The following is a 65,655-nucleotide window of genomic DNA, read 5'->3' on the forward strand; positions in this document are numbered from 1 at the left end:
AGCCCAGAGCATCTCAGCCCCACTGCGGACTTGTGTGCCATCCAACATCCTGAACCAACACTATACAATGTACTACTTTGCCCCTCCTAACCCTAGCTCTACATTGACTCCTACCAACCTTTCCTAGGAAACTGAACCAAATGAGGAGAAAAGAGATGTCAGGATAAAGGGATAAGGACAGGTATCCAAATAGAAAGCCTGAGATACTTAACACGTAACAACATCACATTTTGTTTCGTTTCTTGTCATCTTAGTCTTATAGGCTATGGTGCTGTGAAAGTCATAGTCATTGCTTATTTCGTATAGATAGGTGTTTGTTTACCTCTTCATTTTCATTTTTCTTTGTTTGCTTGTGACACGGTATCGACATAGCACAAGCTGGCCTGGAATTAGTTATGTACATAGACAAAGCTGAATTCAAATTCACAGAGATCCACCTGCCTCGGCTTCCTAAGCAGTGAGACCAAGGCCAAGTGTCCCCACACCTTTCTTCACAAAGTTCTGCTCTGATTAAGTGGTGCTCTATCTACAAAGGCCCTGGGCTTGACACACAGGAAGGAGGCCCACAGGTTAGTGACCTACTGCCCTTGCCCAGCCTTTCCAGAGCTAATGTCTGTGGGTGAGCATGGAGGCTACAGAAATCATGCAGGAAGCAGACACTCCAGGCTGGGGTACCGTGTAACCCACTGTGTCCTTCCGGAAGATGAATCTTCAAAACACGGCACACACACATATATGTACATAAACAAACAAACATACATACACACATACATACATGCATAACACACACACATACACATACTCACACACACATACATACATGCATAACACACACATATACATACTCACACACACATACATACATACACACACATACATACACACACTCACATACATACATAGACACACACACATATTCACACTCACACCCACATACATATATACACATATACATATTTACACACAACACACACACACACACACACCTCTGCAGAGTCGGGTAGGCTGGCATCTCATGCTGGCCCCTGTGGATTGATACTATCCCTTTGTTGACCATACCCACTGTTCCCAGGTAACAGGAAACATCTCCATTTAGAGTAAATCAGTCACCCCTACTGCTTTTTCCCATGTCAGCATGAGTCACTCTGCTGTAACTGCTAACCACCACATTTTCTCAGGAACTATGTCATCTCGGCTTGTGTGCCTGTGTCTATGGCTGCCCATCTATGAGGATGCATATGTACACTTCTGTATGAACGTGGTGTGTCTGAATATTTGTAGAGGTCAGAGGACCACATCAGATGTCATTCTCGGTTGCTATCCATCCATTTAGACTAGGTCTCAGTGACCTGAAACCTATCAATAGGCTAACCTGCCTGATCATCAGGCCCCAAGGATCCCTTTGTCCCCCTTTCCTTTAGGGATTAAAGCACCTGTCACCACACCAGCATGTTTCTAACAGCTTCTAGGGGTGGAACTCGGATCTTTGTGCTGGCAATTCAAGAACTTAATAAAGTGAACTCTTTCTCAGCCCCCTGCCCCTGATTCAGCCTGCTTCAGAGAGATGATGTAAAAATGCCCCAACAAGGAGACAGAGACCTCTATGTCAGCGGCAGAAGGACAAACTCAGTCTCGGTGACCAGAGGAGAAGGCCCTGTCGAGATCTGCCTCTTGCCATAAGGCAGCTCTAACTTCATACCCGCGGAACTGGCTGCTCTCATTTTCTAGACCTTCAGCTGGGTCGGCAACTTGTATCAGTTTCTTCCTTCTGGAAAAAGATGAGCTACTAAGCAGCAGAAGATGAAGTTTTCAGGAGAGGTTTAAATGAATTTCATAGCCAGTTTATGTCATCCCTTGCAAATGACACCAAGGTCTCCAGATTGCTTATTAAGATTAATATTGTTTGAGCGAACCAAAAGTGGTGGGGATGTTTCTGCAAGTCTGCATTCTACAGTACTGTCCAGCATAGGACCTGGGTCTCAGAACATGATGCGCTGAAATGCAATTGTAAAGGAAAGATCATCCTGTAGGGAACAGATTGATGGTCTAAATGACATCCTGGATAACCACCTTTGGGGTGGGTGGGCTGGGTAAACATACCGCCTCACAGCTGGAGCGACTAGACATCCAAAGACACAGTGCCAGCAAAGCAGCACCTTCCGGGGACTGAAGGAAAGTTGATGCTGCAGGCTTACATGCATGTCCTGTGCCGTCTCAGCCTCTGCAGTGAGGGATGGTCTCTCTATGACGACGATGCATCTCTCAGTGCAGCATGTTTGGGATGAGAGGGGAGCAGTCACTAAGAAAGGACCAGCTCTAACATTAATCTCATTAGGGATTGCCTGTCCTAAATCCTCCAATCAGAAGCAAGTACACAAGCTCCTGTATTAGGGATCGGTAGGTGGTCCTAACATTGAGCTGATTTACTGAGATCATTGCTGAGGTGGGAACGCTGGACTTCAGCTAAGAACCCTGAAGGTCTGCATAGCATCCTAATTATCTCAAGCTTGTCCTGTCTTATAACTGAGCCTTAAAACTCATGTCATTTGTATATGCTACTCCATATATGAATGTACTTGTGTATTCAAATAAAATTTAAAATAATTTACAAAAGAGCATAATCAGTTCTCTGGGAGGGGATACCACACTTGTATTGTAAGGCTTATGCTGTATTCTTTCCTTTTAGACAGCCTATTTGCAACAGACTAGATTAGAGACTGGCTGAGAATATTGACCTCAATGCTGCCTCTTTCCAGTGGCTTTATAAGTATATGTTATTTAGTCAGTAGGAAATCCCAAAAAAAAAAGCAAAGAGAGGCATAAGAGGAACCTGTCTTTGTAGCATCTTACCATGTGCACTACGGACCTGAAAAAGGAACAACAGAGCTGTGAGGAGGACCGGGTCAAATTTGAACTCATGAGAGTAAGAAATATAGTCTGTCTCCATAGGCAAGAATGTTTTGGCCACTTCCCAGTGTGGGAAGCAAGGCCAACTTTCCTTATGGAATTCTAGATGGGACACTCACACACCCACACCACAACCCTTGATTCTATTTTCATAGACAGGATGCATGGAGTTTGCCCTCTGAGAAGTAAATAAATGTTCTTCTGGGGGATGAAATCAGGGGTTTCGGCTGAATGAGGAGGAAGCAGAGAGAATGGGGAGGCAGAGGAAGAGACAAACAGGATGGGAGGAGAGAATACAGCGAGAACCCCTCTCTGGGATGCTTGTTGTGTGTGTGTGTGTGTGTGTGTGTGTGTGTGTGTGTGTGTGTGTGTTGTTTGTTTTTCTTTTTTGAGACAGGGTTTCTCTGGTAGCCCTGGCTGTCCTACACCTAGCTCTGTAGACCAGGCTGACCCCAAATTCAGAGGTCTACCTGCCTCTGCTTCCCTAAGGTGTGTGCCATCTCTCTTGTTCACACACAGGCAATTTCACCAAGATGGTATCTGTAGCCAGGTACACACCTGCCTGTCGGCAGGAGGAGCACTTCCCCCTGACCAGGTCTCTAGGGTGTAGGGAATCCTCCTATGGCTCCATTTTTCTCTACCTGTTCACTTGCCTTGTGATTCTGGGTACAGACACAGTCCCTGGGTTGAGTGGAGAAACCAATCCCCAGCTTTCTAGCCAGGGAGTAGAAATAGAAGACCCTGAAAAGCGCAGAGCATTAAGAAAAAAGAACTTACCCACCCTCCCTCCCCATCCCCAATACAGGGATGAGCCCTGGGCCGTCTAACCTAAAATGTCATTATCAACTCAGTTCCCTGACTGTGACTGGTTTAAACAGGAATATGGAATACTATTCTGCCCAAAGAGACATGAAGGATTGTGGCAGCAACAGAAGACAGACTTTGGCAAGGGGTCCTTAGATTTTAGAAGGAAAGAGAAAGGTACAGTCCTGGTAGGGATGAATGGTGCTCATGGGCTGGACTCCCAGCAATGATGCTGAGATCACAATCAAAGCTAGCAAAGGACCAAGTTGTCACTCTGAGGGTGGCAGAAAAACTGGAAAGACATAAAGTCACAGAAGTAACCATCCGGATCTGCCTGAGCCCATGAGCTGCCTGTTAGAACAGCCGACTACGCCTCTGCTGAAGTTCTGTCTTCCTTCCTTTTGACTGATGTTTTCGTTTTATCCTGTTTTATTTTGGAGTCAATTGAATCAGAGTTTTGGGGAAACTTAAAAGTTACCTAGGGTTAGAGAGATGGATCAGTGGTTAAGAGCACTGACTGCTCTTCCTGAGGTCCTGAGTTCAATTCCCAGCAAACCCACAGTAAGTATACTTATACATAATAAATAATTTTTTAAGTTACCTAAAATGTGCTGGGTACAGTAGTACACAGTTATGATTCCAAAACTAGAGAAACTGAGGCAGGAGAACTCTATTTCATGCATTGTAAGATTTGACGATTGCTAGGTCAAAAACCCAGGGTCAGAGCCTCAGGTGACCGGACTAATTGTCCCCTTACTCTGTGTTAACTTTAGCCTCTGGGTTCTGGAATGGATTCACCTGAAGGTGAAAAGACAGTAGCTGAAGAAAAGGGAACCCCAAATTGTTGTAGCATCCTTTCAATGGCTTTGTAAGCAGGCAGGGAGCTGTACCACTCTGGAAGCTCAGCTAAGAAACAGCATGGTCAGCTCTCTGAGGGAAGATAGCACAACCCGTGCGCCAGAAACAATTCTTAAATCACTGCATGGTTTTCCCAGGAACTGGGTCTTAACCAGCATTTCTTCTTCACCAAATAAACGTTCCATCAATGTTTAAATAAAAGTATACAGATGAATTCTATGAATATAAAAGTTCCAACTGTCTGCATTTTTTCCCAGACTCATCAAAGCTCAGATCACATGTCTGTGAAGTTGTGAAGGTCACAGCTCGACTCTGCATTTTGCTTTGTGCTCACTAAGCATTGTGATATGTGTATGTTTCCACACGTGTGAACAGAGCTCGCATACCTTCCAATCTTAGTGGTCACAGAGAATTCTGATGCTTTGAAATTCACTGGACCGTTTCAGCTGCTGAGAATTTGGATATTTTCCACCTTCCCTTGTTATGGACATTCTGCCATAATTATTATTATGTGGTAAACATTATGAACATGGTGTACAGGTGACTCTATCATTTGGATTCTTACCTTATGAGAGACCCTAAAAAGTAGAATTACCACCACGTCAGAGGTCATGAATGGTTGCATAGTTTTTGTTCCAGATTTCTCACTTGTACTTTAAGGACTAGGACAAGAACATGGCCAACAAAGCATTTGGTTTTTCTTTGCAGAACAAAGAGATATATATATATATATATTGTTTATTTTGATTAATGTAATATTGACAATCCATAGCTGTTCAAGCCTCTATTCCCTCCATCTTATTCATATTGGACACTTTTTTAGATCCATTTATTTTGTTTTCTTTTGTGTGTGTGTGTTTCTGTGAGTGTGTGCACATGTGTGGGGAGAGAGCATATGCGTGTGTGTGCACAAGCATGTAGAAGACCCTAAGTCAATGCTAAGTGTCTTCTTTAATCATTTCCCATCTTATTTTCTTAGACAGCCTTCAGTGAGTAGCTCTGGCTGAACTAGAACTCCTTATGTAGACCAGGCTAGCCTAGAACTCACAGTGATCCACCTGCCTCTATCTCTGCCTCCTGTGTGCTGGAGAGCAAAGGCTCACATCACCACACTTAGCTTAGAAGGAATGGCTAGGTAATTAAGAGCACTTGCTGCTCCTACAAAGAACCCAGGTTCAGTTCCCAGTACTCAGTAGCTAATGACTGTCTGTAACTCCATTTCAGGGTATCAATGCCCTCTTCTGGCTTTCATGGGCACCAAGCATGCTTCTGTTACACACACATACATGCAGGCAAAACATTCATACACGCAAAACTAACATACTTATTTGTAACAAATGTGTGTGTGCATGCACACATGCACATGCATGTGTGCCATCTGTAAGTGAGGTATGCAAGTGAACCAGAAGAGAACATCAGTTACCATGTAGGTGGTATTTAAGCCAGTTGTAAGACACACAACACGCATGCTGGGACCAGGCGAAAGAGCAGCTAAAGTGCTCTTGACCACTGAGCCACCTGTCCAACCCTTCTGCCTTGAGTTTTGAAACAAGGGTACTCACAGAAGTTGGCCAGCAAACCCCAGAATCCTTCCATGTCCATAGCCCTAGCATTGGAATTGCAGGTACCCAGCTTTTACCAAGTCCTAGGAATCAAACTCAGAGCATCATGCTTGCAGGGAAAACACCCAACATCTTGCCAGCCTCTAGTTTACTGTTAGCAAAAAAAGAGAGAGAGAGAGAGAGAGACTTTCACAGAGCAAATCTGTCCACGATGCTGATATATTAACAAGAGCATTGTAAGTTGTAACTTATAAAATGTATAAATAAAAGATGCTATAAATAAAAGATTCCTCTTTATGATTGAACAATATCTTCACATTCTTCCAGTGTTGTCAGATAAAATTCAAATAAAAACTGAATAATTATTTATTCATATGGAGCTATAAAAGCCCTATTTATCATAGTCAAAATAATTTTTCTAGTTTTTTAACTTCCATTATTTTTTACTTGCCAAAATCATAATCCTTTTATGACTGATTTGATCCACATCATTTCTAATGATGTCATCTCTTACTTTAAATATCATAACTCTAATGTATTTAGTTCTGACATAGATAGATATAAATATGCTCTTACATTTTTTACATTTTATTATTTATTTTATGCATATGGGTGGGCTTTTGTGTGTACCGTGTGTGTACTCAGTGAACTGTGTTGTGAGCTGCCATCTTTCCAGCTCTGTTTTATCCCTTCTTATATTTTTACAGTTTGTCTTACTGACACTTGTTTGATATCAATTTACTTAGTGGCTGGACTTCTGAACTATGCGGTCAGCTGCTTTATAATGTTAAGGGAAAATGAGACTGTACAGGTGGATATTGGTGCAAACCCCTGAGAATTCGAGTTGCCACAGTACATATGCCTGACTTCTTGGTAACTCTAAAGACTTAACACAGAGCCTTTCATAAACATCCAAGGGTAAAGAAAATCCGGAGAAAGGGTGTTACAGAGGTGGGGTGCTTACCACTGTGTGAAACTACAATGACCTCAAAATAAAAAGTTCAAATGAGAAATCCACTTTTAATATGCATGACATTCTCATAAAATGTTTGCTTTGAACTCTTTAGACTTCTAACTTCACACCCTGAACTCCCGACAAAGGTCTAGAAGCTTGGGCTAGAGCTAGACTCCCCCTACTCTAGGCAAGGGACAAGAGGCTGTTACTCTCAGCTTCTCCTCTGTGTAAGGAATCGGTTTTCAACCGGGGCACTATTAAAGCCAAAGGCGGCTTTAGAATTGCTACTTTGTAAACAAATTAACAAATATTCATTAAGGACCGCAAGCCATCTTGCTTGAAAGCCGGAACCAGCAGTTTGGTAAACAACAATTTCTAGCAGAAAAAAAGTAGTAAGTTTCTCCTAATAGTCCCTTCCCCTTGCTACAGGCCAGGTTTAATTTTTGAAGTGGGAGTTGTCACTTGGGTAACCAAGTGAGTTTTGCAGCCCAGAATTGAAGCTGGAATTTGTCCTTGGGCTAGGTTTCCCTTTCTGCCCACAGGCCCGCCGCCCTGGTAACCTTTTTAGCTATTCAGACACAGATGAAGCTGTTTCATCTTCTAGGAACAGCCCAGCCTAGAACCGGAGAGCACTTCAGCTGGTTGAATGGGTTCTGTTCACTAATGAAAATTTGGTTTATGTTTCAGCAGGACTGCGTTGCGTGGTGGCAAATAAACTACTTTAAAATAGAGATTTGAAGTGTTCTGTTCCTGAAAATTATTTCTGGTTCATGAGACATACATTTTTTCTTTTTGTTTTTGTTTGGTATTTTGGTTTTTGTTTCTTTAAATTTCCTCCAGTGTATGCCCAGGAAGTTGCCCGACTAACTCATGCCAGTAAAACACAAGTCCTGGCTACCTTCTGCCTCTGTGAAAACAATCTAGGCTCAGCAGGTGCTCCCTTGTCCTGGCCAGCTGGGACCCTACACTTCAGGCTCCATCTCCACTGCTGTCTCTGCCCCATCCCTGAGCTCTCTGCATCCTGGTATAATCCAGCTGTCCGGGTCTGCCTCTCTGTTGCTGTGATAGAACGTTGACCAAAACCAACTTGGGGAGGAAAGAACTTATTTCCGCTTACATCTCCCAGATGGTCCGTCATAAGGATGTCAGGGCAGGAACTGAAGCAGACCGCTGCTCACTGGCTTAGTCCTGTGACTGTTTGCCTTATTATACAACCCAGGACCACCTACCCTCCGGTAACACCGCCCACAGTCATCTGAGCCCTCCCACATCCGCCATTAATCAAGAAAAGAGCACCACAGTCTAGTGCGCAGGTCAGTCTGATGGAGGCAGCTTCTCTTGAGCCCCACCCCCCCTCACAGGTGATTCTAGCCCTTATCAAGTTGACAAAAACTAACCAGCTCGTCAGCCATTTAGAGCACAAGTGAACCCCTCTGCCACCAAGGCCCTTGGACTTGGAGCAACTCGCCGTGGCTCATTTGTTTCCCCATCCGTAAAATGGGTTAAAGAGCGCGTACTAAAGGACTGCTAAGAAAATACCTAGTGTCTTCCTGTATCCACATCCTGGTGTGGAGGACATTGCCGTCCTGTGTATAACAACAACTGGCTCTCAATCTGCTGAACGCTGGTGAGAAGCAGAGAAAATTCTACCCAGTGCTTCTGTGCTCCCTTGACAATCCCTCTGCCTGCGCACAGCTATGCCACCAGCACAGCCAGTCTCTGTAATGGCCAGTTAGAAGCTGACGGGTGTGCTGATGGCGGGTCCTGCTGGCTGGGTACAAGAGAAAAGCATGGGGGAAGGGTGGGCATACGCCTGGTACCTCACCTTGTCTACATCTTCCAGGTTATAGGCAATACTTCCGGTGGGCTGCCCAGCAATGCGTGTGTGCACATGCGCGCACGTCTCCTCCGCCCCGCCCACACACACACACCCTTCTCTCTCACAGAGAGAGAATCACTGATGCCATACCCTGGCCAGGGAAACACAAAGACCCCTGAGGGGAAATAGCCTCCGTCGGTCAACTTCCTGTCCATGCCTTCCTCGGTTAGCCCGGTGCCAGGAAGAAATGCATGCACTCTGTTCATCCCCCACGTCCATGCAGCAACCCCGGCTCCTTACTCTGAGCACATGTGCGCGCATACTATGCCTCACCCAGACATCGTTTAGCAAGTCTAGATGCCAGTCTCCGATTTGTCTTATGGGGTCCTTGACTTCTGAGGGTTTCCCCCGTGCAGTATTCTGAGGATAACGGGGCTGCAGAATCACTTACCCTGCTACAGCAATACACAGAAGCATCTAGGAGCTTGTGACCCCCCAGGCTGTCCAAAGTCATGCGCAGCTGGCACTGTGTTCTCTAGGAAGACCCTTCAGGTGGTCATGTCCATACTCCATCTTATATCAAGATCTGCTTCTGGGCAGCCTGACTTAGGTCACTAAGACAACACTAGCTGGTCACTCTGAGGAGGCAGAGGGCTACTCAGCCATGTATTGCTTCCCACTATGTGTGTGCACATACCCATTGTACTGGCTGGTTTTGTGTCAACTTGACACAGCCTGGAGTTATCACAGAGAAAGGATCCTCATTTGGGAAAATGCCTCCATGAAATCTAGCTGTAAGATATTTTCTCAACTAGTGATCAAGGGGGGAGGGCCTCAGCCCATTGTGGGCGGTGCCATCCTGGGCTGGTAGACCTGGGTTCTATAAGAAAGAAAACTGAGCAAGCCAGGGGAAGCAAGCCAGTAAGCGATTTCCCTCCATGGCCTTTGCATCAGCTCCTGCTTCCTGACCTGCTTGAGTTCCAGTCCTGACTTCCTCTGGTGATGAACAGCAATGTGAAAGTGTAAGCTGAATAAACCCTTTCCTTCCCAACTTGCAACTTGGTCATGATGCTTGTGCAGAAATAGAAACCCTGACTAAGACACGTGGGAAAGGGTGTGAGAACAGGCATGTTCATGTGTAAGTAGATGAGTGGGTAGGTGTGTTACTCAAAGTTAAGCATATTCTTGGGGGAAGTATTGTTTGCCTATATATGCACATGTGCCTGGGTATGTCTATGTTTCTGTCTATAAGTGCGAGTGTGGGTGAAGGGGTATGTTAGGTGTGTCTGTAAGGAAGTAGTAGATGTGTTCACACACACACACACACACACACACACTCTCTCTCTCTCTCTCTCTCTCTCACACACACACACACACACACACACACACACACACACTCACATGCCTTTGTCTTGCTACCTACTGGGGGTTAAAGGTGAGAACAAAGTAAAGCATATAAACATCTTAGCTGCCGCTCTCGGACAGCCCAAGGTCATAGGAATGCCATTTCACTGACAACATGGCCCCCCATTCCCAACTAAGCAAACTCCAGATTCTAAAAGTTCCACACACACATAAATAAAAAACCTCTAGGGAGATTGGAGTCCCTAGGTAAATGAAATGCACCTTAGCCAGGAGGCTCCTTTCCCTTCGAAAGAGCCTGCCAGACAAGAGCTCTTGCAGGCCCAAGAATGGCAAACGTGACCCTGGCAGGCCTCATCCTTCTCCTCCCCTCTGCCTTGGTAAACCATTAGATTACAGCCCTAAAGCTAGTCACCCGCTCCAGCCTCTTATTGGACCACTTTCTCCTCCTGAGGCTGACTGCCAAAGTCCAGCTATTGAATTATTAAAGTCCTATAATCAAAAGCTCCCTTTTAGCTATCCCAATCAACATGGTCAATCGAAATTAACCAACTCAACCTAACACGGGTTTTTCCTTTCTCTTTATAAATTGTCATTTGCCTTTGGGCCTTGTCTGTCACCTCTCTATCCAGAGGCAAGAGCTCCCTCCCCCTCTCTCTTGTTCCTTTCTCCTTCCTTGTCCTCTGTCTCCTGTCTTTTCTCTTATTCCCTGCTCTTTGCCCCTTGGGAATACATAAACCTTCTTTGTGCTGAAGACTTGGTCTTGGGTGCCTTGTGCTGGTTCTGGTCCTTTCGGCTAGGACAGGAGATACCTGCTATTTGACTTTTCCAAATGCTTTGGGTATTAAGAAGCAAGGACTGCCACCATTCCTCACTGAGAGCCAGGGGAACAGAATTCTACTTAGTTTTGTAAACTTCGGCCAGTCATTTCTATGCCTCAGCACTCTCACCAGACAAGGAGAGTGATAACAGCATGATTCGACTATACTATGTAGACATACTATCTTGACTTGCTTTAGCTGACACAACAAATACCATAAACCGGGTGACTTAAACTTATTGTATTATTGAAGAGAGGCTAGAAGTCAGAGATCAAGGTGTTGGCAGGGCTGGATCCCTGTGGGGGATGTGGGGAAAGGATCTGCTCCAGGCCTTCCTCGGTCTGTGGTAGGTCCCCTCCATCATTAACCCTGGAGTAATAACCACATCCTAATGACCTCAAGGTGGCTTCATTCTCTAAGGACCCTACTTCCAAAGGAGACCATATTCTGGGGTACAGAGGGGCTTGGAGTACAGTTCATCTCCTAACAACTTATCTGTGGATGCAAGGGAGTTAGCTTAGGTAAAGTGCTTAGTTCAGTACCTGGCATGCAGCTCCCACTTCTCCATGACGGTAATGACAATTAATTACATGCAATTCCTAACTCTTGGGCCCTGTGCTAATGAAATGTAATGCAGAAAGTGGTTGTGAAACAAACTGTAAGAAGCTTTGTAGTACACAAAAGGTGCATAGAAAGATAAAATTCAGTCAAAAGTGTTTACTTGCCATTGGTTGGGAAGCCAGTCCCCACCAGTTTATGGAGTATTTGAGCCTACTTTGTACATAGAAGAAAAAGGATTGTAACACAAAATGACCCGACTTTTTTTTTTTTTTTTTTTTTTACAGTTTCATAACAAGTGAGGATCTTACCACTTCTGCAAGGGACATTTCCCACAACTACCTCACTGGGGCCCACAACAAAACCAAAACCAACCCCAGTGGAAAAACCCCCAGGAAAGAAGATGGGTCTTTCCTCAAGTAACCCCCTTTTTTTTCTTTACTTCCTTGTTCTTAGATCACAGGACCAGGAGAAAGGAGAAGAGATCTTTGACTGCACTGGAAGTTAGAGCTCAGGGGAGTTCCCAGGGTGTATACCACAAGTGTTTGCTTATATCCCATGGGTGCAGAACAAGGATTTTAAGCTTTCTCCACTTGCTCTGTCTGTATTTTTTTTTTTTTTTGCTATATTTTATGTATTCAGCGTGCATGGTGCACAGGTATATGTGTGCTTGAATGCATGTTTGTGCATGCATGTATGTATGTGTATGTATTCATGTATACATACATGTACACATGCTGGTGATCAGAGAACAACTCATAGGGAAAAGTTCTCACCTTCCACCATGTGTATCCTGGAGACGGAACTCAAACCATCAGTCTTGGCAGCCAGCTCCTTTACCTGCTGAGCCATCTCATTAGGTCACCAAAAGAAAAATTATACAGCCTCAGAAATATAGTTACATATGATAAATATGCAAACTCAACATCTCCTGGCAATAAATCATAAATAAGTTTGTTACAGTTCTTTGATATGCATGTAAATTTACCATGTATTAAAGACAGAAGCAAATCTGCATGCTAATGACATGGATGTGCTTGTTTGTCTAGTACAATCCAGGGATGTATTAGTTTGATGCTTACATGCTAAGGAATAATGTTAGAGAAATATCAAAAACTCTTTGTTTTCTATGATCGAGCCACACTGTTTCTACAAGAACGGGGAGTATTACATCCAGGAAAGACTGCACACAGACCTCTCAGGCCTGAGCTGGGGTGTTTCTGAAGGAATTCACAGGCATTGTTAACAGGATGGCTTGTCCAGTGCCAAGTGCATATTTGTGTGTTCAGAACCAAAGCAGGGTTGAACTTCCACAATACCACAAGGGTGAACCTGCCAAAAGCACCTCAGAGTAACTTTTGATTAAGTTAAAGGTTTTTGTATTAACATTTGATCTTTGCACATTTGGAAATCTTTGGTGGTTGCCAATGTTTTCAAAGCTGCCAAAGTTTAAGACTCTCTCCCAGTGAACAAAGATGTTTCTCTGTTCCCAGCTCTGAGCCTGAGCGTGGCCCTCGTGCTGGCCAGTCTTCTGTCAACTTGACACACAAACTGGAGCTACCCTAGAGGAGGAAACTTCAACTGAGAGGCAAACCTGTGGGGCATTCTCTTAATTAGTTGCTGGGTGAAAGTCCAGTCCATTGTGGGCAGTGCCACCCGGCCTTGTGCATCCTATACAGGTCAAGCCCCAAGAAAGGGGACATCCTGAACCTATGGTTTTACTTACACAAAAGTTGTCCAGAGTTGCCTCTATCTGTAGACTAGCCTGTCTCTGTCTAGAGTTACCAAAAGTTGCTGAGAATGTAAAGAAATAGTAACGGTCTAAAGTACAACCAGGCTGAACCCTGAAAAGCTGAGCCCTGGACTTTTAATATCCCAAGGACCCAGGAGAAAGGACTTTTAAGGGGGCTTCCTGTCCAGAGCAAGTGTAGGCATCAAAGCCAGGGTGTGAAAGCCCATCCTCTCCAGAAGCAGGATGAGGTACCTTCAGTGACCCTGTTGCAATAACTTCAGAGAAGAACCAGACTTTCTGATCAGTGGCCTGTTATACTGTGATCTAGGTGCTTATACCACAATCCCCAAATTCAGAGGTTAACACCCTAACTCCCAAGAGGACAGTATGAGGAGATGGGACCTTTGGGGAGGTAAGCAGGTCATGAGAAAGACCCCATGAATGGGATTAGTGGCTGTATCATAGAGGCCCAAGGGTGTCTCCTGTACCTCCTCTGCTATGTGGGATACAGTGAGGAAACGTTCTCTCTGGCCAAGAACTTGCTCTTATTATGTATCAACAAGGCCTGTGCTCCAAACTTGGCTCTCCTGTCCTCAAGAACTGTGAGAAAGGCTGGAGGGATGGCTCAGCGGTTAAGAGCACTGACTGCTCTTCCAGAGGTCCTGAGTTCAAGTCCCAGCAACCACATGGTGGCTCACAACCATCTGTAATGAGATCTGATGCCCTCTTCTGGCATGTCTGAAGAGAGCAACAGTATTCTTCCATACATTAAATAAATAAATAAATAAATAACCCTCTAACTTAAAAAAAAGAAGAAGAATTGTGAGAAATACGTTGTTTTGGTTTGGCTTTTTTTTTACCCACCTGTCAAGGTTTGAATATGCTTGGCCTAGGGAGTGGCACTATTTGGAGCTGTGGCCTAGTTGGAGTAGGTATGTCACTGTGGGCATGCGCTTTAACCCTCATCCTAGCTGCCTGGAAGTCAGGATTCTGCTAGCAGATGAAAATGTAGAACTCTCAGCTCTCCTGCACTATCCCTGCCTGGATCCTGCCATGTTGCTGCCTTGATGATAATGGACTGAACCTCTGAACCTGTAAGCCAGCCCCAGTTAAATGTTGTCCTTATAAGAGTTGCCTTGGTCATAGTGTCTGCTCACAGCAGTAAAACCCTAACTAAGACATCACCTATGGTTCTTTACCATGTCTGTTCAAATACATTAAGGTGACATAGCAACCTCTCTTTTTTTTTTTTTCTTTTTCCCCTCTCTGGAATTTGAGAAGGTGACCTAGATACATCAAATCTCTATTTTGGGGCCTGTGAGATGGCTCAGCAGGTAAAGTGCTTGTCACCAAGCTTAATGACCTGAGTTCTACCACCAGGACCCACAAGGTGGAGAAATCGGCAACACTCACAAGTTGTCCCCCTGAATTCCATGTGTGCAGCCTGGCACATGCATGCCCCCCCCCACACACACACATATGTATGTATATACATACATGTAATAAGAATATGAAAGTAAATAAGCAGAAAGTCAGTGTTGAGCTCTGATGGGCACAAATGATGTCTTTCTTCTTAGATAGAAAGGGACTCCAGACCTCTTTGACATAAGTAGGGCCACTTATGTCAAAGTCTTCAAAAGGGAGCTTGCTACGCATCATGCATTTGCCGCCAAAACTCAGCCAGTTTCACTCACTGGTCTATATGTTATCCACACATATAGGGGCCTCGCCTCGACCAGCCAGTCAGAAGAATGCTTCTGTACATGCCCCGAGCTCTCTTGACGGTGGAAGACACAAACCCTTCCAGAGTTTGCACAGTAAGAAACAACTACTGATCCAGGCAAACAGCAGGAATAGGGCCAAGTCTCAGATGCTGCTGACCCTCTCAAATGCTTCTGCACCACTGTTTGAGGTAGAGACTTGCTGTATAGACCTGGCGGGCTTCGAACTTGTAGCAATCCTCCTGCTTCTGTCTCCCAGGTGCTGGGATTACAGGTAAACACCAGCACACCCAGTATGCATTCACCTATATGATCCTATCCTCGGGGAAGACAAAGTGAGAAAACCTAATGCTATGAGGCCCCTTTAGATCAGCTCGGAAGATAAAGGGAGGGTTGAGGGTCCTCAGTGAGAAAACTAAACTTATGTAAAAGAAAACAAGGCAAAAACATTTCTATGAGAGACTCATGTTCCTTTTTTATTTTTCAAATTATTTAACCTGAGCTAAACTCGATATAATGAATTTGTGTAACAGAATGTCCTGTGGTACCCAATTACCATGCACAATTTTTTATGGATCAATTTAAAGCAAATTTCAAATGTATTATAATGTATAATAGAAAAGTCTTTCTAAGAGTCATGCAACTTGTTAAAACTTTCTATCCCATAAGACATGACCTGGAAAGTGTACAGAGGCCACAAATGTGTGAACAGAAGCTTGAAACTTCATCCCAACAAATGAAACAAACTTGGGTTTCATGCTTGAGAGAGAACCGAGCAGAGCTGGACAGGAGATGGTTTCTCTGGTGTGGAAAGGTCTCTCCTGGAGACTTCGGGGTCAGCCACACAGAAATGCTTCTCTCTTGTATCCAGCAAAGACACAACCAGCTCTGCTGATTATAAAATCTCCCTTGCATGAAGAAGCGGGGCTGTGGGCTCTGTGGGAAAGCTCTGTGTGGGAGGACAGCCCCGAGTTTCCCAAGCTGTCTGCGTGCAACGGAGAACAATGTCTGGGCAGATCTCACAGCCAAGAATGAGTTAATTTTATCTGCTGCTATGTGGGAAGGGAAACCATAGGCAAGCAAGAAGAAACTACCTAATTCTGCCTATTTTAAAATAATTCCTTTTTTTAAGATTATTTATTTATGTATGTGGGTTCACTGTAGCAGTCTCCAGACACACCAGAAGAGGGCATCAGATCTCATTACAGATGGTTGTGAGCAACCATGTGGTTGCTGGGAACTGAACTCAGAACCTCAGGAAGAGCGGTCTCTCCAGCCCTTAAAATAATTTTTTTAATTGGGCAGCAGTGGTGTACACCTTTAACCCCAACATTCAAGAGGCAGAAGCAGGCAGATCTCTGAATTTGAAGCCATCCTGGTTAATGCAGAGAGTTTTGGGACACTCAGAGCTACACAGAGAAAAGAGAGAAGAGAGAGGGAGGGAGGGAGGGAGGGAGAGAGGAGGAAGGAAGGAAGAAAAAAAGGAAGGAAAATAATTCTTGGAAAGTTAGCCCAAACATAGTAATCTATCCAAAAACACAGATATTGTATCAACCAGAGTTATCTTGCTGTGGTTTTGGCTTTTGGAGCTATGAAAGAGCAAACTAGCTTCTCTTTTAGCTTCTATGTCCCCTGGAAATCTAGCTGATAACTTCTGTGACCCATAGTATCCAGGAGCATCCTCCTTAGAAGGGGCCCCAGCACTGGTTAGTTCACCTAAACAGAAACAGCCAACAGCACAGCACATGCCTACACAATGAAGGAAAAGAACTGATTGACCAATGCACTGACTTAGACAAAGCAAAGACGTCCACACCCATTTCCCTGTTGCTACCCCACAGCTGCCGGACTAACATTGATGGACAGGAGAACTATCTTTTACCAATTAATTCCAGAGTATAATTTGTAGCCTGGGCCCATCCTGGACGATCCTGAGCTGTTAACAAACCATGACACTGCTTTAATTTCTCCTTTGCCCCTATACTTTATTAAAACCTAGAGTAGGTTCCATCAAATATCCCTTCAAGGAAAAACAGAGAGGGAAAGGAATGGAGTGACATTTGTCTCAGTGCCATATGAAAGATTAGAGTTTGCTGGATAAAGGGGGGGGAGGGGGCATGAATTCTTGTGAAACACACGCACGCACAGGGACACACACACACACACAATTTCTCTTTCGCAATGACCTCCTTATACCCCATCCATCAGCCTGGGGTTGGCTTATTCTAACTAGCAGATTCCTTTATTCTGTATAACAGGCCCATCAGACACAATCTGCATGCCAATTACTGGCACAGACCCCTTGATACCAAAAAATGGAAATTAGCTGTCAAGAAAAGCCTTCAGCCGGCCAGGCCTCTTCTGGCTCTCTATTTCCGGCTCACACACCCTCATTCTGCCCAGCGCCCTGCTCTCACCAGGGAGTCCCCAGTGGAAAAAGTCATCTAAAAATACAAACATATTTTATTAGTATTAGTATTAGTTGCTGACTTTCTCAGTACAATGTGAAATTCACCAGTGGGCAAAAGCTGCTTAGGGCAGAAATGGGTGAGAGAGGTTGATTTCTGATAATTGCATTTCTGTGGGAGCAGATCAAGTCGTCCCATGAAAGGACATTCAAAGAAACTGAGGGTGAGAGCGGAAGGAGACAGACAAAGAATGGGATTCTGTAATGGAGATAACAATCAGAACTTTCACACTCAAGAATGGGCCCAGGCAGGGTGGAAGGGACAGAGGTGAGGCAAGCTCTGAAGTGAACATCTTGCGTCCGGGCTTCGAATCCTAATTGCCTCTTCAAAAGCCAGGCTGTGGCCAGCCTGAGAGCCTCCAGCACACAGGGAACACGGGGAGTGTGCTGCCCGCAAGATCTCTCCCCTGCCGCTTGCAGGGGCTCGGAAATACTGTTCCTCTTCTCACGGATAGAGGCACTCTGTTTCCCACCATCCAAGATGTAAGCCTCTGTTGAATCTATTTATAGGACAAAGGAATCTCTGTTGGTCACCTGGAGATCCCAGATGGGACATCCATTCAGGGACTTATCACCCCTAACTGTACATTTCTCATTCTTGAGAAAACATTTTTAGTAAGAGGGTTGATGATGTAACTCCATGGTAACACACGAGCCCGGCATGTGTGAGGCCCTTAGTTCGACCCAACACTGAAAGAAAGAGAAAAAGTAAGAAACTATTGTGTATTTTCATTATGACGTAATTCAAGACTTGCTCGAGATCTGCCTTCATTAGTAAGCAGGAAGCCATCTTCTTTAAAGACAAACAAAAACAAACCTCTTCTTTCCCTGTATTCTGAGAGCTACCAATTGTCAGGCAAGCAAATCTGGACATCTTTAGATGCCAACATCCAGATTTAGATGGAGACATCAGAACATGGTGTATGAATAGCTGCATTCGCCCAGGACCTAAAGTGAGCGCGGCTGCAGGGTTGGCACAGCTACCCGAACACAAACAATAAATGAGGTAGACAGATACCGCCACTACGGGTGGGCATCTAACCCAGCTGACATTCCTCGGGAGCCTTTCTTTTCTTCTCTGAGACGGGTTCTCACTCTGCAGCTCTGGCTGGGCTCAGACCTACTCTCCAGGACAGGCTGGCTTTGAACTCAAAGAGATCTGCCAGCCTCTGCCTCCTGAGTGCTGACATTATCAGACCCAGCCTTGTCATCGTTTCTTGTCATTCTTATTTTGAAGAAGGTATTATTGCAGGTCTCCTCACCCTCCACATACTTCGTTGGCTGGTTTTTGATGTTGTCTGTTTGACAGGGCCACTGAGATGGCTCACCAGGTAAAGGTGCCTGTCACCACACCTGATGGCCTGAGCTTCATCCCTAGAATCCACAAATTGGAGGGGGAGGACCAATTCCCATAAGCTGTTCTCTGCATTCCACGTGTGTGCTGTAACATGCACACCCCTCATTCTTGTGTATACACACACACACACACACACACACACACACATACACACACACACATGCATACAAATAAATACTGTAAAACTTTAAAGACAGAAATGATTACCACTTTTTGGATAGGTCAGCTCTGGTAGATGAGAAAAGTTCTATAAACTGAGGAGCCCTCAGGCCAGAGAAAGAGAAAGAATGGCTAGGGTCTCTGGAATAGAAAATCAGAGGTAAAAAGCCCCTGGACCCTAACCATACCATATGATCACACCCAATCCTGAAGCTAAGCAGGATGAAGCCTGGTTAACATTTGGATGGTAGGACCAACTACCTTGGCCATGAGGAGGCAAAGGTATTTCAAGGTCTAAGATACATGGTTGAGATTAGACTCAAATGCACTATTCCCCTGAACAGGGCCTGGGACAAAGAAGCAGAGATTTTAAAGAAAGGAAGGAAGGAAGGAAGGAAGGAAGGAAGGAAGGAAGAGAGAGAGAGAAGAAGAAGAAGAAGAAGAAGAAGAAGAAGAAGAAGAAGAAGAAGAAGAAGAAGAAGAAGAAGAAGAAGAAGAAGAAGAAGAAGGAAAGGAAGGAAGGAAGGAAGGAAGGAAGGAAGGAAGGAAGGAAGGAAGGAAGGAAGAAATAGTAGAAACAACCAGGCAAGCACTTTGGCGAGACACTTGCTAGGTGATAGAAAGGCTGAGCTGCCAAGGATGTCAAGGACATCTGTATGAAATTGGGGGCAACAGACGGTAGCCCAGAGTCGGAGCTAGAGAAGAGCCTCCATTGACATCACTGAATGGTGCTATGCACGGAGAGGGAAGAGCCAGGCTACAGCTGGCCCACTGGGTACAGGAGTGAAGAAGAGGAAGTTATGATCAGATGAACAACGGCACCTCACATGCTCATCACTTCCTGACAAATGGCTGCACTGATGAAACTTCCAGGTGGCCCTGAATGCTCTCTTGGCTTATGCAGCCCGGTGAGCCTCTGGCCACCAGTGAGAATCAGACTGGATGTCATCCTGTCAACTTCACCCTGGTTTTCCATCATTATTTAGCCCTATAAGGCTCTAGGGGACAGCTGTGGGGAAGAGAGAGAAGTGTGGCTTCATATAGTTTTTATAAAGCTAAGCGTGTGTCTCGGCGTGCACTTCCAGCACAGAGTGTTCTTCTCCCCGGAGACAACAAAGATATCGGTGCAATTATCTTGAATCCCGTAGGTGACAATAGGACAGCCAGACCACAGAGTATCGGGTGCCTGTTTACATGTTAGGTTCTGTTGTGTCACACAGAAAGCAACCCCAATCTGTCAGTTGTGGAAGTGAGAGGTTCCCTGCCACAGGGCTGGTGCTGGGCCTCGCATGAGCCCACGGGCCCCTTTCTACCTGTGTAGGTGAATTCTTCACTACTTGGCTCTAGAGGAAAATGTATCTTACATAAGGTGCAGCACCGCAGATTGTTGTTACTGTGCTTCAGCCTGCCTTTGCTGTGGCCTTTATCACAGCTACACTCAAAGTATACCTGTTTTTATCGGTGTGTGTTGTACTTGTGGCAAAGAGAGAGAGAGAGAGAGACCACAAGATGTCACTTGGTTTTTGTTGGGTTTTCTTTTGGGGGTGTTGGGGGGACACATCAGGGGAAAGCTTTCTGCACTTTCAACCCGTACCGAATATTTTTCCCAATGTTTAAAACGAAAACATCAGAACCGTGTCGCTCGAATGCATGGGGTTTTTAGAATGGGGCTTTCCATCGCTTACAGCGACGGCCTCTAGGAACCTCAGTGGTCTCTGTAGGTGCAATACTTGATGTAAAATAGCTAAGTATGAGGGTTGTGGTTCAGCCTATCGTCCCTGTTTAAAACATGTGACAGCACCCTGCTCTGAAGAAGAGGGAGGGAAGAGGAGGAGGAGAGATTTGGTTGTGAGCTCTTCCGGCTGAGGGAATGATGAAATGAAGCTGATGCTATCTCCTCTGCGCTGTATTTTCCGTAATATCCAGGAACCCAAACATGTTGAGAAACTAAGGCAGCCCAGCCTAATATTTGCTCAAGTAGATGTCTACCATGCAGCAGAGAAAGTCCCAAACCACACTTTTAGGGGAGCAAGTATCCCTCTTCTGAGTATTTCTACCTCTCCGGGAAGCTCAGAGGCGCAAGAAATTGTTTTGGAGGTGTTCACCCCCTCCCCATTTTGATGGGCCCAGGAACACCAAGAATTGAACTGAGATAAGCAGAGTTGAACTTATCCAGGGCAACCAGGTCAGGCTCTGACCGTCTAAGCTGAAGGTATTGGGGGAGTTCAGAACCTCTTTCTCTGGGTCTCAGTACCCTTCCCTATGAGAGGTCCGTCTCTCCCAGGCTTTGGTTACTTACATACAGCACTCACAAAAGGGTGTCAAAATGACACTAATCTTTCCTCTCCACACACTCCAGAGTCTCCCCCTCCGACTGGCAGCCAAGGCACTGGCTAGAGACCGCACTCAGCTATAGCTGAGCCCTGACTAGTCTCTAGGCTGCGCAGAAGGGTGATACTTGAAAGGGACCAACTCAGGAGCCAGTCTGAGGCCCTGGGTGGCTCTCAAGACTGAAGATGTAAGTCAACCTAGCAACCAAAGCCTCAGTCAAGGATGGCGGCCTGTAGCTCGTTATCTGCCTCATTGCCTCACTGGGTCCAGCCCCATCCTCTTGGGTCTTTCCCTATCTGGTGTCTGCAGGCTTTGGCCCTGGTGGCCAGCGTGTGTTCTACTTCCACACTTCAATCCCTACAAGCAGAAGGCAGAGTTCATATCTCCCCAGTCTTGGACAGGACTGAACTTGAACAGTCTTGATCATTTTCCCAAGTTCCAGTCAAGTTACCCGAATCCCCCTGAGCCCGTATGGCAAATTCCTAGCTTTCCCTACACCCTCCTGTTCCCATCCCTTATGGTGCCTTCTACTGGATAAAAAAAAAAAAAAAAAAAAAAAAAAAAAAAAGCACAAAATGGTTTATCAGATGTACCCACATCCCAATTTGTCTGTCACCCAAAATGTTTTGCCTTGTCCTCAGCGAGAGCTCAGGGGACATGTTAAATGACATTACACAATGCCATGGTACCTGTGTTTGCTACAGATCTAAGAGAAAGACTCTTCTACCCAACAGTTTTTAATCCTTCCCCCTTCCTGTTGTAGATTGTAGCAGCAATGAAGACTAAATAAGGCAAGGTACCCAATGTCAAGACCCCAGGACACACACACAAAGTATCATGTGAAATTTTTCATGAGGAAATATAACACAGATGTCTATTCACCCAAGAAGCAGATGGAAGACCAAAATAATGATTTGAGTGAAGTCCAACTTGTGGACCAGTGAGTTTACTGGGGTTCCTTGCAGGAGTACGGGTGGAGCAGTCACTTAGAGGGGCAGGTAGAACTCCAAAGTAGCTACATTATGGAAAAGCCCACCCCAGCGTGGGCAGCAAACTCACAAAGGCTGTACCACGCTAGCTCTCAGCGCAGTTTACAGACAGCCTAACTGAAGCTCTCTGCTTCTCCTGGTAACTGTTTACGGAAACTTACAGCCTTGAACTGGGACCGTGTGGATCTTATTTTCTGAGCTCCCTGACTCTTGTCAATTTTGCCAGCTTCCTAAGCCTTTTGAGTCTCATTCCCTCCATGAGAGAATGTTTTAGTTAGGAGAAAAAAAAAGCTACTGACAGGCCCAAGCTGATGGTGTCATCCTAATGTAACAAAAAAATTTTAAAGCAAAGCCCAAACACAGTGGAGAGTGGAAGAATTTTGGCAGAACTTTTTTTTAAGGAGATGAAAAGATGCCTGGAATCTGTTTGTAAATTGCGGTGACAACCCCCATTGCAACCCCTGGAGGGCGCAGCCTTGTTCGCCGGCCTTGGATGGCTGTGGTGGTCCGGGAAAGTGGCGCTGAGCACATACTGAGAGCGTCCGCAATCCCGTCCTGCCCGGGTCCCGGCTGTACACTCGGTTTCTCCATCGGGTCAGTGCTCTGCAGCCCACGGAGGACGCGCGTCCTCAGCCTGCCCACAGAACATCACTCGGCCACCATACCACTCAGTAATAATCTCATACATCAAAGCTAGGAGAGCCGGGCCTGCCTAGGAGCGACTGCGATAGGCATGGAACATCATTAACCGGGGCCTCGCGCTCCTCGCCTTCGTATGCAAACTCCTGGGCTCCCTGGAGTACTTCCTAAGAAAAGTGCTCTGCACCACGGACATTTGTTATTTTGAGGACAGAGAAGATCCGCAGAGACCCAACCAAATCAACCGACAGCCCTGAACCGACTACCAAGACCTCTATTGACACCTAGTGGCGACTCCTGGAATGACATCTATCTAGAGCACCCTCCAATGCCACTTTGGAAAAAGCCAAATATATTGCTAATCCAGGTAATTTACAAATATCCAAACATAAATAAATAAATAAACCAGAAGGAAGGATAAAAATTTGTTTCCACTATTTTTTGAGGATCTATGAACCAGAAAAATCATGGTTAAATATTTTCATTTGGCAAAGGGAAGGAGATATCAAAGGAGAATTGAAGTCCTAACCATCACGTCCAAAAAAAGCTGGGTCACAAAAAAGGGGGGGAGGGGAACAGAGGGGCAGAATCAAGAGGCAAATGAGACCCAATTTTACAATGACATGCCCCCAACCCACATATATGTGAGTGTGTAAAGGTCTTTGCAAGCCAAGCATAGTGAAACATCTATAATCCCAGCACTTGGAAGGCTGAGGCAGGAGGACTGCCATGAGTACCAGACAAGCCTGGACTATAAAGAAAGACCCCGTCTCAAGTTACAAAAAAAGAGAGAGTCAGTGCAGGCCAGACACGGTGGTACACGCTTGTATTCCCAGCAGTTGGAGAAACCGAGGTAGCCAGCACATGATTTCAAAGCCAGCCTGGACTAGAGAAGAGGAAAGAGAGAAACAAAGAAAGATGGGGAGGGAGAAGAGAAGAGGAGGGAGGAAAGAAAGGCAGAGAATGTCACTGTGGCAGTATTTGGGATAGCAAATCCTGGCATACTGTATGTATACCTAAAACACAGGCATACACGTGCTGTGCAACAAGATTCAGGTCCACAAAATACAGCTTTTGCTATTTCGTAACTCAGTTCTCTATCAGCTTGCCTGGTGGGCTTGCTTTTCGTGTGTGTGTGTGTGTGTGTGTGTGTGTGTGTGTGTGTGTATGTGTGTGTGTGTGTACATGTTTAAGTACATGAATTTTTGCATCATCCTTCAGGGGCTATCCACTTTTTATTTAGAAAGAGTCCCTTGCTGGCATAGAATTCACCAGGTAGACTAGGCTGACTGGCCAGTGAACCCTCCCAGGGCTCTACTAGTCTCTACCTCCCCAACACTGAGGTTACAAGTGTGCACATGGGTTCTAGGGAACAAACTCAGATAGAGCTGATAGAGCTATCTTCCCAGGTCTTTATTCTCCATTCATTGTACAAAGAATGTGATTGTCCGTGAGAAGTGGGAAGAGGTGGAGAGAGTGCTGTAGAGGAGACAGTGTGGCAAACCCATTTCCAGAATGGCACGGTTTTCCCTGGGCAATAGGAGAAGTTTATGTTTGTGTCTTTAGCAAAAACCCATTCCTTCCTGTCCTGGCTGGCCTCTTTCCAGACAGTTGATGCAGGGCAGATTCGTTCAATAGTCTGAAAATCCCTTCAGTGTTCTGGGCCTCATACCTGAGGTCATACTGGCCCGTCTTTCCTCTAACAGACTCAGAAGTCCCTGTGCCAAGGGTACAACTCACTATCTCCCTCTCCTGTGAGGACACTGTTGGTTCAGACTGCTTAGTTGACCAGCCCAAGCCTGAAGCCCAGGGAGTCTATGGGAAAGGAGTGGAGGCTGTAAAGATGCTTCAGTGGAAGAGCCTGGTTGCTCTTCTGCCAGATTCATGTTCAATTAGTGGTGAACCTTGGTCCTGTGACTCACAAGCATCTGGAACATCACATGGTGACTCGCAAACATCTGTCACTACAATTTCAGGGAATCTGATGCTCTCTTCCGGCCTCCTCAGGTACCATGCACACACGTGGTACACAGACATAAATGCAGGCAAAACACCGAAACATAAAATAAAATGAAACTAAAAATTGAAGGAGCAAGAAGGTGGTCGGGGCACTAGCTCACATTGATTGGCACAGGAGCCACATGTCACCGTGACTGAAATCAGAGCAGCTGGCCCATCTGCAAACACTTCAGCCAGCTGGGATCATTGAGTAGTGGCTACCCTCAGGCCACTGAGCACAGCATTTTTTTCACCTCTGCTGTTCCGATGTGGGAGATACTACTAGCTCCATTTTTCAGATAAATAGTTGAAGTCAGGGGAGTTAAGTGACTTTCCTAAGTCTACGAAACTTTCAAATAGCTCAACCAGAACTCAGACTCAGGGAGACTAAGCCCAAATTGTACACCTCACCGCCTCTGCTCCACTGTCTCTGCCAGTGTGACTCTCCAGGATGTTGAGCTACTCCACCCTAGGGGTGAAGCCCATGCTGTTCTGGACCAGATGATAAGCCTGGGACAGTGGGGATGGGGCAAGGCCTGCCTGAAACATGGAAGGAAAAAGAGATCCTCATCTGCAGAGTCAGAGCAGGAGGAACTTCAGGGTAACTTGTCCCGTCTCCTTTGTCCTCTAGGGCAGGAGCTGAGCACAAGAAAGGAGGCGGGGATGTGTCCACAGTCATAGAGCAAGGGACTAGGAAGCCAGTCTGTCTCAAAACGGGAACATAGGCCAGAGCTTTGTTCTTCCTACCTCTTTTCCTTGTCTTTTTCTTCTTCCTTTCTTCCTTCTTTCCTTCCTTTCTTTTTTTTTTTTAATTTTATGGTAGGCACCACATTCACCATCTTCAAGTGCTCTGTGTGAGGCTGGAGACTGTCTACTTTAGCACTTCCCCGGGTGACTAGCTACTTGATCCTTAATTTTCTTGCTCAGCTTTTCTTCCTGTGATACTGTGGGAGGAGCAAGGAACCACCCTCTCTACTCATCTCCACTCCAGCCCTTCCAAGTTCTAGACAGTAAGACTCTCTGACCCAATCACTGACATGCCCTAACAATCATCCCTTCCCACACCAGGATCTTTACTCCTCCTATCTTGTGAGCCCAGCACCTCAAAACCAGTACAACCCAAACAAGTCATCCCTGTCTCCAGGGCTACACAGCCTTCATCTCCTTTGTTAGCTAATACTTCAGCCACAGACGGGATCAAACACACAATGTGTGGACCTTTCTGAGGATAGAGTGAGGGAAAATGAATTTAGCTACACTGGCCAAATGTCCTAACCACCTCTGGCCACACTTCCTATGTGCCCTCTGGCCTGGATGGTGGAAGTCATCAGGATTCTCTCACTCCTTCAGGCCACACCTCTACTGCCAGCTGCATTCTGGGAAAGCCCTGCTGCTGTGGTCTGGGGCTTTACCTCCTGCCTGGCTCAGGGAAGCCCCCAAGAGAGAGTAACAGTACCACTCAGGGTTTACAGTGAAGTGATTGTAAAACATTCCCCTTAAACAGCCTTTACTGGGACCCAAAGGATCTCAGTGTTCCCAGAGAAAGGAACCTTGGTAATTCCACTCAACCTGTGGACCAGGTCTCATTGCATTGGTTGTAGGGCTGGGCTCTGTCTTCTGCGCCAAATTACCTAACCCAGGAGGGACACCCAACTCAAGTGCTGGCTCTAGCAGATTCTCTGTTGGCATAATCTAAATCAGGGACCCAGATGTAGATGTTGGTTCCCTGAGCTAGATGGCTACAGAGCTCAACAGCCGGAATAGGCTGGGTCAGTGAGGGCCTCCAGAGCTATGGAGAAAGAAGAAAGAACCAACCCATCCAGGAAGGAAATGGGGTGGCCAAGGCAATCAGAGGCCACATGACAGAGAAGGGAACAGTGCTGTGCTGGGCCAGCAAGGCCACCCAGGGCCTGCTCAGACCTGAAGCTTAAGCAAATGGGCACTGGCTTAGAAAAAAAAAAATCTAAACTCTTGATTCCAAAATCGGGACCAAAGTGAATATTTAGTTTGAAAATGGAAAGTAAATTGTAACAGCATGTACTACTTGGCAAACTGTGTATGTCAGCAGCCTACTTGTCCCTCGTGCCTTTTGGTCACTTCTTGTGCTAACTCTGTAGTTGTTATCATAAGAAGTCACAGAAAGACAGTGAGTCCTTTGCTAGCAGAGGTCATCAAAGTTCACCTTCCTACTGACAGTTCAGAAGATTTTCCACCATTTTCATATATAGTTACCAATGTCCTGTGCACACTTAGGATTGCTGTTGTGTTTAAAGAATCTTTCTGATTATTTTATTTATTTACTTGTGTGAGTGAGTGAGTGTGTGTGTGTGTGTGTGTGTGTGTGTGTGTGCATTTGCAGGTGGGTTGTGTGCACATGCAGGTGTGTGTGTGCACTAGAGTACACTTATAGAGGCACAAGGGCGAGGTTATGAGTCTTCCTTGATCACCCCCCTGAGGTGGAAGTTCCTGGATGTGTCATGTGATGCAGACTCATGTGGTGCTTTGCTGAGGTAAGACCCTTGGGAGGACAGACGACATTTTGGAGAGAGTGTAAATAGAACTCACAGACAGTGATTTGTTGGTCTGGTGTCTTCACTGATCTTCACTTCATTGAGAGGCACGGCAGAGAACTTCTGGTGTCCTGGCTGGTTCTAGTGGCTCCCGCTGACTCATGCTGATTCTGCAGAGGCCTAGATGTTTCTGCTGGATCCTGCCACCGCTGTTGAATTGTGTTTGGTAGCCTGACACTACTGAACTGGACTGCTTGTATCTTGACAAACAGAGATTGGAGTCTACCTAAAGAACCACTTCTAAACAGGTCCACATCCCCTTGTCCTATTTACCATCTTCTCCCCTGCCTTTGGTTATCGGGCTAGAAGAGGGGTCAAAGCATCTGAGAACCCTTATTGAAGTCGGTTTTGAAGACTCTAAGCCATGCACTCCCCACTTTATTTATCGAGGCAGAATCTCTTAGTTGGACTCAAAGCTCACCTGTGTCTAGTTAGTTGGCCACCTAGCTTCATCTGCTGTCTCTGCCTGCTGGGCAATGGGACTACAGGCTTGTCACCACAGTCACTCAGCTTCTACAGGAGTTCTGGAAATCCCGAGTCTAGTCCACACACTCCTGTAGCAACTGCTCTACCCACTGAACAATCTCCCCATCCTCCCCGCCCCCAAATCCATGTTTGCAAGTTTTCAGAGCACTTCACAGTGTATGTGTGTGCATGTATGCACACACACACACACGTGTGTACATGCGCACGCCACAACTAAAGCTGGACACTTAAATGTTCTTGGAACTGTTTGTCACCTTCGGGTTTAATGCAAGATTTGTGCTGTTTCTCAGAAAGTATCTTGCTTCGAACCAATGTTTCAAAAAAAGACACAGATTCCAAGCAATTTTATTTTTCAATAGCCCCTTAGCTGTGAACTTAAGAACTGTGTGCAGAAACAAAGAAGCCTGGGCAGGAGCCAGGAGCCAGGGCCCACCAAGCTCAGATTCCACGAGTCGGTTTTACAGCCCTGATCAACGATACCTCTGAGTACCGAGGATCAAGCCCAGGGCCTCACACACACCCACGCACCACGGAGCCACACCCCAGCCACGTCTTTCTGTCGCAGTCAGTCCACTCGTGTTCTCCCTGACTGACAACGCTTCCTCGGACTGGCGTGCTTCCTCTTCTGTGCTGTCTAGGGCGACGGCGGTGTGGCACCAACGTGACCAACAGCTCTGTTCTTCCTTCGTTTTAGCAGCTCGGCACAGACGGTGCCTATTGTGTACTGTCTTATACTCCGGACTTCCACATGTCCGGAACACTTACTGACATGCCATCTCAAAACTGGTTGCACGACCGTGGTGACATTGGCTCATTTCCTGTAGACTTCACTACTTCATGTGAGCCTCCATGAGCTTCTGGCATTTTTGCTCAATGTGCACACGTTTACTTTGAGCTTTTAGCTCAGGGTAGCATCTGCAAGAGATTTTGGGGGGTGGGGGAGAGTGTTTGGTTGTTGTTGGGTTTTTTTGTTTGTTTGTTTGGGTTTTTTTGTTGTTGTTGAATTTCACTATGTATTTCTCCCTCCCTCCCTTCCAAACAAACAAACAAACAAAGTGGTTTTTTTTTTTTTCCTATGTAGCCCAGACTGACCTCGAACTTGAGTCCTCCTAGGGCTAGGATCCCAGTGAGTGGCTTGCCGAGTAAAACAGGGGCTGAGGTAAAGGGACCACTGGGCACATGCTCTGGCGCCAGGGATGCAGAGCTAGGGCGACATGGTGGCAGCTAAATGTGCAAGTGACAATGGAAACTCTGTGCTCCGGTCTAAGCCTGGGGACTTTCTCCAACTGAGCCTTGGTTCCAGGAAAACTAGCCTGAGCTTTTTCCCTTTCTCTCACCAGGAAGCCCAGGGAGCTTCGTCGCTAGTGCAAACAAACGGATTTTTTTTTCAGAATTCACCACAAGGTGGCACTAGACACCCGTAAATGCTATGAGGTCGATTCCCTCCGGGTGGGTGGTGGAACTGGGCCACCCGATCGGGTCAGGCCGGATTCAAAGGAAAGAGATCTGCATCCCCAGAGAAGTCACACTGGCCAAAGAAGGAACTAGGCCCACGGAAAACAAGACGCCTATTTTAAAGAGATGGGGAGGAGTATCACAGAGGAGAGATACCATCTGCACTGCAACTCCTCAGTAAAACTGAAAGTTTCGCAAGAAACCTTGACTAGACAGTAAAGTGTGGGAAACAGGCGCTTGACGTGACAGGGGACAGTAAAGTGCAGGAAACAATCGATGGAGAGCCCAGAGAGGCAATTAGCAGGTGGGCGCTGGTGGTGTCCGGAGACAGGGACTGGTAGCAGAGAAATCGGCTTCTTGACATTTGCTGGCATTCTCCGGTGATAAAATTGGGCTCCAGTAAGCCCAACACAAATGAGTACCGTAAGAGAGGACACAGTAAGGAGGCCGCCAAAATGGCCACTCCACGATTAGGAGGGAAGGTTTTTGTTGTGAATAAGAGAGAGAAAACATTCAGAGGCACCTGGAGGAGGGGGGAAAGAAGCAGACTTGATTTGGCCAGGACTAGTGGGAACAGAGAGAAGGGGTGGGGATGCTATGGGGATGCTACAGAGACCAGCCATAGTAGCAAGGAAAATAGTATGGAATGGCGCGTGGGGGCAGGGGGACCGTCTTGGCCTTATAGAGAGAGCTGCCGGCTTTCTGGGAGGAGGAAAGCTTGTGAGCGTGGCAGCCTGGGAGCAAGCATAGTGGGGGAGGAGTGGAAAGGGCCAGGGTGTTAGCCTGGGTTTTGGGGTGTAAGTAGGGTCTGAGGAAACCTGAAGGCCAGTATAGGCTTTGATGCGCAGCCACGGGTATGTATCAATGGAGAGCTATGTATCCCCTCTGCCAGAGGCAAGGGAAATGACTCCTTTTGGCAGAGAGAAACCTATTTCACGAGTTCCTGAGGAATTCTGGTTTTTATGGAACCAATAATCCTTCTATGGTCTCCCTGGAGCTGAGCCAAGACTTTTTTTTTTTTTTTTTTTTTTTTTTTTTTTTTTTTTTTTTTGACATAGACACTTTCCAAAACCTGACAAGTTCGCAGCAGAAATACACAGATGCTCTTTTTCAAACTTTTGCCTTTGTATAGAGGGGGTGTGTGCCACTGTGTGAATGCCAGGAAACAACTTTGTGGTCTCTGTTTCCTCCTTGAGCTTTTCTGTGGTTTCCAGGGGTGGGTTGAACCCCGGTCTCCAGTCCTGCTCTGCCTGTGGCTTTAGCCACTGGACTCAATTCATCTTGAGTGAGAAGTAGTTTGTCCAGCATCTCCTTGGGTATCACTATGGGCTGATGATTTCAGGTACATTGTATCAAATGGCCACCCTTTCCCTGTGGTGCTCAACCCTGTCCCACCTGTGTCCAGTAGAGACTCCTTTCAGACTAGCTACGGAAAGTATGACTGGCCTAATTGTTCAAGCCTGGCTTTTCCAGTGGAGAAAGGCAGAAGTGTTCTAGAATCCCCATGAGCCTTAGCTGTCGTTTGAAGAAACCTTGACTTCTTGGAAGATAAACAATGTTGGGAACCAAAATGTAGTCATCGGTGTGCATTGTGGAGGGAGACAAAGCTATACCCTGCCATTTTAGCAGGAAAAAGCGGAAGAACTTTCTTTAACGCCAAATGATCTGCCTGTGAGTTTCAAATAGTGTGACTTCCAATTTCAGGTGGCACAAAAGACTTGTGCATTTTATGCAGGCATGACTCCATACTGCCTTGTTTAATGTTGTCTTAGAATTTCTATTATGTTAAAAAAAAAAAAAAAAAAAAAAAAAAAAACACTATGACCAAAAGTAACTTGGGGAAAAAAAGGGTTTATATTGCTCACACTTCCAATCCATCCCAGAGGGAACTCAAGCAAGGCAGGAACCCAGGGACAGTTGCTGACACAGAGGCCATTGGCCTAGCTCAGCCTGCCTCTCTTATAGAACCCAGGAAGACCAGCCCAGGGATAGCATCAGCTATGTATGATAATGAACTGGGCCCTCCCCCATCAATCACTAATTAAGAAAATGTCCTGTAAGCTTGCCTACAACCCTGTCTTCTGGAGGCATTTTCTCAACTGAGTTTCCCTCCTCTCAGATGACTCTAGCTTGTCTTAAGTTGACATAACTCTGGCCATCAAAGTTTGGTTATAACAACACACTGTTCTAAGGCAAATTTTGATGTCCATGATTGACCCTCCACAATTTTGATGCCAAAAGCCAGGTTCTTTCAGAATAAAGAATACTCATTTTCTTTATCTGGTAGCTTAGGAAAGTATCTTTTTAGAGAACTATCAATAGAAACGGTACAAACACTGAATAAATTTTGTTTTAGACAGCACACCCCTGAGGATAGGTTGCCAAGTTACTATGACTCAAGTCACACATCATCTCTCACACCATGTGGCTAGGCGGGGACAGAAGTGTGGGTTCTGGTGTTCAAGTTCATTTTCATCTTGAGATGGTTGCGACCTGCCCCCTGGGCCTATTTTATCCTCTATCTTTTCAACTTTTTTGTAAGGCCTATAAACTCTCCATATGCTAATAATTTACTTACTAATGATACCTTATCATTGTTTAATCATTTCCCCATTGTTCATTGAATTCAAGATCCAGGAAGCAGGATTTTGGTTTTGGATGGTGCCTATGGGAAGCCTCTGCGTGAGCAAGGATGCCTCAATTAACAAGACAGTCTTCCACAGACATAAGCACAGGTCAAGCTGATCTAGACAGTCCCTTGTTCACATTCTTCTTACATGACTCTAGGTCGTATCGAGCTGACAATTAAACTGTTACACAGGAAAGAGTAAATCAGCTTTGAGGAGGTAGCTATGCCCCCATCACGAGCAAGCTCTACTTCTGATGCTCGGTTGGGATCCAATAAGCACATGAAGAGACAATAGAATAGTTAAGAGAGGTCTCTATGTAGCTAAAGAGACCAGCAAAACCAGGTAGACTCCCGTGAGAGACTGTTTAACAGAGGAAGGCCGGGTTATGTCTTTATTCTGAGCTTAGGTTAACAGAGGGAGGAGGTCCCTGGGGTGAGGGGTCAGGGAAGAAAGGGGAGAAAAGATGAAGGCCAATGTTCGTACACAAATTTTAATTCTGTAAACAGCACATATGTTTCCAGACCAGTTGAAATACAAAATTAACACTCTCAAAAGAGTCAAGGCAGAAATATACAAACCAGAACAAAGGTGGGGAGTCTCAGCCCACACCCCTACATAACTGCCCTTTCTCCTGGAGTCCCCAAGGTAAGCTGTAGGTGTCTGTGCTGAAGATGGGGAACACCTGGTTGAAGCAGTTACACTGTCTCTACCCTGTCTGGCTGGAGAGGCACCGGAAGTTGGGGCAGAGACAGGCCAGTCCCGGATTCCAGAGTTGGGAGGTGGTGGAGGGAGAAGTGAAGCTACTTCCCTTCATCCTCCTCTGACTGAAGCTGTCCTCCATCCCTACCTCCCCGTGCCTGAGGTAGAAAGAAATGGTCATGTCTCTCTCTAATCAGGGTTTCGTGGTGAGCATCTGGGAGGGGCTGAGAAACCCTGAGTGAACTGTCGTTAAGAAGAGAGCTCATTGGATTTACTGTGCACAAGGTCCTAGGATCTAATGGCATTTCATGAAGCCACAGCAACATCTACCCATGTTCCATGATGGACGGGCAATGGCCTCCCTTGATGTCACCCTCAGCAGAGCTTGTTGACATATCATTTCGGCTAGGTTTTATTTGGCTTGAAGTAAAATGGCCCTCCCATTCTTCCTTCCCTCCTCGGGTTTCCTCTGGTAAAGAGGGATGTTCAAACCAACAGTGGTCTGAGTTTGGTTTGATAAAAGTCTTACGATTCCATTGTTTACTTCCGACAGGGTTTCACCACGTCGTCCAGGCTGCCTCAAACTTCTGATTTTTCTCTCCCGCTCCTCCTACATGCTGAGATTATGCATCCAGCTGAGTACCCCTATCATTCTTGGTACTCATAAGTACCCCACAGTCCACAAGACCAGTGAACTCACCGTCATACACAAAGCCACTGGTCTCCTTGCCAACCTACAGGGGCTGGTTTATGTACATACAGAGATGAGGGGAGAGACCATTTAAACAGTCAAGTCACTCCCCACTCCAGGTGACAAAGTGAAGCCATTCTCTCCACTGTCGTTCAGTGAGTATATGGTAGCTGTGTGTCTGGGGACCACTTCTCCAGGCCATTTCTGTCACTCTTGGTCGGTCATGCCACTTTGACTCTGATGGTTGCTGCCAAACATGCCCACAACAGGTTCCTGTCACTTCTCTTGTCTTTTGTCCACAGAGGAAAACAGAAACACGACCCTCCCCCTCTAGGGTTCTGGGTCCTGAAGACCAGGCTGTTCATCCATCGGGTCCTTCTCAAGTCTGTGAGATCCAGACCCCAAAGAGATGCTCCGAAGACAGCACAGCCACAGCGCAGGCATCCACCTTCTCCTTTCTGCAGCTGATTAGCTTCTGGGATGAACTGGTTATTTTCTAAAAATTCATTTCCATAAAAATCATCTGTTAGACATCACAACAAAGAGTAGTATAGAAATCCCAACTACTTAACTTCCTTTTCAAGCACACGTGTGTGTGTGTGTGTGTGTGTGTGTGTGTGTGTGTGTGTGTGTGTGTGTGTGTCTGTGTGTGTATGCATGTGTCTGAGAACCAGTTCCACAAAAACTCAGATATAATTCTTGGGAGAGGAGCTCCAACCTTCTACCACCAGAGCTCTCTAAGAAGAAAGACCTGCTCTATGAGGTTTTACATACTATCTAGCCCAATGCTCAGCCCAGAGAGCATCCCAAGAGAAAGCTTTTGACCCTCCAGTAGTTTCTCCCAAAGACCCGAAAACAGAAAACCAAACCAACTGTCCACAAAAGTACAGACCATATAAGCAACAAACAAAAAGAACTGAATATTATCAGTGATTTTTTAAAAAAGCATAAGGCTGAAAGGCTTACTTAAGAAGATCCAGCAATCATAAATGTGTATGCACTCAAAAATGCATAAAAAGTTTCTGGATGTGGTGGCACACCCCTTTAGTCTCAGCACCCGGGAGGCAGAGACAGGTGGATCTGTGAGTCCGAGACCAGCCTGGTCTACAGAGTGAGTTCCAGGACAGCCAGAGCTGCATGGTGAGACCCTGGCTCAAAAAATAAAAAATAAAATAAAGACACATGGAAAGATAACAAGCAGGAAGAAACAGATTCAGCTGCATTCATAGATTTTTTTTTTTTTTTTTTTACAGCGCTCTTCCAATCAAGTAGCAGACAGAAGTCAGGGCAGACTCAGTGGTCTGAATCGGTGTATGAGCATCCACACAACAACCCTGGCACTCTGACCTGCTACTCAGCTAGAGACAGGAGAGCATTAGGATGGAAGGGTGGTGGGGGCACCCTGAAGACCAGATTAAAGGGAGAGACCCAAAAACAAACCACACGGATGTTACAAGAGCAGTTTCATTGCTAGAGCAGACTGCTAAGGAACTCCAGCAGCGTGTCCAGCAGTGTGTTGACCGTAGACAGAGCTGGTCCTGATGCAGTGGAGCAACGGACTGCTGACTCCTCACCAGACAGAACTGTGACACTCTTACGGTGATGGGAATGAAAAGGTTGCTCTGCTTCCTGTTTGTTCTTTCTTTCTTTGATGATGCTTGGTGTGGGTGAGATCTAGGAGGCCTCTGAAGAGCCCTAGGTGTGAGCTACTGAGACAGGCCTGTCTTTACTGGGCACAAGTACACACGGCCTACACCTACTCAAAGGCCCAGAGCCATGGTCCATGTTTTCAAGAGGAAAATAAGCATCCTTGGCTTGTGGGTCACTGGGAGGACAGCTCTTTGAGCAGTCACTATGAAGGTCCAGACTGCTGTCCTTGCTGTGCTCCATGCCTGTCCAAGGCAAAGCACATTCCATGCCACATGATCTTCAGACCTGACAATCATGAGACTCTGCATATGGACTGAGTATTTTGAGTCAGAACATGTTACTGGACATAGCACATTGGAAACAAAAGTCCAGTGAGACAAGGTTGGGGTAGGAACCATGAGATGTAATGAGGCCCCAACTTCATAAATGTAGGCTATAAGGCCGTAAGGTTTGAAATTTTGTTCTATCGCTTAGTTCTATCACATTTAGTCATGTTGTAATAGCAAGAAGACCTTTACCCACAAGCCCTTTCTGTCTTCATGCCCACCATCCCCAGCCTCCAGAGACACTGAACTTCTATTCTCTATAAATGAACTAGTCTGTGGCATTTTATTATAGCATCACAAACTAAGACAAGTGAAGTCCCATTGGTGCTTGCTCCATTCTCTGCATATCTTCATAAGCCGTGAAAAGTATGTCCATGCCCTGCTAAGGCCCATAATGCATCTGGCCAGCATCATACTGAAAGGAAGAATGTTCTTACCAAGGTGTCTGGAAGGACAACGGTGGGGCAGCAAGAATACCGGAGCAGCTGGCCCATCTTCCAGAAGAAGAGTAGCACAACCACAAAAATCAGCACAAAGCCAACAAATGCAAACAGAGCCAGTGCCAGCGAAAGAGACTTTCCTGTGGATAAAGCATAAGAGAAGGCTTGGGAACAGGAGGGAAGAAGAACCACCAGTCCCGCACCTCGGAGTGTTTCTTAGAGCTGCACTCAGGCCAAGCTGACAGGTGCAGTACCCTGAGACTTAATGTGTCTTCCAATGGCTACAGCTAGCGCAGTGCCTCTAGGATCTCGATGAGAGCGTGGTTCTTCAGGAAGCCACAGAGCTGATTACCATCTCAGTCTTGTGAAGGGGAGGGGGAATATAAGGTGTTGTCTATAGTAGCATGTGCCTGGCACTACTGCCAGAGGAAGGCAGGCTGCCAGGCTGCAGGCAGGATGAGGAGGAGGTGCTGGGGCAGAACAGCCCAGAACAGGGCTGGGCAGAAGCCAAAACCAAAGTGTTTCACAATTTGCTCTTGGCATTGACTCCTGTGATGGAGGAAAATATGAAGTCTCCTAAACAGTCACATAATAGCTGACAGCTCAAGGTTCTATTACATGTGCTAGGTCTACTTCCATCCCCCAGCACCCTGCTAAGGTCTAGGCCTCTGCTCCTCACAGGCAGGACCTCTCTCATGGAAGAGGATGTGATTTATGCTCAAGATGAACTAATGGCCCATGCCAGGATTCACAGGTAGGTCTAGCTCAAAGCCTGTGTGATAAGTTTGCTAAGAAATACAGCAAAAAGCACCAGGTCTGAGCATCTGGAGATACAGAAGAGAGGATGAGCTGGTTTCCCACCTCTCTGTTCTGTCTAACCTCAAACAGCCTGTTTATCGCCTCCTGCCCGGGCCTTTTACCCACAGTGTCAGGAGTGACTCAGCTCATGTGACTGTGGTGTATGTGTGTGGGGGGGTGTATATGCATTGTTTCAGTTTTGGGAAATATTTTGACAGTAGACATCCAAAAAATATTCATACCCTCCAATCCCCTCCTGTGATATCCACTCCCAGAAAATTATTGCAAGGAAGGAAATAAATATGTACTTCAATCAGTGTGCAGGGATGTCCAGACGAGAGCCACAAGCTATCACCCATCTCCTTCCTGCCCAGTAGTGTCCTACCGTTCATGCATCCCTGAGTGCTGTGCCTCTCCTCTCACCCCCCCCCACACACACATGCACCTCGAATGCTATTAGCTTGCTGTTTGCCTCCATAACTGGAAGGCAGGGACTCCCTTTTCTGCCCCAGTGGACAGGGCAAGGCTTTGGCATGTGGCCAGTGCTCTGCAAATAACGGAACAAAAGGAAGAGCAGCATTTTCCAGAGCCAATGGGAACGATTTAAATGCCAAGCAAAACAGGTCGATGGAAGAGATTATGGGACATTGGCATGGTAGGTTAGCAATTCAGCCATTAAAGGAAGAAACAAAATAGGCAGATTCCAGTTTCACCAACAATAGAAAGTATTTGAAGGGTAAATGGTATCGCTATCAATAAAGATATACTTGCACATATTGGCTTCCTGTGTATCTTTAAACAGTAAGGTAAGCCAGGCATGGTGGCATAAACCTTTAATCCCAGCATTTGGAAGAAAGAAACAAGTGTATCTCTGAGTTATAGGCCAACCTTATCTACATAGTGAGTTTCAGGACATCTAGAGCTACATAGTAAGACACTGTATCAAAGAAAATGAAGAAAAGAAAAAAGAAATGGTAGACCCACAATGTGTTACAAAAAAAAATAGCTGAGCCAGGTAAAGAGAGAGGGAACACTTGGGTCCCTGTGTTGAGAACTGTTGGAAAGTACAGACCATGCTGGAAGAATAAATGAGGAATTTGCCTTCAAAAATGTATTTGTGACTTTCCTTGGTGTTGTGATTAAATGCCTGACAAGCAACCAAAAGAAGGGAGAGTTTATTTTGACTCGTGCTCTGAGGATGCATTCCATCCTGGCAGGGAAGGTGTGGTCATGGAAATGGTTCTCAGTTGTGACTGCAGGAACAAGAAGCTGTGTGTTTACATCCCTACGGCTCAGGAAACAGGACAGGAAATGGGGTTGAGCTCTAAACCTCAAGATCCACCTGCCAGAGAACCACTTTCTCCAGCTAGGCTTCACCTCCACTGTTTTACAAATAGTGTCATCAGCCAGGCACTAATTGCTCAAACACTTGAGCCTGGGGGGAGACACTCTATCCAAATTGTAACAGCAAGTCTCTTGAGCATCATGAGGAAGGATAGAGGAAAGCCTACTTTTCATAGTTCTATATTGTTTGGATTTTCCATAACTTGACAAATAATTGTTTAAGTACCAAAAAATGTTACTCAGAAGGTGTTTATGGAAAATGTTATGAATGTATTTGTGAAAAACAAACTAGATATAACACATATGCCATATGGTATTACGGTGTGTCTTCATATGAGTGATAACTGAAAGGTCATTTTTCTTTAGAGGCATTTATAACCATGTCAAAGTTAAATGCATGTCTTTTGACCCAGCAACTTTACTTCCAGGAATTTGTCATTCAAACATGCATACTTACATACATACATGTATACATACATATGTATACTGTATCAGCAAAAGTGATTATGTACAAAATAATTTTGGTGGTTGGGGGTAAATCTAACCCCATCAATAGCAGATCAGTTAAATTAGACAACACACATATACCTACACACAAACACACACACACATATAAAAATGGAATAGAGTTTGGTAATGAAAAAAGATGATGGAATTTCTCTATTCATTCAGAAACATCTACAAGATAAAATCAAGATTCAGAACAGTACATATACCATCAGTCATGCTTAAAAGATGTTATATATGTACATACTTACATATACATGTCCTCATTTACATGTATATGAATTCAAATGTCTTCAGAAGACTACATAAGAAACTCATACTGAGGGGAAGGGTGCAGGAACTATGTAAATGGAGAGGAGACACAGAGAAGATAGTTTACATGTACAATATGTGTGATGGACCATATGAATAGACTAGATATTCAAACTAAAAAAATTTTAAAGCTAAGAAGAAAAATGTAACTAGTGGTGTTTGCATGGCAAGCTCATGGGATATCAGATTCTATTTCTTTTTAAAGAGTTTTTAATTACTGTAGGTTTTTTAAGATCATGAGAGAAACTAGGGAGATGCTCCGGTCAGTAAAGTGGCTGGCATACAAGTATCAGGAGCCAAGTCTGAACATATGGTATACATCTAAATTCAGGAAAGCCTGTGTTCATATGTAACTCTGGTGCTTGGGAGTCACTGGAGCTTGTTGGCCAGCACAGCCAGCACAGCCAGCACAGCTCTGACATCAGTGAGAGAGGCTGCCTCATAACATAGAAAAAGAGGAAAAGAACAGATATCTAATATCAGCCTCTATCCTTCACAACCACATGTGCAAATGTGTGTACATACATACATATGCATATGTACACACATATACCTACGTCCACATATACATACAACACACACACACACACACACACACAATTTTTAAATTGTTTAAATTCAAATGAATAAAGTTAGTCAAAAAGAGGATTCTATAGACTATAAGATCCCTTCCAGACAAAAGAGGCTGTAATTTTATTATACAGTGTGGTGCTTCCTTCCAAAATCTAACTCTCCTACAACCATGTTTGCTCACAGGCAGCAACCAACCTTCTGGCAAGGTAGTCTTGTAACAATGTGTCCCAGGAGAAGGTGTGTTTGGGGCAGTTCCACAAACTGTTCGAGAAATCCTACCCAGTCCTCAGAGTGGGCTTCTACTCCTGGGGGAGTTGGAGTTTATCTTAGAACTCACCAAGCCTGGAAGCAAACTTATAAAGCCAGGGAAAGGCTCAGAACCAAAGGCACCCAATGGCATCCAGGATGCCAAGTGTGGGGACCCAGGGACAAGCAGGTTACCCTTACCTTGCTTCTCCACACACGAAGGCTGACTGAAGGCACTGTGCCTCCCGATGGCTTTCACCAGCGCCTGCGCCTTCACACAGTACATGACCCCTGGTTCCATGGTTTCTAGGTGCACTGGAATGTCCCCACTCCTCACCACCTTAACATGTTCCTTTAAAAAAGATCAAGACACAGTTAGTACCCAAGGGCAGCAGAGCTAAAAAAAAAATGGTGGGGAGAGCTGGGCAGGAAAAGGTATAGGTAGTCCTTTTCTAGAACATTCCTTCCTGAATTCATTCATGAAGGCATTCATGTCTTCATTCACACACCCATGTTTATTAAGCCTGTACTAATATAATAATATAATGATGTGGTTATATCATTAGGCACACAGCACAGAATGAGATACAAAGTTTCTGCTCTCGGAGAGCTTGCTTGTGAGAGAGAAATATTTCAAACACATCCCTGCAGTGATTGGAGCTGTGAAGACAAAGTGGGCCAAGGCAAAGAGAGTGGCTAGGAGGCACAGGGTTAAGGGTGTTATAAACAGCCTCTCCAACCAGATGAGATGTGGGCAGAGCCCATCCACCTGTCTGTCCACCCCTCATCTATCGTTCTAACCCCCAGGCCTGTTGAGGGACCTGTAGAAGCTTGTGTGACCCAGCCCAGATGACTCAGGGTATACTCTCTCAGCAATGAGCCTCCCAGTTACAAAAGAGAGGAATAGGTTCCACCCCCAAAGACTATGAGGTTGATGCGTGCTCTCTCCTGCCAAGTCCCAGTGCTCCTCCTACCCTGTTCCATCTGCCTGGCTGGCAATGCAACAGGCTACTAGTGTGCCCTAACCCAGCAGGGTAACTATTGGCCAATACCCTGCCCCACCTGCCCACATTATCTTCCAAAATCACTATCCCACTCAGCTGAGGGGGCACAGCCCCCAGATATAGCTAGGTGACACTGAACAGCCGGGACTGAGAAGGGGACCCACAGAGCTCAGCTGGCTATCCAAACCCCACACAGCGTAGACAGATAAGTAAAACACGGGCAACGAAATTCATCCCTGGAGGATTTGGTCTTGGGAAACCCAATACCTCAAGCAGGACAGGAGGACAAAGGGAGAGGACTGGGTGAGGAGGGTCAGTCTGAGATGCTTTGAGGAGTCAGGGAGGCACAGTCTCGGGCATGGGTAGGACCTGGGAGTAAAGAGGAGAGGCCACAGTAAGACCTTCAGGGAGAAGACAGCAAGGCTCCCACGGGCCAGGGTCCCTGTACTTCTGCCTGGTCCTGTGCTGGTTCTGCTCACAGACTTGGCGAGGCTCCTCTGTTGCCCATATTGATCCTTCTGAGAAAGCTAGCTTTCCTTGTGCCCACTGAAGTGGGTCACCAGGCTCTGTTGGAGGGGTGTCCCCAGTGTCTGCTAGAGTTTTACACTACTGCTGTTGCTGATTGTCTGACCACCCTTCCATGGGGGCTAGCCTCCCATTCACCCACAGCCTTCCCGTGGGGAAGGGCAACTCCCTTCCAGGTTTTCTGCATGGCCCATTGGATCATAATTAGGTAGTCTTATTCATAAGCTAGCTCCTGGCTCTGTGCCACACTTCTGTACTCTGCCAAGACACACACACGCCCTCGAGAGGTTTGTGCCCACCTTCTGCGATTTTTGAAATCATCCGGAACACCCTGAGCTGGAACATCCTGCCCTGTTAGCCATACGTGTCTGAGACTAGCTGGTGAGGGAGGAAAAAAAAAAAACCCAAATGCATCACAAAGGCACTAGACTCCATCGGGAAGCAGCATCCCAAACTTCTATAAACCTGGCCTGAAAAGGGCCCAGGTGCCTTGGCCGAGGCCTAGGATGAACAAAGGTAGGTCTTTGAGGAAGGACTCTTGGGATGGATGGTTGGTTCTCTCATCTCTTCTTTCTGAAACCTCACCCTGGTCAAGTCACTTATGTCCTGAGCACTCCCTCATCCCTAGAGAGTCATGTGCCTTCTTCAAGGCTTGACTCAAAGGCCCTGGTCGGTGGGAAGCCTCACCGTGGCGCCAGGCTCCCTCTTCCAGTAGACCACAAGGAACTCAAACTGGGGCCCCAGGTCTTCCAGCTCAATAACCAGATGCAGCCCATGTTCAGTGACCTCCATCCTGGGTGGTGTGAGGACAGCTGTTGGCAAGAGAAAGAAAGAATCAAAACCAGCTCCAGGGAGAAACGATTCCCTTGGAATAAATTAACCATGTCATCAGTGGAGACATAGCCGACCACTGGGGGCAGGGTGGTCTGCCGAGGGGTCCTAGTGTGTGGAATAGTGTATATATGTACTCTTCTGCAGTCCGCGGATGCTCATAAAAGTCTTTTTAAATTTTACTTATATTAAAGTTTGTTTTCGAAAAAATGTATTTGGGAAGTGTGTGTGTGTGTGTGTGTGTGTGTGTGTTTACTTGCATGTGAAACACAGAGGCCAGTTCTCTCCTTCCACCAGATGGGTTCTAGGAATCAAGCTCAGGTCAGCAAGCTTGCCAGCAAAGTGCCTTTGAGCTGTCTTGGTGGTCCTCATAAAATGTTTTTTGAATGATGAATGAGCAGAAAACAAATGATAAAGACTTACTACAACAACTCTTTTTTTTTCCCCAAGTCATATCTGTTCCTTCTCCAGGAACATAAGCTCAAAAGAAGGAAGGACTCAAGTAAACATTGTTGCTTTCTTTCCCTTTTAAAGCATGTTCTCTGTCTCCTCTCTCCACCACCCTGTTTCATTGTTCTTCACCTTGACACTGAGTGAACTGATACCACTCCTTAATGTAGTGGTGAGTTTAGCTACATGGTTTTGACCCAGGCCGGTCCCAAGGGTGCACCTGCCTGGGAGCTATCTGGATTCCTGAATGGAAGACACACATACACACTCCAGTTAAATTTAAAATGCCTTGGCTACCTCAAAGGCTTGGCACTGCTAAACCTTCCCCTGCTACCCCAGGCCCAGTCGGAAAAGTGGCCAGTGCCACCCACCCAAATATTCACATGGCTGGTTGGCTTTCTCTCTGGCAGCTCCTATGCCCCACCCTTCTCCCCCAAGTAATGGCGATTCTCTGTCTCTGTTTTCCAGTTCCTAGCTCACACAAATCTAAAAGTCTGCCCCATTTCCCTTTGCCCTGACATTGGCCATTGGCATTTTTATTGATTGATCAAAACTCAATTGGGGACAAGGACCTTTAGCATTAGGACAAAGAGATTCCTGGTTAAATCAAAGCATTAGAACCAATCCCTAACACCTTAATGCTTGCTGAAGCATAGCTGGCATCACCTTTGCCCCTTAGGAATACATATACCTGACAGGGTCAACCTGTGCATCCCTACTGCTCACACAGTGCCCTGGCACATATGGTATCTGGTGCCTTGCAGACATCAGTAGCTTGGGTGGCTTGGTCCTTCCATTCTTGGCCCAAGGATTCTTAATCTCACATTAAAAACTGTCAGCAAATCAGAAGTTTCTTAGAAATTCTGACAATCCATTCTAGAAATCACAGCCCAAGTACAAGCACTCTCTTTCACATTTTGCAGATTCCCAGTGAGGCTGCCAGCCCCTGGGGATAGATACCTTCCCACCAAGGGGAAGAGCAGAAGGCCCCACACAGGCTGCCTCTCCTCCTTCTATATCGACCTAGGAACTGTAGGAGCAGAAGGCGGTGGTGCTTGGGAAGCAGGAAGTGAGGTGTCATGGGCTAAATCCCTCTGCACTGAGGCCAAGGAAAATGGAGAAGAAAGGCAGTTCCTAGAGAAGGCATTTAGGGAGCAAAGTTTTTTTCCCTTGCCATCCTCATTGGAGAAAATATCCCTGGGTTTGGTGAGCTGTCCCTTGAAGGGACAAGAGGACCTGTGAAGTCAAGCCACCTGTGCAAATGTAGACACAGCACCACTGCCTCTGTAATACCTGCAAACAGAGAATGCCCACTCCACATACAGTCAGAATCTGGGCCTTTGATGCCATCTTTTTCAGTCTAGAGAGTTTCTTCCTTCTTTCCTTCCTTCCTTCCTTCCTTCCTTCCTTCCTTCCTTCCTCCTACTTTCCTCCTACCTTCCTTCCTGGCAGTACTCAGGCAGAAACCTCTGGCCCACACACTCAGTATGCTTGGCTCAATTGATCCACCCACAGAAGGTAAATGTTATTCCGGTGGTACAGAGATGTTAAGGGACTTGCCCAGAATAACAGCCAGAATTAGAGCCCATGTCAGTCTCTGTTTTCAGCCTCCTGTGTGAGGTGTTCATCCTCAGAAGCAGGGAGCCACAACTCTGGCTACACATGACAACAACCTGGGTAAAATTTTAGGTTCCAAAAAAAAAAAAAAAAAAAAGGATGCTCACACATCATTCAAATCTGAGACCCTTGAAATGGCCCCAATAGGCCTTCAAGCTCCATATGATTATAACATAAAATTGAGGTTAAGAATGTGTGCCCTCAACAAGGTTAAGAATAGGATGGTGCCATTGGAGAACATTAAGATTTTCATGTGTCGCACCACAATGTTCATAGCGGCTCTATTTATAATAGCCAGAAGCTGGAAAGAACCCAGATGCCCTTCAGTAGATGAATGGATACAAAAATTGTGGTACATTTACACAATGGAGTACTACTCAGCTATCAGAAACAATGACTTAACCAAATTCTTAAGAAAATGGATGCATCTAGAGAATATCATCCTGAGTGAGATAACCCAGTCACAAAAGAACAGACATAATATGCAGTCACTGATAGTGGGATGCTAACCCCAGAGGCTCGGACTGCCCCTGAAACAATTCACAGACTGTGTGAAGTTCAAGAAAAAACAAAACAAAACAAAACAAAACAAAACAAAAAAAAAACCATTATGCTCAATCCTTATACACCAAGAAAATGTTGACTAATTCCGGGTTACATCCTGTTTTACATGTACTTTTTGCTCATTGTAACTAGTAAGACCTTAATGCAGAGTATCAAACCTTAAAAAAAAAAAGAAAAGAAAAAAAAAAGCCAAGCACTGACAAAAATGCATTTGTATACATTTATGCAAAAATGTTTAAATTATTTTTTCTTTTATCTTTGTTTTTTAAAATAAAGTTTAAAAAAAAGATTTTCATGTGTCAGAGAAGTCATAGTGACCTTCTGCAATGAAAAAGGCAGATGGAGTACCTCAGGCGGTTCAGTGCTAGCCAGGTGGTGAACACCTTTAACCGCAGCACCTGGGAAGCAGAGGCTGACAGATCTCTGTGAGTTCAAGAACAGCCTGGTCTAGAGAGTGAGTTCCAGGACGGCCAAAGCTCCATATAAAAGCCATGTCTTGAAAAATGAGAGAGAAAGAGGGGAGGGGGGAAGAGGAAGAGGAGAGGAAAGGGAGGAGAGAGGGGTGGGGGAGAACATTACTGACTCCATTACACACGAAGCTCACAGGATTCTTGAGATTCTGCACTCTCTGGTACATGCAAACTCCTATCCCTCAAATTCCCCTGCAGCAAGACCGTTTCCTGTTTATGCTGGCCTCTTGAGCACAGATTTCACTGCCCGGCCCCTCCCAAATAACTGTCGTCGGCACTCCCTGATCTCCATCTGTCCTGGCCTTCCTTCCAGCAATAGCAGCCAGACCCCAGAGGAGTTCTTGGCTGGGGCCTAAGGCTCCCAGGTGCCAGAGGAAGCAGGGCTGGGCGCTGCCTGAACTCTGTGGGCGGAGGAACAGCTGCGGTGTCCTCCAGTGCCCATAAGCCTCAGGTGCTCACACTGGGCTCCTGCCACTTCAGCCAAGTCTTCCTGGTGCCTGGGAAAGATGCTTAGCAGACAAGTCCACATATTGCAACAAAAGCCTCCCTGGCCTCCCACTCCAGCAACCCCATGTGCCTCATCTGCTCCCTGGCTCTCAGCTTCAGCTTCCTCAGGGCAACAATAATAATATGAACAACAGTTCATATGGTTCTCCTCAGCTATCCCATGAGGCAAAATACTGGACGCACAGAACTATCAAATTCCAAGTTGGATTTGAACCAACCCTCATAATTCCTCAGGACCAGTTTGGGATGCCTCACCATCTAGACCCTCCTGACTTCCACTAAGCATCCTCTGTCCTCAGTGACTTGACTTACTCCATTACTGGACACTAGGACCTAATGTTCCCAAGCCCTCACTGAAGACATTTAACCTAGGCTTCACCCCACAGTTACCTGGCAATAGCCAGGGTTGCCTGACTCACTCACTATAAAAAAGGCTGCTTGCCCTCTCTCACTCTTTTCCTCTTGCTCTCTTGCCCACTTCCCCCTCTTTACATTCCCGCCTGTCCACATGCTCTAAATAAACTCTGTTCTGTACTATACCATCATGTCCCTCAGCGGGAAGGATGCCTCAGCATGGATAGGCCCCTTCCCCCACTCCATATCACGCCTCCACCAAACACATCCCTGGCTTCTCTTTCTTTTTATAAAACACAACACTCACTCTAATCTTCTGCCACGGGAAGAAAATGGACCACTGGAGGCCCTGCTCTTCCCCAGCACCAAACGCCTACCATTCGCCCACTCCCACCTCAGACAAGAAGCTGCCTCTTCTGGCCTCCACACAGGTCTCAATGTGTGGCGGTTGCAGCCGCCAAGTCACTTTCTCAAGCACCACCCAAGGGCCTCCTTAAGCTTATCAGGAGCTCTCTGCCCCTTCTCCCATCTAGCTACCTACTCAAATCCTTCCTCTGTCTACATTTTAAAACCTGAGGTTCTGGGACCCTGTCCTGAGTTCTTTTTGTCCTCCCTACATTGTCCCTGGACATTCACTTCATTTCCAGGCCTATAGCTAGTATACCTTTGTGTTGTGTGTTTGGCTTTCATCTCCAATAGCCCCAGGGCCTGATTTCACGGCAGGCCATGTTGCAGGAGCTCAGCTCAAAAAAAAAAAAAAAAAAAAAAAAAAAAAAAAAAAAAAAAATCCCACATAGACAACGTGTCTTCTATTCCTCAAGATCAGTTGCTCCTTTTAGGTACTCTGTCTTGGACAGCACTCTCACAACGCAGGTAAGAAGCTAGATTCAATCTCCCTACTTCATCCTCGTTAACTTATCCCCAAGCTCTGTCCATTTTAAATGCAGCCATGTCTCCTGAATTCATCCACTTCCCCGTTCCTTCTCTGCTACTATAGAGAGCAGAAACCATCTTGGCTTAGCTGAAAGCTATCAATGTCCCTCTGATTCTTCCTCTGCTCAGCAGGCTAACCCTACTCCAGGTCACTTTCCTCCCAGTGGCCATAGCATTTGTTCTGTAAGAAAGGCATGGCCCAGACCCTGTCTCTTTCCATCACTCCCATATGAATTCCATCAAGCTTTACTGTAAGGCCAGCTGCTTCCTCTGCCCCACTGCCCATCCAGCCATCACCTCAACCCAAACACACATGTCCTTTTACATGTTAGCCATGGCTTGCTGTTGGCTGCTTACCTGGACTCTTCTCTTCCCTTTCAATCATTATACAGTTACAATTGCGATAGAAAAGTTATTTGCCAGTGACCACAGAAAGGAAATGTTTCTGTTAGCTGTTGAATGTACAGATGTTTTTAAACAGTGAAGCTTTTCTTGGCAGGATAGGGTTAATGAGGCTCCAGGTGAGAAAGATTTACAGAGGCATGATCAGAGGAAGAGTCCCAGTGCCAGCGCTGGAACATTAATACCTGTGGACCCTAACAAGGACAGTTAGGACTGACTCCCAAGTGGGGAAGGAGAGAGACGGCATGTGAGACAGTCGGCAATTAAAAAAAAAAAGTCAGTAAGGTTTTGTGCTTATAAGTACTCCAGTTATTTTGATGCTGGAGGTAGTTTCTATGAGGGCAGGAGGGGGTGTGCCTTACTTGCATTTCGGTTAAAGGGGTGCTCCAGGCTGCTCCAGGCTGAAGTCTGTGAACCCACCATGGCCATGACCCTGAAGTTATATGGCACTGTGGCAGTGATGTCATCAGTGACATCACACTCCAGACCTTTGGCAGGTGAGCATTGGCTGCTGGGGATCCAGATGTGGCTCATATACAGGCTCTCATACTCCCTGGCCAAGGAGAAGAAGGCACAGAGTCATAGCACACCCTTTGAGGCAGGCTGGAAGACGGTTGTAATGCCCACCATTATGCTTTCGTGCGGCAGTAGAACATGCGCCCTCTCCCCAGCTCCAGCTCCTCTGCTTCCCTTCCACCCCTCCACCACTCTCCTGTACTCCTCAGAAACCGGAGCATTAGCTTCTATCTGTCCCTGTCTCTCTACACTGACACCATCTCAGCTCCCATCTTGCCTTGCCGCGCCGTGGTTTCCCGTGCTACACATCCTGCAGTGGAGATTCTATCTTCAAACGCTGTGCACTCAGCAGACCCTGATATTTCTGTTCCTGATGACTTCCTGTGAGACACTGACCTGTTCCCTAGGGATGCTGCTTCTACCCTACTGACCTGTTGCTCACTCCTCCAAAATGCTGATGATCTCCTTGTCTGTGGTCTCTACCTACACGTCCACTGTCCCAAAAGTCCTGCCTCTGCTATCTCACAGGAAGGGTGTCACCTCCTACAGAGGCTACCACTTAAGTCAAAGAATGTGCAAACTCAACTTCTTTGCACCAGCCTTAACAGCTTCCTATCGGGACTCCACAACTCTGCACTTGGCTCCAAACTCTGCTGCCCAATAGAACTCTCTGTGGTGACTGAAATGTTTTGCATCAGTGCTGTTCGGTGAGGGTAGTCACTGGCCACTTGTGGCCATAGAGCATGTGAAAAAGGAGGAAGGGGACTCAGTAACATGTTTCAATTTAGTTTAAACTTAAATACCTATCAGTAACCAGTGGCTGCAAAACTGAGGAGTGCACGCCCAGGGTATTCAGTTACCTCTTCCTCTAGAAGCTAATTTCCCTGGATCTACAAATGTGCATCTCTCTGTATGCCTGAGCCTAGAAGAAATGTCTATGCAATAGGAGATGTTTGTGCTTCCTATGTTAATCCTGAGATTCCCCAAGAGAAAAACCAGTTCCACAATTCTGAGCCAAATTTGACACAAGTTTTTTTTTAAAATCTATTTATTTTATGTATGTGAATACACTGTCTTCAGACACACCAGAAAGCATCAGATCCCATTACAGATGGCTGTGAACCACCACGTGGTTGTTGGGAATTGAACTCAGGACCTCTGGAAGAGCAGCCAGTGCTCTTAACCACTGAGCCATCTCTCCAGCCCGACACAAGCTTTAATTAAACACTGGCCAGGATGGTCAGGACAACTCCCTGGAATTCCCAGCTGAGTGGCCTCAAGACACATGTTGCAGAGGCTTTTAAGGACAAAGCCATATGGCCACCATATTTTCCCATGTGGCCTTGTTATTTTTCAAGAACTGTAGCTCCTAACATCTAGAAAGTTACCTGGTCATTTGGGAACTGAGTTTACAGGTTAACCTTGGGTCTTACAACTGCTAATGTTGAGCGCTTCCTCTGTCACTCACTTCTCAGCAGCTGCTAGTGCCTGGACAGCAGAAAAAAACTAGATCCAAGTTTGCCCACCCCTAGGCCAACTGAACTTTAGAGTTAAGAAAGGGTCTACACCTCAAAGCGTCTAGCTCTCTGGATTTGTCCATTCCAAGTGAGGGTCAAATTCACCAATTTTCTTACTGTTGAAAACAGGTACACCTAAATGTGCTTGGGTCTCTCAAATCCATTAACACTAGGAGGAGGGCTAGGTAAAAACATCTATTCTTGAGCCTCAAAGACTCCTGGAGAAGAGAAGGAGGGACAATCCTTCTCAGACGTGTTATCTAAGGAAGAAAATCTATTAAGTAAAACCAAACCAAACTCACCCCTGATACTCCACAAAATAGAATACCGTCTCCCCAGGCTGGGTCACTGGGCTCCACATCAAGAGATGCTTCATGTTGGTTGACTGTACAGAGAGGTTCTGTGGGGCAGGCAGAATGGCCACTCCATCTGGGGTGAAATTAAGTAGAGAAGCTGACCTCTGAGCAACAGTGAGAGCTAGAATAGTTTCAGATGAAAAGCCTAGGTTCATCAACAGTGACTGCCATTTTATCACACTTGTGCCTTTGTGACACCATAGCATATTTGTAGTAATAATAATAGTTAAGCTTTAGTGGATATTATTTATACTCCATATAGGCCATTGCTAGATTAATACAAGATTATCCCATTTACTTTTTTCTCCTCCTCTTCCTCTCCTTTTTGTTTGTTTTCCTAAAACTCACTTTGTAGACCAGCCTAGCCTCAAATTCGGAGATCCAGGTGACTCTGCTTCCAGAGTGCTGGGATCAAAGGTGTTTGCCATTATGCCCAGCTTTCCATGACCCCGTTGAGTAGAAGAACCACTAAACAAACAAACAAACAGGGGGTTGTTATTTGTTCAAGGGCATGGTTTTTTGTTTTTTTGTTTTTTTCCTTTTTCAAGACAGGGTTTCTCTGTGTGGCCTTGCCTATCCTATAACTCAGTCTGTAGACCAGGTTGGTCTCAAACTCAGATATCTACCTACTCTTCCTCCTAAATGCTGGGATTAAAGGCATGTGCCACTACTGCCCAGCATGATATTTTTATTATTTAGTAATTTATTTATTAGTAGTATGTATAATATGTATGTATATAAGTGTGAATGTATATTCCATGATGTATATATAGACACCAGAGGACAACTTTAGGGTTTACTCTTTCCACCAAGGGAATCAGGTTCAAATGTGGGTCATCAAGTTTCCCTGACAGTACCTTTATTCAGTGAGAAATCTCACTGGCCCTATTTATTTTAATGAACTATTAAAAAATGTACCTGTACCCATTATATTTGTGGGTAACTATGTGGTATTTTATCATATGAATGCAATGCTTTATTTCAAGTGAAAGCAAGACTATTTCAAACATTTATCATTTATTTTTGGTTAAAATCCTTCAAATATCCTATCTTGTAGGCCTTTTGAGATACATTTTTCCCTCTCTAATTACTCAACGGTGCAACCGGACAGCAGAATAAGCTCTGCTATCTAACTGTAACTTAATAACTGCTGGTCGATCTTTGCCTTGTACTCTCTCCAGCCTCTAGCTACCACTGTCCTTCCATTCTAAAGATACACTAGATCAACTCTTTGATGATCCACCCAGGAGTGAGACTGTGTGCTGTTTGTCTTTCTGTGCCTTGTTAATTTCACTTAACCTAATACCTTCCTTTTATGGCTGAACACTATGCCATTATGTATAGGTACTTTTATGCATATATCAGCGTAAATATTGATTTTATTTTCAGATGACGTGATGAGAGGTCTACCCAGATGATCCCAGAGCTTTTCCTTCTCTGTTCTATCACTATGCCTAAACCTGGAATCTTCTAGCCTCCTTCAATATAATCTTCTAAGCTGATTGATTCAATCTCTTGGCTTCTGACAGAATTGCTCTGCCTGGCCTCATACTAGTTTTGACAATATGTTCTAATCTTCTGGTTCCTCATTCTCTGCCTTTACCTGTGTCTAGCTTGTTCTCTCTGTAACCTGTCTCTTTCAAATTGTCACAATAAAATTGCTCCCCCACACGTAAACAATACCCATCGACTAACTACCACATCACCCCTTTTGTTCTCTCTTGACCTTAAATAGCCTCTCTTTCTCTGCTATTCTCATGTAAATTGGGTGTATCCTATCTCTGATTCATTCTGTCAAATTTCTGATTCCACACTTTGTCTGCCCCTCAATTACCATTCCATTCTAAACATATACTAGATCAACTTTTTGATAGATCACTTTCAAGCACATTGCTTTCTTCTACAAACTAACCTTACCTTCATTGTTTGGGATTAAAGGTGTGTACTAAGGGTGTGTCTGTATTCTAGCCAGATCATATTGTAACCCAGGGTGTGTCTGAATTCTGGACAGATCATATCTTTGGGTGTGATCCCTTGCCAGAGCAGCCATGTTTCTGAATTAAAATTCTTCTACATCTTAGTTGATGTATATTTAGGTTAATTCCACATGTTGGCTTCTATAAACAGTGCAGCTGATGTCTCGGCGCAATTATCTAATTTTCTTTTGGTTGTATTATATACCCAGTAGTGGGATAGCCAAGTCATATGATGGCTGCACTTTAGGGAACCTCCACACTGCTTTCCATAAGGATTATAATAGCTTACATTTCCAGTAATAGTATGCACCAGCATCTAGCTTGTTATTTTTAACTTTATATTGAAAATCACTTTTATTGTGGTCCTGGGGATAAAATCCCAGGGGTTTACACATCCTAGGGAAGTGTTCTACTGAGCTACATCCCCAGTGTGGGCTGAGATGATGTCTTACTTTTATGTTGCTCCTCCGGGATGATGAATGTTGTTGAATATTGCTTCACATACTTCCTGGTCATTGGTATCATTTAAGAAATGACTATTTAATTTTACTGTCCATTTTCAATCAGTTTATTTATTGACTTGCTAATGAGTTTCTTATAGAGTCTAGATGATAATCTTGAGGCCAAACTGACCTGGATTCAGGCCTTGACTCAGCCCTGGAATATGTTATCTTATACAACCTGCATAACCTGAGCCTCCCACTTCTTCATGGCAAATTCACTCAGGCTCTTACCAGTTTCTCATCATGTCTCTTTGCCATCCTTGGGCACCAGAAAACATTTATTCGTGAACACTAAGGCCAAAGGGGCATCTGCAGCCAGGTGGGAAGCTCTGACTCAGGTCTATTGTGGAGATCATCTAGCAGAGAACAGTACCAAACAGCTCAGAGACTCCACCCTGGAAAGATTGCAAGCCCATGAGCCCATCCCAGGCACAGGATGAAGGCAGTGTGCCTAGAGTACACAATGGTACTGCAGTTTGCACAGAACAAAAATGGCCAGCCAAGCTGCATCTGTACTGATAGACTCCAGGCATCCCGAAGCTCATCCTTACATTTACATCTTGCCCTGGGGTAACGCCTGGACCCCTGCAGCCGTTCCTCTCCTTTGCACGCGCTCTTCCTTCAGTACCCAGCACCTGTCTCCTTTGCCATTACAAGTCACAGTGGTGGTCTTAATGGCACGGCAGACAGAATATCAGCCGGGGTCTTTACCTGGGGCCTTTCTGTTCTTGCCTCTAGATTGGCACCTGATATTGGTGCTATTGCACCGAGCCCTGTGAACAAGAGGGAGAAGGGATGCTCCTGAGAACACCCTGTCTGCCTGGTGCCTTACGTCTTTTCTAAATCATGGGACCCTGATGATGCACCTTCACTTCATCCTTAACACCCTCACTCTACCTGGGAGGGAAGACCTGCAGGGAGATTCCTTGGCCGTCCAGCCCTAACTTTTGTTTTTGTTTTCTTTTTTGCTGTTTCTAATTTTGTCATTAGTTTATGTTCATTGAACAAAAGAACATCCTTCACAAAACTCTCAGAAGTGCACAGCACGTTCTTGACTATACTCTAGCCATCCTTTCCTGTCTCCCTGCCTCCAGTGGTCCACTCTTCCACCTTCATGTCTTACTACTTAAGATGAATAAACAACTTAACCTAAATTCTGCATACGAGAGGAAATGGCAGCTATCAGAGTCCTACTCAACATAACGATCTCGAGTTTCATTCGTTCATTTTTCTTCAAATGACATGATTTTATTGTTTTGAGACAGAGTCTCACTATGAAGTCAAGGCTGGCCTGGAACTTGTATGTAGCTTAGGCCTGGTCTCAAACTCACAGCAATGCCCTCTGCAATCCCCAGGCTTTGGAGCTGGTCAAGCATGGTTACTCACACCTATAATCTCAGCAGTAAGAGGCTGAGCTATAAAGATTATTCTAGAAAGAAGCCTGGGCTACATAAGTTCCAGCTGTTACAGAGTTAGACTTGCCTCATTACTTTAAAAGAAAAAAAAAAACAAGAAAGAAAAAAGAAAGATTATGGAACTAGGCTAACTAAAACTCTGTGTGTCTATGTATGTGTTTGTGTGGTGTGTGTGTGTCTGCATATTTGTGTGTCTATCTGTGTATCTGTGTATGAATTTGTCTGTGTAGTGTGTATATTTGTATATGCGTGTTTGTGTGTGTCTATGTGGTGGGTGTATTTGTGTGTATGTATATCTGTGTGTATTTGTGTGTCTGTATGGTATATATTTCTTGTGTATGTGTATTTGTGTGTCTATGTGGTAGTATATATGTGTATTTGTATATGTGTATGCATGTGGCTTTGCATCTGTGTGTCTGTCACTGTATGGTGTGTTTATCTTTGTATATACCTGTGTTTGTCTGTGTGGATGTCTATGTGGTATGTGAATTTGTATATATGTATGTGCATCTCTGTGTATGCTTTACATATATGTTGCTGCTGGGATTTGAACCCAGGGCCTTCTGAATATAACCATGTACTGTTATCACTGAGCAAAACCCACAACCTCAACTAAAACAAGTTTGAAAGAGCTCAAGAGATGACAAGATGGTGACCTGAGGTGGATCCCCAGAACCCATGTAAAGGTGAGAGAACATCAACTCCGCAGGACTGTTCTCAGACCTCCACATGGGCATTATGGCATTTGTCGTCCCCAATAATAAAAAAATAAATATATATCATTTTTAAAGTGGGACTGGAGAGATGGCTCCGCAGTTCAGAGCACCGACTGCTCTTTAGAGGTCCTGAGTTCAATTCCCAGCAACCACATGGTGGCTCACAACCATCTGTAATGGGATCCAATGCCCTCTTCTGGTGTGTCTGAAGACGGTGACAGTGTACTCATATAAATTAAATAAATAAATCTTAAAAAAAAAAAAAAAAAGACTGCACTGTGTGGTATCAGAAAAGATATACACAGATCAAAAGGAAAAAATAAGATCTCAGAGACAAAGCCACTCAAATATGTTCAAGTTTAATTTGACAAAGATACCAAAAAAAAAAAAAAAAAAAAAAAAAAAAAAAAAAAAAAAAATCAATAGAGGAATAGGGAGCCTCTAAAAAACAATAGTGGAAAAGTTTGATACATGCAGGGGAATATATAAACCTCAACATAAACCTCACATGTTATATAATAATGAATGCAAAGTGGTTCTTAACCTATCTCACAAAGGATGACTGCCTAGAATACATAAAGAACACTCAAAACTGAACATTAGGAAATCAAACAACTGAAAGATAAAAATCAAAAGGTATGAAGAGACATTTTACCAAAGGAAATATACAGATAGCAAACAAGTGCAAGAAAGGATATTTACATCAGAGTTGGCATGATGGCTCAGTGGTTAAGAGCACTGACTGCTCTTCCAGAGAACCCTGGTTCAGTTCTCAGCACTCCACCTCCAGGGCATCCAATACCTTCTTCTAGCCTCCACGGGCACGAGTGGCCCAAACACCCATTCATGTAAGTAAAATTCTGTTTAAAGACGTTTAAATCATTTCCTATGGAGGAAATGCAATTTAACAGGAGACAGTACCACACAGCTATCCGGATGGCCGGAGCTGTGTAATCAAAGTTACAAAGTGAAATTCTGACAGGACAGAAAAGACGGATCCCTCACACACTGCTGGTAGAATTGTAACCTGGCACACTGATTCTGAAAAATGGTATGGCAGTTCCTCTTAAAGCTAAATATGCAATTTCTCTGACTTAGCAGTTGTGATCTTGGCCATTTATCCTAGAGACATGGACATTTCTGCCACATAAGACGTGCATCTGAATGTGTCTGAAACTGAACTGGAATTGGGCCCAAGTGTCTTGCAATAGACGAAGGTTACAAAGGGTAGCTAACATGTAGATAAAGGAAAGGGGCCATGAGTAAGGAACCCAAGGACTGCTAGAGGCTCAGGAGGGCAAGGACAGATTGAACCCCTGCAGTCTCCAGAAGGGACACAGTGACGCTAACAACATGAGGCACTCTTGTTAAATAAACTCAGCATCCTTAATTTGGAAATTATTCCCCACTTTCAGAGGGGCTGCACAGTAGCGGAGGGCGCTCCTGTATACCCTCACGCATGCATCCACAGCCACAGCAGGACTGTGAAGACCTGGATGTAACTGCAGGGTCCCTGGCTACAGCCAGTCTCTAATCAGTTCTCCAGTTGTCCCCTTTCGAGCTTTCTTTTCTTTCTTCCAGGAACTAGTCCAGGATTCCCTGTGTAGCTGTCACGTCTAGTTAATCTCCCCAGTCTGTTCTCAATCTGTCTTTTGTCTTTTACGACCTTGACATTTCTGAAAAGCATTCACTGGATTGGCTATTTTATAGGCTTGTCTTCAGTTTGGGTCTGTCTGTTTTCACCAGGCTTTAGTGAAGTTATTAAGGGTTTGCTTGTTTTATTGGATGACTCTGCCATTATATCCCGATAGTGACAGGATGCACCAAGTCTAGTTCCTTCAGTATCCTTCACAAATTTCTCAAAGACTGGTGAAGGTCCCCCATCCACATCCTAGTTTCATGGGGGCAGTGGGGAGATCAGTCTTAGGTTGTCCCTTTCATCATGTTATCTGGAGACAGGTCTTAGCTATGTGACTGCACCCTGAGGGAGATGTTCAGGTCAACATTGGTAAGCTGCTGGCTCCAAACAGGCTGCAACATCTCTTGACCTTTGACCTCATAGTAAGATTCCCAGCTCCCAACACTCTAAGTTATGTCTGTCAACCACTGCTTTGCCCCATGAAGTCCAAATACAGTGAGTAGAGTCTGGTCTGAAGGCTCTGAGTAATTTCTCCGGCTGAGTGAGGGTGTTGCTGTGTACCTTGATGCATATGTCCCAAGGCCTAATATGCTCCACTTGGCCCTCTTCCATGAGGTATACCAGAACTCTCAGGCAAAATCTACTATGCATTCTTGCTGTGGGCATTCATTTCCATCTTTCTATGTGCTCCAAACTAGGGCAAGTCCAAGCAACTGATTGCAAAATGTTGATACGAGTTTACCTTGTAAGTACAAAACACAGTATCAATGTGTGCAATTATCAGATGTTAGTCTTTAACTGTAAAGATACCAATTTACCTGTTAAAGTTAACGAACAGGATGGGAGAGACGTGTGAGAGTACGTAAACTCTTTTCAACCTTTCCTGTGTTAATCTGACAGGTGTCGGTAGGTAGATGTTTCAGCAATCACTACAGCTGTAATGAGTCTCTTCACTGGACTGGGATTCTCCTGTAAGGACAGCCAGCCCTACACCACTTGTTTCCAGTGGTTTCAAGGTATTGCTTTCTATTTTCATTTTATGGTTAAAACCCAATGCTACTATTATTTGTTTGGTTACTGGTTGTCCCAGTGTTGGCCAATGGAAACTCTTTCAGGTTGATTCTTGTATCTGTTTTGCTCTTGTCATCCCCTCCAGTCTTTCTCCATTCTCCTCTGGTCAATCTGCTTTGGTTTGGGGTTGTTCATCTGTTTGTCTTGCTTTACCTTTTGGTTTCAGAGACAGGATCTATGTAGCCTCTGCTGATCCGCCAGCCTCTGCTTCTGAGTGGTGGGGTTAAATGCATGCCTCACAATCAGCCTCATCAATAGACTTTAAAATAACTCTAGATCTACAAATTTCAAAGATAATGTAAACACTAACCAATGTAAACATCTTATGTAAACATGATCCAGTTATCAAAACTAAGAGACCTGTGAGTCAATGACCACCAAAAACAAAAACAAAACAAAACAAAAACTCCAGGACTTGATTTGAATTTTGTGGATTCTTCTACAAACAACTGTTTCCATTCCAAGATCTAGCCCAAGATGCTCTGCTACACTTGGCCCCATCCTATTTTAAGCACTTCATTGCTTACCACAGGTTGCTCCTGTCTCATCTTGCATTCCCCTTGCTCAGTCTTGTAAGCATTCACTTCTCTAAAGAGCCCCACCCAGGGAGTTTCTAAAACTCCCAGTGTCTAGGCTGCTCCCCAGATGAATTTAAATTCAATGGCCGTGAAGCCTTGGCAGTTATATTTGTAAAACCTCCCCAGGGGGCTCCAGTGTCCGTCTGAGACTGGAACACTGATCTAGAGCTTACTTCTGGTGGATAAAGAACAGCTTAAAATACATTAAACGCCCAAATGTTGAAGGTTTCAGTGTATTTTCTAGCAGGCTTTATGTTTATTACAAACAGATGGCTTCTCGGCCTTTTGGCTAAGATCAAGTGTACTATAAACAGGTTTTGTTCATCTCTAATTAACACCCAGCTCAGAGCCCATCACAGACAAGGAGCTCAGTAACACTAAGTGAAGGAAACTGAGCAAGTAAGCCACACACCATCTTGACTCCCATAAAGAGTTAGCTTAGGCCTGGTAGCTCTCTTAATCTCTCAGCCACTGAGGTCCTTTAAGTTGCTCTAAGAATTCATGTCTCCTAAGCATCTGTCTCCTAAAATCTTAGGTGCAGGAAGCCACGGGGCACTTTCCCTGCAGAAATTGCCACATCTCTTCTTCTGTGGACCCCTCTGGCTACCTTTGCTTGTTTGGTTCCCCTTCCGCCACCCTTTCCTCCAACAGTCTTTAAGGTAAATGCATTGGGAAAGGTATCTATCCCTTAATCCCTTCGCTGTCACCTTCTTTGTCCTTCTTCACAGAGGACAAAGCACACAGAGCTTTTGTCTGGAGCTGCTAAATCAAACTCTAATTCTCCTGTTGATCAAATACGCAAAGAACTGAACCTTTCTGAGTCTTGATTCCTGGTGTAAGATGGGGATCATCAGACCCACCTTGCAGACTGATGTGTCTGAAGAACTTGTATTGGTAACTAGGGGATACAGTATACTCAGAAATGTGAGCCATGTCTAGTGGCACGGGTTTAGAATCCTATCTACATGGGCGGGTGAAGCAGAAGGATTGCAAATTCAAGCCCTGTCTGGGTTACAGAGCAAGTTCAAGGCAGTTTGAAAAATGTAGGGAGACCCCAACTGAAACATGGAAAGTTACAAGGAAAAAAAATAACAAAGCAGGGACAAGGACTCTCGAGAGAGAGAGAGAGAGAGAGAGAGAGAGAGAGAGAGAGAGAGAGAGAGAGAGAGAGAGAGAGAGAGAGAGAGAGAGAGAGAGAGAGAGAGAGAGAGAGAGAGAGAGACAGAGAGAGAGAGAGACAGAGAGAGAGAGAGACAGAGAGAGAGAGAGAGACAGAGAGAGAGAGAGAGAGAGAGAGAGAGAGAGAGAGAGAGAGAGAGACAGAGAGAGAGAGAGAGAGAGAGAGTTAGAGTTAGAGGCAGGCAATTGTTACTGCCATTATTAGCAGCAGTAGGAAGCAGTTTCCTAAATCACCCACTATTATTTGGAAAGGTCAAAGCAAGACAACTTTACTCATCCACCGAGTGATCTAGTAATCGACAGAAGTTCATTCCACATTTGCAAAGTTTGCCTACATAGTCCTGAGCAAATGCTCAAAATTTCATGAAGGCAACCTTAGCTAAAGCAAGCATTTTCTGACAGCACCGTTTGTGTTACCCAAAAATAAGAATAATTAGCGTTTGGGACAGGGGTGTTGAAGTTTTTAAAAACTTATTTGTATGGCCTTGTTTTAACCCCTCAAGACTTTAAGGTGGCTATTATAAACATTTCACAGACGGGAAAAATGAAGTTATATGACCAGTGGCTAAACTAGTATGTCACAAATACAGATATGTGGGGCGGGGAGAGTAGCAGGAGGACAGACAGGCCGGTGGACTGACACATTTGCCATGACAAGTTTGTGAAGGTCAGAGGACACCTTGAAGAAGCTGGTTCTCTTCTCCCATTTGGGTTCTGAGGATTGAGTTTAGTTGTCAGGCTTTACTTACCGAGTCATCTAAGGGAAAACTATACCAGCGAAGGTTTGTTTTCTGAGGACGAGCCCGTATTACAGCAAGTAAGCAGTGTGGACAGTGTTTGCTGAACCTGTGGAACGCTGAGGGTTTGGGGCCAGGAACTCCGCCCATCTGTGTCAGCTAAACTTGGAAAAGCTGCCTTAATACTCAAGGCAACATACAGACACCACACCGCCGACACCACCAATAACCAGTACATCAGAGAACTTAAACTAGAAATTTCTCTTAAATGCAGTTTGACTTAAAGAAACACTAACAGGTAAGGAAGGAGCCGCAGTTCAGGAACAATAACACAGGTAATTATAAGAAGCCAGGAGCGGAACAGAAAATTGTGCAATCTTACTGGGAAAGAAAACTCCCCAAACTGATTCTATTTCTAAATGGTACGAATTACCTTTTTCTGTAAAGACCAAAAGAGAAATCTAATTTTTATAAATCTTATGCCCAATATGAAGCTTATATAAATGTCTTTGTCAGAAGTTTTAATCATTTTAAGTGCCACATGGAAAATAACCGCAATACCTATACCTTGACCCTTCAAATACCAGACTAAATAGCAAAATGCACAGAACTCTGCACACTCTATTAATTACATCTTCCTAGATTGTTCTGTGGATATTAGGAGAATTTCCAAATAGAACACAGGCAATTAAGAGATACAGAAAATGGAGATAAAAATGGTTTTGAAAATAGACATTTTAACTCAACCTCAAACCCATGAAATTATTTGTCACCTTCATAACCTATATTCAAGGCCCAAAGTATCAGTTATGTTTAAATTCATTCTTACCAGTGAGAAAACCTGAGGTCATGCTGTAGAAAAACCACATGATCGGACTTGTCCAGACTCCTTGTAAAACCATCGTGCTGGCCTGTTTGATGTGAGGGTCTATGGCACACTTAGCTTGCCCTGAAACACTGTTTTCTTCCAGAATAAAGCTTTCTGTCTGCCCTGACCATCTTGCTTCAGGAAGCAGATGTTGGTGCTAAGGTCAGAGTTGCAATGAAGCTTGAATAGTTCTGAAAAGGGGAGCTGGCCCAAATGCTCAAAATGGGCGGACTTTGCAGCACCCTCCTTTTTGCCCAAACCCAGATATTGCATCAAGGGGAGTGGCCTGTGAGAGTTCCAGAGAAATGATAACTGGGGATCTTGAGACATCTGCCTGAGGGAGACATCTGGGCATAAGGCTGTTGTGGAGGGCCCTGGGTCTTACCAGTGAGCAGCCAGGATTATTTTCCCTACTCATCAAGGAGCTTCCTCTGCCAAGTACCTGTCTGCCTGTTCATTCAAGCTGCGTGCTAATTAGCTGTTTGCTAATACATGGAAGTTAAATGATTACCATTACTATTGTATTCTGCAGTGCTAGGGGTTGGATCCAGGACTTTGTGCAAGCTATACAAGCGCTCTGCCACTAAGCTACACCTTAGCCCTGGTGCCTCTATTTCAAATACCATTTTACAAGTCAAAAGGTAAAGAACAGTAGTTTTATATTTACAAATCTGCAAAAAGAAAATCTAGGCCATAATAACAAGGTCGACATCTTAGAAGAAACAGCGAATAGAAATTAAAAGTGTGAACAAGATCCTTTTATCTTTTAAAATTACTGAATCCTGAGCATGTACTACTAAAAACGAAAACTAATTTTAAAACTTTAAAGGGAGATCCTATAATAGAAATTGGCCCCTTAAACTTAAATTCCTTGAGAACTTAAAAAAAAAAAAAAAAAAAAAAAAACCCAATGTACAAATTACAATGGTAAAATGAATACTGGTTTGAGAATAAACATTTATTCTTTTCTTAATAGAACATTTTCCGGTTCAAGTTTTGTAACCTACTTGCAAGATAATGTTGGGACAGTCACTGATTCATTCAACAAGTTCACTAGGAGTTTACTATGTGTAATATCTGGGAATTCAGAGTTCTTATCCTTTCCCAACTGATGAAGATGCATAAGTAACCATGGGGCAATACTGACTGAATAGTCACACAATCTACTATGGGACTGTAGGCTTCCTGAGGAGACTGGTATGGAGTATTGAACTTAGGAGGAAAAAATTCGCCACATGTGTTTATAAAAGTCATACGTGTCTTACAAGTAGCAAGCAAGGCTGGAGTGAAAAGACAAGGTGAACTAGACAGAAACAAGGTCTTTCAGTGTCTCCTGAGAACAGTGAATACCAAGGGCAGGGTTTTAAACTTGTATCATAAAAGGTTTCTGAGAAAGCAAGGAAGGGACAGACTAAAGGGGACTCCGTCAGGAATCCAGGTCAGAGAAACTGTCAACCTACTCTAGATTTCCTATGTCCGTGGGAAAAACTAAACCCTCAAGATGCAGAACAGTAGCTCCTATATATTGCATGGATTGGGAAGGGCCAGGAAGAGGAGCCAAACAAGACTTTCCAGTTCTGGTTTGGATAAGTGGATAGACAGCAATGAAGAGAATAGAAAGGAGTAGAGTAAGGTGAGGTCAAGACAGGCAGGATTGGGGGTCTGTAGGAAGAGGCTGCATGTGCATAGCCTCATATATTTTGATGTAAAGTATTTACATGAACAGTCACATTCCCCACTACATAAATAATCTATCTCAAATTGATGAAAAGGAAATGGAAACTTTCTCCTGCCTATGAAAAGAGCTTGTGCAAAGAACATGTCCATTAAAGAGGGTGTGAATACGTAAATACGAACCAGAGCAAGAACATGAACTAGGAAAGTAGGGGTGGGGTGGAAGGGTAGCTCAGAGAAGTGGATCCAGTACAAACTACAGCCCTGTAAACAGTGAGGCGGGATGTGATTGTTGAGGCAGAGTGCGGAAGAGAGTCCCCACTGAGTTCATCATTAAAAAATGTTCCCCCGGACGTAACAACTGGAAAGTCATTGTAATCCCAGCAAGAGGAGTTCCTGTGGAAGTCTTGGATCAGAACCCAGGTCATTGTGGGCAGAAAAGTAAATGGAAAACCTAACGACCATTTGATGCAGAGGAAGAAAACAAATCCATCAGCCTTACTTTTTTTTTCCATTTACAAAGAAATGTCTTGCAAAATAGTTTCAGGAATCAAAATGGAGGCAGGAAATCCAGCAGAAATACGCCCCAACTCCAAGTTCTTTTCATTTAACTGCTTCCCAGTTAACACTAAAAGAAGTGTGGGTCATGACATTAAATAAAGGGTTAGAGAACAAGCAGGAAGTGGGCCTCAAAATGGCATATTCCCAGCTATGTTTGAAAAGAAGGGGTTAGATGAGTTAGTTCATGACTCAGCCATCCAGATAGAGCAACTTCAACAGAGTTTGAGATGGAAACATTGAATACTCAGTGAATCAAAGGACAAAAGAGGAAATGTAGACAGGAGTAATGCAATCAAGACTCACACGGCTGAGCTGTGGGGCAGTCCACCACCAAGCCATGGGATCATACAAATGGTTAGTTCTGCTTGGCATGAGTCTATTCCAAGACAAACCAGCCAAACATTACCACCCTGACAGGCGTCTGCCAATCTTTCACAAGCAACTAAGGGAGAATCGGTCCCAAACTTACACACCTACAGGGCAGTAAGAGCTAATGTCATTAGCCTATTGTAGTTTTTTAATTAACCTTTCTCAAGCCTAGTCACCACCCAGTAAGAAAGTCAGATGACAAGCCTCTGCTTGGGTCATCACACTAGGTGAGGGCTTCTGGACGGCTATACCTCATTTGCTCAACTCTTCCCCCGACATTCCTGGCTGGGCTCTTGCTTCTCTTCCACTTTGTCAGCTCTCTCCCTACCCTATCTCACCAACTAGTTGTGATATGTGTCTGTGCAACAAGTCTAAACCAAACTATCCTTTATACTGTTGCCTGCAAAGTTTGCTTTTTGTTGACAAGGTTTCAAGGCGCCAAAGACTGGCCTCAAATTCACTATGTAGCCAAATTCACAGATGATCTTTAATTTGCTGATCTTCTTGCCTCCGTTCCCCAAGTGCTGGGACTGGTCTACATCAACATGACTGGCTTAAACGGCACTGGAAATCAAACCCTGAGGTGTATGCATGCTAGGCACCATTCTACCATCTCCTCTACATCCCAGTCCTGTTGTCTGCATCTGGATTAATTTTCTGCAGAATTGGGGGACCATTCAGGTTTGAAGATGAACTGTTGAGTGAACGGGTAAGAGGGTAGTCTAAAAATAGCACTTACCTCCTACTTGCTACTTAAGTCTTTAGTATTTAATTTTGTTAGGAAAAACAGGGACTATATGTAAAGGCAGAGAGGAAGTGAGGCAGAAGGAAAAATTTGATGGCCATTTTTTCCACCCCCAATCCCAGGTTCACTCTTCAGACTGTCAAGAAAGTCCAGGCACAGGACAAATAGAATTACTTTACTCTCTAATCTTCCTTTACCCTTCCTGCCTGCACCACACCATGATCTCCATTACTTTATTTAAGCATTTCTGACATTTAGCTCTCATTTCTTTTTCCTGGAAGTGACACAGAAAATTTAAGATTCCTTTTAAGATCATTTTGTATCCACCACATCTTAAAAGGTACAGTTGTTTCAGGACAAAATGTGGAATGGGAGGAAGAGATAGGGAGGTCCATCTCCTTAAGGTTCCACCACCTTCCCAAAGTGCTAGAGACAGGAACCAAGAATTTAACACAGGACTTTGAGGGACATGCAAAATCAAACTAAAACAGTTCAAAACTAAAATTTTCATCTTAAAACCAAACAATGAAATCAGTATTTGTTCTGTGTAATACTCTATCTACAGCTTAGAACATATTTGACATCATTGCTCTAGAAAAGTCATGCTTACTCAGGAGATACTAAATTTCCTGTGTTCAAAAATTATCCCAACTATTGCTTATTCAGCCTATATTTAGACAACACTTAACTCTTTCTGGAATCCATCTTTTTGTCTTGACAATGTCCCAATGATAGGTACCTGCCAGTTCATAAGGATATATCTAAGCCCAATAGTCAGTTTAAAACAATCTTTTCTTCTTATATGTCTCCCTAGATTTCTACATCTAAATGTTTTGTTTTCAGGTTTTCAGTGAGGTACAAGAAAGAAAAAAAACTTCTGTAGTAACAGTGAGACCAGCTTTCGCTGTGCTATGAACGGATGCGGTCTAAGCAGAATCATTTAAAGTCAGAGTGGTCAAACACTTTCCTAGCATGCATGAGGCACCTGTTCCACTGTCTAGCACTACAAAGGTAAATATCAGCTAACTTTTTCCTGCAAGGCTATAGGCAGCATCAAGCCAGTTCTGAAATTGATAAAAATCAGTGTTGTGGTCAGAAAAAAAATCATTCTTATTTTGGTTAAAACCCATCTGTGTATATACCCAATGATCAGCAAACCCTTCCTCTTTACAACCTCAACATGCACAGTTAATTTCCTATTTCATTCAACAAGTCTAGGCAAACCACAAAATACTTTTAGGTCCAGAGAGTCCTGTAAGTAAACTAAAAATGCACGTGTAACAAGAAGAAATAAGGGTGTGAACTAGGCTTCTTTTGCTGTCTGCAGTGTTTAGAATATGATTTGCTGAGCTCTTATAAAACTAGAAAAATCAGAAATTTGTTTTTCAGGCCTCTGGATGTGATTCAGAAAATGAAAGTTTTATATTGAACAAAATTCAAGGAGTGACCACATTGTAAAAAAACCTAGAAAATAGTTAAGAAAGTTATACAAGGGCTGGAGAGATGGCTCAGTCAGTGGTTAAGAGCACTAACTGCTCTTCCAGAGGTCCTGAGTTCAATTCCCAGCAAGCACATGGTGGCTCACAACCATCTGTAATGGGGTCTAATGCCCTTTTCTGGTGTGTCTGAAGACAGCTACAGCATACTCATATATATAAAATAAATATTTTTTAAAAATGTATTACAATATACTTTGGAGTAACACTAAAGATTTTTTAAAAAGCTATACAAAGGTTTATTGACTTGTAATAAAGTATTAAAATGAAAAAGCAAAAGCTATAATGCTACACTCCAAATTCACTGATTTGAACA

The 65,655-nt window shown here is 44.8% G+C and overlaps 1 protein-coding gene across 1 annotated transcript; it reads right to left on the reverse strand.

The window, feature by feature from the left end:
* Positions 1-32,748: 32,748 nt before the first annotated feature.
* Positions 32,749-60,528, reverse strand: IL20RB (interleukin 20 receptor subunit beta; the record flags this gene model as incomplete). The annotated part of the gene is made up of 7 exons (XM_080934229.1): positions 32,749-34,066; positions 35,984-36,126; positions 39,968-40,118; positions 41,983-42,107; positions 47,786-47,976; positions 49,759-49,885; positions 60,456-60,528. 7 exons carry the CDS (start codon positions 60,526-60,528, stop codon positions 33,950-33,952), a joined length of 927 nt encoding a protein of 308 aa, XP_080790355.1. The 3' UTR covers positions 32,749-33,949.
* Between the last annotated feature and the right edge of the window lie 5,127 nt (positions 60,529-65,655).

This window comes from Micromys minutus (assembly GCF_963924665.1).
Source record: "Micromys minutus genome assembly, chromosome: 21".
NCBI classification, from domain to species: Eukaryota; Metazoa; Chordata; class Mammalia; order Rodentia; family Muridae; genus Micromys; species Micromys minutus.